The sequence below is a fragment of the Myotis brandtii genome, unplaced genomic scaffold, assembly GCF_000412655.1.
Source record: "Myotis brandtii unplaced genomic scaffold, ASM41265v1 scaffold469, whole genome shotgun sequence".
Lineage (NCBI taxonomy): Eukaryota > Metazoa > Chordata > Mammalia > Chiroptera > Vespertilionidae > Myotis > Myotis brandtii.
Genome location: NW_005367911.1, coordinates 269,432 through 326,802, shown reverse-complemented (window position 1 = coordinate 326,802; position 57,371 = coordinate 269,432). Strand labels below are relative to the sequence as shown.

Here is a 57,371-nt window from a genome sequence, read left to right as displayed (position 1 = left end):
CTGGCCACTGTGTGTGTGTGTGTGTGTGTGTGTGTGTGCGCGTGCGCGTGTGCAGGGCTGGCTCCATGGGTGTGTGACCTGTGCGGTCAAGCAGGGCCCGTATTTAGAAAGACTTCCACTCTTGATTTAATGCTCTGCTGTTACCACTTTGAAATTCTTAATTTATGAGCAAGGGGTCAACAGTTTGCACTGGGCCCTGAAGATCATGTATCCGATCCTGTGGGTAGGCCATGCATGGTTCTTGATCTTGAACTCAAGTGACCCTCCAAGGTCCTTCTGTCCTTTCTCCTGCCTCGAGGGCCATCCTGAAATCCTGACCTTTGAAGACCCTCACCATCAGGGAGGCTATGGTGACGCTATCCAAGACTCTTATAGCCCTACCAGCCAAGATAACTTAAAAGATAAAGAATTTGTTTAAAAATAAGTACGGATATATTTTTAAATTCAAAAGATATTTGCTTTATTGCGGTGGTCTGGACTCAAACCTAAACTATCTCTGGGGGTATGCCTGTATACGTACAAATGCTACAATGAATGTCTTTGTGAATGCTTCGTGTGGCCCGTGAAAGCATATATTTGTAGGATGAATTCATTCATTTAAAGTTGGATAGATTCTGCCAAACTGCCCTCCACAGGCCTCTGATGCTTCCTGGCCCAGTTGTCTAATGATATTCCTGCTCATCACCTAAAGTCAGTTAACCTTTGGGGAACCTTTCCCTCGAGGCTGCTCTAAATCGGGGTCAAAAAGGAATCAAAAGTGCCAACCCCATTATACCACCCTTTATGCCTCCTCCATCAATTCATGCCAAAAAACGAGGACCTTTAGATGCAAATGGCAGTGGCTAACATCTGGCTCATCAGAACCCGTGGCGGTCTTGTCCCCAGAGGTGCTGGGGGAGCCCATCGGGCCCTGCCAGCTCCCGGTGATGGATGACTTACATTGGCTGGGCTGTCCCAGAGGCGCTCTTGAGTTCATAGTCCACCTGCCTCCCAATCTTGCAATCTGTCACTGACACAGAACGATTTAATCACGGTAACGAGGCTGTCACTGAGAGCACGCTCTGCCAACCCTGGCGGGAAAGCCTGCTCCACGTCTCCCCGGGCCAACCTGAGCATGTGTGATCTCTGTTGGCCAACCATCAAGATCTGATAGTTGCATGGAGCCGCGTCCCTGTTTCACCACTTGCTCTGTGAGCTGGCTGACCTTGGACAACTTACTTAACCTCTCTGAGCATTAGTTTCATCTGCAGAGAAAAGGGGATGATAATCCTGGTTAGCTCAAGGATTTGTCATGAAATTCAAAACCATCATTTATGGGGAAAGGGCTGTGGAAATTGTGAAGTGTTCTATAAATATATAAAGTATTTTGAGGTTGAGGATATGGATGGCAGAGGGTCTTGAGGGTTTCTGAATGACTATTTTTACCAGGGTGGTTTCAAAATGTCTATCTTAAAGGACAACCACATGGAAGGTGGGAGCGGGGGCTTGCCCTTTACAAGAGATTGGGAAGCAGTCAGTACCAATCAATAGTCCCCATCAAAGCCAGGGAGCAGGGCTGGCTGACTACAGGGATGGATGAAGCCCCTCTAAGCTTTGGTGACCCCACATCTCTTCCCAGGTCTGGGAACTAGTGTCTCTGCTCCTCTGGGTTCCCGTTTCTCTGTGTACAACACCCTCTCAAGGTTGTTCATCAGGACAGACAGTATTGACTCCTCTAGAAACCTGAAGCCATTTCCAGGGACAGCTGTCCAACCGAATTTAAAATTGGGCTTCTTCCAAGTTCTCACCTTGGCACCTCTCGATCCCAGTGGATGAGAGATCTTGCCATTTAGGACACAAAGCCAATTTCTCAGCACTCCCTGGCAGGAGAGCCTTTCCCAGAAGTGGCTGGAAAGCAGAGGAAGTGCTGAGCCCCGGGGCGAGGGCGGGTGGTTCATTCTTACCCCACTCTGAGTGTCATGGCTGCCGACGTGAGGGCCTGACTCACCCTGTCCCTGCCTGCCAGCTCTGGGATGTGGCTCTGAACTCTTTCTTCAGGAGAGGTGGCAAATCCTTTCCGTGTGTGTGTGTGTGTGTGTGTGTGTGTGTGTGTGTGTGTGTGTGAGAGAGAGAGAGAGAGAGAGAGAGAGAGAGAGAGAGAGAGAATGAATTACTGACCTGGCCCCTTATGAGGACCAGTGCGTTTCATCACGTGTGAAATGCCAGGGAGCTGCAAATCAAGGAGTCGCCTCCAACATCTACTTCCAGTGTAAATTACTCCCAGCAGCTTCATGTTGCACCTTTGCAGAGAGGCTGCCCTGGTAGATGCCTTTCTTTGCCAGTTGTAGGACCCGACAGCCTCACACCCAGAGGTGGGAAATGCACGAGAATGAAAGGGGTTGTCTAGGCTGCTTGGGGGCCAGGGAATTCTCTACGTGGAGAAAACAAACAGAAGCAATCAGAGCAGATCAAAACACGCCTTATCTCACAGGGTTCTGCACCTGGGGGCAGAAATAAATTCTGAGCTCCAACAAAGCAGAAACGATGGGGGGTGGGGGAGAGAAAGAAAGAAACACAGCAGAGAAGTGAGAGGTGGCTGTGCTTGGAAGCTGGAAAAATCTAATGTAACAGTTAGAGCAGCGGTTCTCAACCTGTGGGTCGTGACCCCTTTGGTGGTCGAACGACCCTTTCACAGGGGTCGCCTAAGACCATCCTGCATATCAGATATTTACATTACGATTCATAACAGTAGCAACATTACAGTTATGAAGTAGCAACGAAAATAATTTTCTGGTTGGGTCACAACATGAGGAACTGTATTTAAAGGGCCAGAAGGTTGAGAACCACTGAGTTAGAGTGTGCTGCCCCGGTGCCTCAGCTCCCTCCAGCAAGGGAGAGGCGATGCATCTGGCAGAGGGAGCCTCCAACGTTTGCAGGATGACTGGCTCCTCACTTGCTGGGTGGCACACTAGTTTTTCCTCATCTAAACTCTCACTTTCCTTAAAGTTTTGGGTTAGGAAGCTGGATGAGTCCCTTTCAGAGTTCTGTTCCAGGCACAGGAAAAGTGGGCGAGTGGAAGAAGGAAGTGAAAACCTTCCCAGCATCCATCTGCATCCCCACGCCCAGTGTCCCAGGACTCCTCTGCCCAACTGTAGTTTAGAAGTTGGGGAACTTGTAGATTTTTCCAGAAAGTGTCAGGTGCCTCCTGCTTGGCTTCAGGTCCACTGGCCTCCTTTCTGTTCCTGGAAGCCTCCTTCCTGCCTTTGCATCTGCTGTTATTCTGCCAGGTTCTTGAAGAGTCTTCCCCTTCAGCTCAAAAGTCTCCCTCAAAGAGGCTTCCCTGATGGCCGATTCTTAGATCCGGTGGACAGGGGTCTCTGTGGGGTTTTGCCCGGTGACATATCTCCAGCACCTAGCACAGTGCCTGGCCCACCGCACAGGCTCATACATCTTATTTGAATAAACATTGAATGAAATAATCGCCCTGCTTTATACTTCCCACAGCCCTTATCGCTACCCAACGTCACCCTGTTTACTTATCTTTTTGCTTGTTTGTCTGTCGTTCTGGCTACATTAGAACCTCCACGAGGGCAGAGCCATTTCTCTCTTGTTTTCCAGTGTCTGCCACCAGGGCCTGCAAGAATGTCTTACATTTAAAGATGCTCGATATAAACAAACAAACAAAAACACACCAAACATTTTTAAAAAAGAAACAAAAACGTAAAACCCAGGGCCTGCAAGAATGTCTTACATTTAAAGATGCTCAATATAAACAAACAAACAAACAAAAAAAAAAAACACCAAACATTTAAAAAAAAGAAACAAAAACGTAAAAATGCTCAATAAGCATTTGTTTAATGAATGAACAGGGGATCGTGTTTTTCATACACAGGTGTAGCCAGTGGTGTGGGGGGAAGTGCCCACATGTTGTAATTGGGCACAGAGTCCTCACTGCAGTATCTTTTGGAGGAACACTGTTCAAACCATAGCAACTGTCTTGCCTTTGTGATATAAATGTGTCACTAGGTCGGGCTTCCCTAGTACAGGAATTCCTTGATACACTAGAGTGTTTGGGAGTAGAGGAGGTTCTGAACAATGGAGTTTTTCTGGTTAAAGGAGGGCTACATTGTCCTGGTTCATGATGCTAGAATAGTACAGTAGAAGAAAGGTGATTGGCTGTTTCTTGGTTCAGGATCAAGGGCTTGCTTGGGAGTGGTTATGATCAACGTTAGCCATGATGGCTCCTGGCCAGTGATGATAGACACATACAGCAAATGCGTGAAGGTGATTTGAGCTAAAACCAACACACACCAAAGATATTAAGCTTGGACTTTACGATTAGAGGGAATAAAACATTGGCTTGTTCTGCTTTTGTACTTCCAGGTAAAAGGGAAGTATGGAAACAAAATTTAGTTGCAGATCCTGGCTGGATTATATCTGGTCAAAAGAAACTTTATTGTACATTTGGATGATGCTTTCAAGTTCCACAACTTTGAATCAGTAAAAGGTGACATATAATATGCACAGACAATGTGCCAGGCACTATCCTGAGCTGTGAACTCATTTATTTTCACAATCCTATGTAGGTACATTAATGATCTCCATTCTACAGATGAGAAAACTGAGGTTCAGAGGGTTTATGTGACTTGTCCAAGGTTACACAGCTAGAAAGTGGCAGGATCGGAATCTGAGTCCAGACTTCAGAGCCTACATTATGCTCTTCTGCCCACGGTGGTCCACTTATTCTGGCTTGCCCAGGACTTTCCTGATTTGGCACCAAAAGTCCCATATCCTGGGAACCCCCTTAGCCCAGGCAACCTGGGATGCTTGGTCACCTTGCGTCTACCTCTCAAATACAGGTTTTCAAAGTCAGCGAAGCTGTAAGTCGTAATGACCTCTAGCCTGTGCGGCATCTAGTTCACTATCACTAACAACAGAGGGATGGTGAAAAGGACCTTGTGAGGCTCTTGCTATTAAAGTTAACTGGGTAACATTTGGAGAAAATCTGTGGAGAGGACATTAACAGGAGCCAAGGGAAATATTCCCAAGTCAACAATAAGTATTGACGGAGAGAGAATGGGGTTGGCAAAGAGCTGGCTGTGACTGGGTCAAGGACACATTGGAAATACCTGCAATAATGAACGTGATGATGGTGACGGTGGTGTTATCGCTCACACTGGTTGAGTGCCATGGCCAGGTTCTGTGCTAATTACTTTTCCCCTGTTAGCTCATATAATCCTAACGATAATCATGCGAGGTAGGCACTATTCTCCCACTTTACAGATGACAAAATCGAGGCTCAAGGAAGTTAAGTGAGGAGAACCCTTGCAACAAAGGAAGCAGCTGGCCTCTGGATGGGAAAGGGAATGTGGAGCTCTGCCTGTTCTTGGGTCAAAAATTAAAAAAAAAAAATGTTTCCTACTTATAATTTTTCCAGACTCTCTTGAGGACAGAATCATTTTTTCCAGACCTGCAGTCCACTCAGATTCAAACCGGAAATCAGGATAAGGGACTGAGTGCCAGCCTGCTGTCCCTTTCACTCACCAAAAAGATTACTTTCCTGCAATCAGTAAACTTCTGTGATGTGCAGAACTTGCCACACATCCCTGTTTTTCCTGAGTTGGCAGGAGTCAGGCATCTGCTCTGTGACTTGGCCAGATAATTGGAAGTTAATTAGTGAGTGGTGACCTAACATGGAAACAATGACCCGTTAGATATCGGAGTGCTGCAGGAGAAGCTATGAGGATGTCTGTGCTCAGGCCCTTCTGGAAGGGCCACTGCTTCATTTTATTAGCCTTGGTTCATTATATTCTGGCACATTCAAGGGCTCACAGTGAATTTTTCCCCTCTCCCTCTCTTCCTGACATCCAGTTACCCTGGGTTTAGTGAATGTGGCTGGTGTGTGTGTGTGTGTGTGTGTGTGTGTGTGTGTGTGTGTGTGTTTGAGAGGGGATTGGGGGAGAGAGAGGATGGATACATTCATACGTGCCTTCAACAAACCATACATTAGCATGATCTTGGCCTCCTTTGGTCACCAGATATAGGAAGACTAAGGCACAATCCTTGACTCAGGTGTATCACAGCTCAAAATAGAAGGATATACATAATTGCATACATAATACACATATATGATTACATCGAGGGTGTTAGTAGAACTCTATAGTTCTCCAGCTCACAGTTAATTTACAAATGGCTCCTTTTACAAATGGTCCTTTACAAATGGCTCCCTTCCTGGTGTCCTACAAAAATATTTCCTTTTGAAATAGTGCTGTATAATAAGGAGAAAAGATCTAGAGAGCTGGGTAATGTAGGAGAAACTTTTACTTTTGTTCTGCAGAGAGAGTGGGCCTAATCTGCCCAAATCCCGGTGGCTGTCCTGGATTCTGTCAGATAGAATGCATTAAAAAGGCAGAGTAGGACCCGGATGCTGTAACTCAGTGGTTGAGCGTCCACCCATGCACCCAGAGGCACTAGTTCGACACCCTGTCAAGGCACATGCCCAGGTTGTGGGCTTATGCAGGAGGCAGCTGATGAATGTTTCTCCCTCATCGATGTTTCTCTCTCTCTCTTAAAAAAAATTCAATACAAACATATTAAAAAAGAAAGGAAGAAAGAAAAAAAACAAAAACAGGGCAGGGCCCTGGCAAGATAGCAGCTCATTTGGTTAGAATGCCGTCCTGATATGCCAAGATTGTGGGTTTGATCAAGGTTGTGGGTTTGATCCCTGGTCAGGGCACATACAAGAATCAACCAATGAACGCATAAATAAGTGAAACAACAAATCACTGTTTCTCTCTCTCTCTCTTTCTCTTTCTAAAATAATTTTTAAAAGGGGTAGGCTTTTGTTTTTGTTTTATTTTCTCCTTACCATTTGTTTAAAAAAACTAAGCCCTAATTTCATGAATTTGTAGAGTGTGGTTTAGTAAATGAAGTTGAATGGAAGGGTACCCATCTGCATGCATTAAAAAAAAATGTAATAAAATGCGCATACATAAAATTTACTATCTTAACCGTTTTAAGTGTATAGTTATAACCACAATGTGATTTAACTCTCCCGTGGATTATAAACACCCTGAGGGCATATTTCCAAGGGCTGAATGCCACAGCCTAAATCCCCCTCACCCCCAGCATTTAGCCCTGCACCCTTAGCTGCTCTCTGGATTGCTGGCTTGGATGACCAAATGCTCGGAGCCAACCTGAGACCTGGGATAAATCCGAGTCCTTGTTTCCCGAAGCCCAGGGCACCCCGTGCTGATGCTGGCTGGCCTTGAAGAGTTAGCCCTAAGAAGTAAAGCATCTCCCCAGGCATTTCTTCAGGATTGGGAATCCAGCCAGGAATCTGATTGTCCAAGACAGATTTGAGGAAGAGATGTGGATCCAGCTGATTCTGTTGCCCAGGGAACAGAGCATCTGTCAGGCGCAGGGGGAGTCAGGGACAGTGCCTCTCAGGGACTGTAGGAAGAGCTTCTGCACCTTCAGCTGGGAGAGAGTCCCCAAGTGACAGCAATGCCTCCGCCCCCATTTAAATTCTGATCTATTTTCTGCATGTGATCTCTGAACTGATATTCTTCTGATGGCAAGGGAATAAAGCAATGACAGACATCAATCATCTTCATGAGCTCAGTGGGAGAAGTTACCTTTTTTTTTTTTTACTGCCAGCATGGCCTACTAATAGAAGAGCAGGGTTTTCACCATCACAGGACAGACAATGTCCTCCCGTTTCCTTGAATTAGCTTCATGTCATTGAAAGCAAGCAGCAAAAAAGAGATTTGGGCTGCTACCCCAAATCACTCACTAGTTCCTAAGGTAATCATCCTGTTTTTCTTGAGCGTTTTTGTGCTCAGGCCACAGATTTCTGAAAACAGCTTGCTTGAGTAGCAAGATCTTTCTTTATTGATTTTTTTTTTAAAGGGAGAGGGAGGGAAAGATAAACATTGATGTGAAGAGAAACATTGATGGGTTGCCTCTTGCACGCACCCAGACCAGGGATCGAACCCCCAACCTGGGCATGTGCCCTGACTGAGAATCGACGACACGGTGACTCTTCAGTGCGTAGGCTGACAATCATCCGAGCCACAGCAGCCAGGGCATGTAGCAAGACCTTTCAATGGCAGAATATCTAGTTGTTCCTAGGACCAGAAGCATTCATTTGAAGAACTTTCTACAGGGCTGGGAGACATTGGAAGTGCCTCTCTCTCTTGCAGTGGGGGAATGAAGGTCGCTGGGCATGCAATGCATGAATTCACGAAGGAGGTGGAGTGGCTCAGTTTCAGATGCAGCCTGTGTAGTGAAGCGCAGGGCAAGACAGCTCAAGTTTAAGTGCCTTCTCTGCCCCTTATTAGTTGTGTCACATTGGACGAGTCACTTCATGCCCCGGAGCCACATATGCTCATTCATCAAATGGTCACTGAGCATTGGTGGTATATGGAATAAATGAATGAATGAATGAATGAATGAATGGGTTTATTGAGCACCTGCTGTGCTCCTGGCACTGTGGTAGGTATCTCTTCACAAGTTTCTTCTCTGTAAAATGTAGGTAATACTGTACCTGCTCTCTATGCCTCCAGGGATTCCATGGGACTCAAAACAAGATGATGTGTGGGAAAGTACTTTGGAAGCTGCAATAATATAACCCTGTGGAGGCCTGTTACCTTTGCCTTTAACTCAGATTTTCTACTTCCTCTGTTTTGCTTTCCCATCCTTCCAAGACTATGTGAATTTGCCTGGGTGTGGCTTCACGGGGCTGATTATTCACCATGCCACCCAAATCTAGTGTGGACACATAGCTGGGAGTGTAGCATTTCCTTCCAAACCCATGCCCTGAGGTGCACGTGTCATCTCAAAATGTAAAACATCCGTAAGAACACCAGTTTCCCACACATCATGGTTAATGTGTGTGAATCATGTGAAGTCGAAGGGCAGGGTTCTGTGCCTCTGTGCTGTTCATTGCCACATTGTCAGAGACAAGATCTGAGCAGTCAGGAGAACTCGATCTCCCGCAGCAAAAAGAGCATGGGCTTAGGAGTTAGACCCTCCGATCCAGACCTCTTTGCTCTTTGTAAAAAGATGCTTGACACAGCTTAGGCAAAAGGGGCATCTAGTGGAAGGATCCTAGGGCATCTAGAATGAGGGGTGTTACTCAGGGACTTAAATGCTCCCCAGGACCCTCTCTGCTCTCTGTCCCCCATCCCCATGTGTTTGGCTTTATTCATTCAGTAGTTCCCCTCTGGTAGTTCTTTTGTCTCAAGGATCATAACTTTACCATTAGAGAAATCCTGTTCACTCCCCTTAATTCCAATTTTTAAAATCCTTGGAGAAGAAGTCTGATTGGCTTGGCTTGGGTCAGATGTCTGGTCCTGGACCAATCAATTGTGGCAAGGGGTGGGGTGTTTCACAGCAAAGAGACAAAAGCATTCCCAGAGACTGGGGAATTCATGTGAGTCTGGAAGCTAACCCACTTAGTGCGCCTCTCTGAACCTCAGTTTCCTCATATGCAAAATGGGACTAATTATACCATCCAAGCCCTGGCCAGTGTTCTCAATGGTTAGAGCTTTGGCCACACATGCACCAAAGGGTCTCAGGTTTGATTCCCAGTCAAGGCATGTACCTGGGTTGCAGGTTCGATCACTGGCCCTCATTGGGGTCCATGAAGGAGGCAAGCGATCGATTGATGTGTCTTTCTCATATCGATGTCTCTCTCCCTCCCTTCCACTCTCTAAAAATCAATGGAAAAAATATCCTCAGGTGAGGATTAACAAACAAACAAACAAAAAAAACCCATCATCCAGCCCTGACCGGTTTGGCTCAGTGGATGGAGCTTTAGCCTGCGGACTGAAGGGTCCCGGGTTTGATTCCAGTCAAGGGCATGTACCTTGGTTGCAGGCACATCCCCAGTGGGGGGTGTGCAGGAGGCAGCTGATCGATGTTTCTGACTCTCTATCCTCTCTGTAAAAAAAATCAATAAAATATATTAAAAAAAACAAAACCCATCCAACACCACAATAAGGTATATAGCTGTCACGTTTTGACACTTTCATCTTGCCTTTAGATTGAACTAGTACTGGGACTTAGAAATGAGAGAAACCAGAAAAACATTTACTTTATTAATACACAGAAATTTGGTGATCTACAATATTTATTTCACATACCAAAAGTGTGTAAAGCAATTACTTTTAAACATAAATTATTTCCTAGTCAAGACCTAAATTCTGAAATTCAGTGTCTAATTAAATAATAACTTTAAAAATGGTAAATAACCCTGGCTGGTGTGGCTCGGTTGGTTGGGCATCGTCCCGTGCACCAAAAGGTTGCTGGTTTGATTCCCAGAGGACATGCCTGGGCTGTAGGCTTGATCCCCTGTAGCAGGTGTGCAGGAGGCAGGCGATGGATGTTTCTCTCTCATGATTGATGTTTCTCTTTCTACCTCTCCCTTCCTCTTTCTCTAAAAATCAATAAGAATATTTTTTAAAAAGGTAAATGAAACTGTGAATATTTAAAAATGTAGATTAATCTGGAGAGTATTATTATAGAACTGACAAAAAAGACCAAAAAAAAACCCCAAACACTAGTGGAAGCATAAAAGAAAATAATTGAATGTGAAATCTTTCTGTTTTATATAAAACAGGTTTAAAACTAATAAAGGCTACGCACCTGGCAGGGGAGATACCATTATCACAAAGGTGGTTTTCCCAGGGCGAGGCTCACCCATTGCACCCTGGGTGTGTTGATTCCTGTGATTTTCCCAAATGTGGGAAACTTGACTGCATAATTTGCTTCTGAAAAGCAGCAAAAATCAGAGGCCTCAACATTTGAGGCCTGGCCAAATGGCCCTGTTGCCTGCCTCCCCCACTTCCTTGTAACTTCTAGTCCCTACCTCGCTGCTAGGGTTGTGATGATAATGACTAAAGTATCTAACCATATGCTTAAGTAGGTACTCAGTAAATACTGATTCTCTTTCTTTATTTTTTTAAAATGTGGCCTCCCCCACTTCCTTGTAACTTCTAGTCCCTACCTCCCTGCTAGGGTTGTGATGATAATGACTAAAGTATCTAGCCATATGCCTAAGTAGGTACTCAGTAAATACTGATTCTCTTTCTTTCTTTCTTTTTTTAAAATATAACTTTATTGATTTCAGAGAGGAAGGGAGCGGGAGAGAGAGAGAGAAACATCAATGATGAGAGAGAATCATTGATCGGCCGCCTCCTGCAGGTCCCCTACTGGGTATTGAACCCACAACCCAGGCATGTGCCCTTGGCCAGAATTGAACCCGGGACCCTTCAGTCCGCAGGCCCACGCTCTATCCACTGAGCCAAACCAGCCAGGGCTGATTCTCTTTCTTTTTTTAAAAAAGTCATGGGCACAAGCTGAGGAACCACAATATCTAAGGAAATCCTTTTCTTTGTGCCTTGTCAAAAAGACAAGAATGTTATATTTTATTGTTTTTAGTTTCCTTTTATGTCATGAAAATCCATTTACTGTTTTATTAAATCTGGTTATAACATTACAAAAATCATGGGCACATAAACAAAGTTGGCTATAGACATTCATTCAATTATAAGAGCAGGCCATATGGCTCAAATATTGATCATGGTGCCCACTGATTTGTTTAAAATCGGCCCAGAGGATCCCACAGTGATTCTCCATTTGAAAACTATCTCAGTATTAAATGCCTCCTGACCCAGGAGGAATCAGGCAGGCTAGAGCATGTTGGGTGAAGATTCACATATAGTCCATGAAAATATATAAAATGATTATATTTTATCTTGCATTACACAGTCACATTGATATAATTATAGTGCAGGGTATGCTAAAGGCTCAAAATAGCAGAACACTGATTTAAATGGTAGTTTAGAATCTCTCAAATCACTACCTTTTCCTAAGAAGTCAATGTCCTCATGACATTGTCAGCCCAATAAAAAAAAAATCAGGAAATAGAGTTGATGGTCTGTATGTGCCATCTTCATCATTTCTAACTAGCCATGTGGCTTTGGGCAAGCTGCTTGATTTCTTCAATCTGAAAAATAGTTTTGTACCTACCGCATGCAGGCTTTGGGATGGACTTCTGTGGCATGACTCAGATATGCCTTTAGGGAAAAGGGCATGCTGGGTAGGGACTTTCAATAAAAGTTAAGTACAGAATCTGCAATAGTTCTGGAAGCTTAGGGCATATTTAGGAGGGTGGACTAGCAAGTGGTTTGGTTTAAGTGTATGAGGCAGGTAGGGGAGCTAAGGTTGTTGGGGAGCTATTCATTGGATACAGTGGTCATAAGGGAGGCAGGTGTCACAGATTTGGAGCCTGGGTGACTTGGAGATGTCTTTTAAATAGCATTAGGAAACATAGCAGGAAGAGTTAGTGTGGGGAAAAGAATTATGATTTTGGTTTTAAATATACTAACTTTAAGCCCTAGCTAGTTTGGCTCAGTGGATAGAATGTCAGCCTGTGGACTGATGGGTCCCGGATTCGATTCTGGTCAAGGGCACATGCCCGGGTTGCGGGCTTGATCCCCAGTGGGGAGGTGTGCAAGAGGCAGTTGATCAATGATTCTCATTGATTTTTCTATCTCTCTCTTCCTCTCCCTTCCTCTCTGAAATCAATGAAAATATATTTTAAAAATATTCTAAGCTTATATAATAAATACTAATTGGATATCCAGCTGGAGTTTCCAATAGGTGGGATTAGGGCTTGGAAAAGTCTCAGCAGCTGGAGCTATAGATCTGAGAGTTGCTGGAAGTGATAGTTAAACTTGATTGGCTCTCTATTGATTAGGAGCGGATACAAGTAGGTACAGTTGATAGAATAGTGGCACTGAATAATGGTGGCTTACACCAGACAGAAGTATATTTCTTTCTTTCTCAGATAATAATTCAGAAGTAAGCAGTCTAGGGCTGGTATGGTGGCTCTGGGAGGTCAGAGATTTATGCTCCTTCTATCTTTTTGCTCTACCAACCCCAGGGTCATGACCTTGTTCATATGGTCCAGGATGACTCAACATTACCACATGTGTACCTCCAACTGGTGGGAAGTGAGGAAAATGGGAAAAAGACATGACCTGAAAGTATTATGGGATCAGAACCCTAGTCTTCAACTGGACACATGGGTTACATTAAAATGTAAAAGTTACATTTCTTGTCTCCCTTGTGGATAAGTGGCCAATGGGAAGTGAGCAAAAGACATGTGAGCAACTTCTAGGTCCACCTTATAAACATGTTTTGAATATCAATATGTCCTTGCATGCAGAGTCAGGGAGTGTAGGATTGTGAAAGCCAAGGGGAGGGGTCTTCTGAAAGAGGGTGAGAGCTAAAGATCTTAAATCAGTGGCCCTCAGCCGGGATGGTTTTGTTTCCCAGGGGACATTTGGCAAGTTCTGGAGACATTTTTGACAACTGGGGGGAGGGAATGCTATTGGCATCGAGTAGGTAGAGGCCAGGGATGCTGGTAAACAATCTACAGTGCAAACCCTCCAACAACAAAGAATGATCTTGCCCCAAAATGTCAACATGCTGAAGTTGAGAAACTTTGCATGAGGACAGTGATTTTCAACTGGTGTGCTGCAAGAATTTTTAAAACATGCAATACCTGACTATTTAGTCAGGGGCACCGACCTCTTTTCCCTTAGTTTGTCAAATAAAAAAATGACAACAGCCAACACAACAATAGCCATCTGTCTTGAACCATCATATATGATAAAAGGCTAATATGCACATTGTCCCCTCCATCAGGAGTTCCACTAGGAGTTCGACCAAGGGGTGGGGCTGGCCAGCCAACTGCCTGTGACCACCCCCACCGCCCCCCGGGCCGCCCAGAATAGGCTGGCCAGGGCTGATTACATTATCTCTTAAATCTCTTCCAACTCTAAAACTTTAGGAGAAATATGAGTGCTTCAATACTGCAATGAAACCCAAAATTCCAAGTAGCTGACAGTGTGATCCCCATCAATCCTTGTTGCACGTGAAGTCGCATTAGGTCCAAGTCCATGGGGATAAAACAGAATGGGCATTTCTGCCTGTGCTCAATAGTGAGGAGGATCAATCGATATTGGATCTCGAAGTCTTTCAAAAATTTTCGTACACTTTCTACCCACACCAATATTTGAGAGTAGGCATGGGAGTTAGGGAAGATCTGAGTCCTTCTGGGTCATGTAAAAGCAAATATATGACTAAGAAAAAAAATATCCTTGTTCCACACATACCCATGTGACAGAAGCTTATTCTCACTTCCCCCTTTCTCCTCCCTCAGCCAATCTGCAATGAAAAAGGGTAAAATGGTGATGGCTTGGGACAAGTGACTTTGTTTGAAAGGCAAAACCGCAGGCCGGCGTTTGTGGGAGGAGGCAGACTAGGGCACTATTGCGAAGTAAAGGAGACTTAGGGAGGCCTTTGAGCGTTACTGAACCTGGCAGGGGAACTGGGGCCCCTGAACTCTGTCACTTTCTGCTGGGCTCTGAAAGCAGGAGCTTAGCTCTCTAATTGCCCCATATGCTGCTTTTATTTAGTGGCTCAGCTGGGTGGACTGAACTCTAGGAAGAGATGTATGCATGTTTAGCTACCTCACCAGATTGCTAATTTTCACTCTGGAAGCATCCATTATCATAATGACTGTCATCCTGAGACAGAGCGGCAGCTATTCCAGCACCAGGGCAGCAGCCCGGTCAGCACCAAAGCTCTCTACCTGCGGCTCAGGGCCTGGTAACCAGGAAGGATTTCCAAGAGCTGCTTTGCCCGGCACTCTCAGATCTGGGATAGAGGGCATGCTGGGCACTGGTCCTTCTCCACGTGGGGGAAGAAATGGAGTTCCTGGAAGAGTAGGTTTTCTTTAAAAAAAATTTTTTTAAATTGATTTTTAGAGAGGGAGGAAGGGAGAGAGAGAAACATCGATGTGAGAGTGAATCATTGCTTGGGCTGCCTCCTGCACACTCCCTACCAGGGATGGAACCCGTAACTGGGGATTGAACCGGCAACTTTTAGTTGCACAGGACCATGCTCAACCAACTAAGCCACATTGGCCAGGGCAACAGGGATTTTTGTATCTTTGCTGTATTCTCTCTGTATAACTTCTGTTTATAACTCCTCTAGCATGGACATCCAAATTCTTCTTTAACATAAAATTTACCATGATACAACTCCAGGGAAAATTTTTTGAAGAGATCAACATAGTTAAAAAACAACAACAATAACCTGTTGCAACTATCAGACCTAAAAATGGTAGAGTATTGTGTGTATTGTCTATATTGCTTACTGTATGAATAACAAAAACATGGGTCAAATGTACGTTTTTGGTCTACTTGATCACATGGGGAAATGAAACTATGGATCAAAATGAAGAGCCCAAACAAGACTTAATGAAGCAATGTTAGAAATAACAGCAGATTATTTAAGGGAAACTGTTTAGATGCTAAAAATGAAGTGTACAGCATTAGCTCTTAAAAAAATAAAAACCTCTGAAGAGTGAAGAGTAAATGTAGCTAAAATGTAATTTTTTAAAATATATTTTATTGATTTTTTACAGAGACGAAGGGAGAGGGATAGAGAGTTAGAAACATCAATGAGAGAGAAACATCGATCAGCTGCCTCCTGTACACCTCCTACTGGGGATGTGCCCGCAACCAAGGTACATGCCCTTGACCAGAATCGAACCTGGGACCCTTCAGTTCGCAGGCCGACGCTCTATCCACTGAGCAAAACTGGCTAGGGCGGGAATAAATTTTCTTAAGAAGTTCACATCATAGGGAGTCTGATTCTTCCTGACATTTTAAAGATAGCCCTTAAAATGAGAGAGAAAGGAGGAACTGGTTGTGACAAAAAAAAAAAAAAAAAAAAAAAAGAAAGAAAATGCTAGATGAAGCAGAACAATTTTTTTGTCTAACACTGAAAAACTTTAGAGAACTTAGAACCCAAAACATCCTATTAGTGATGGCAGGTTGATGGCCTAAGAAGAAAGGGAATTTTAGGTCAGGGACATTGTGCGCAAATTTGAAGCTGTGCTTGGGCATTAGAAGATAAGGCAGACAAATAATGGATTGCAACAGGATGAACTGCCCTGTGAGATGATCCTGGTCCCCTGCCCGCTTCCCAGCTGCCCTGAGGGAGCAGATCTGATTTGTTGTTTTTTTGGTTTTCCAATCACCTGAGCTCAAGTTAAGGCAGCAGAGCGGCCAGAGTTATAAACACAGCTCTGCCACCCACCAGGAGTGATGGCATTCAGAGTATTCTAGATATTTCCTGATGGTTTTCCCCTAATGATGCTTTCCAAAACCTATCACAGTGCTTGGGCACAAAATAGATGGTCAATACATGTTTGCTGAATTGAATTTGGAGAAGAATTTGGGGGAAAGTTCAAGGGGTGTTTCACGACTTCACTTTCTCTGGGGTCCTGTCCCTATCAGTGAGGGCCTCAGATGAAAGCGTTCAGGCCATCTCATCAATGTCTTCAGGTTGGCTCCCAGACTCCCCAGTTGGGTCAGGGCCCCAGAGAAGCCATGAAAAAGGAGTCATTTTTCCCCCTGAAGTTTCTCTTCATTAATAACAAGCACAGTTGAGTGGCAGTTACACACTTAGAAGCAAAGGATTCTGATTTTGTCTGCAGAACAGAGGTGTCTCCCCTCAGACCTCAGTTTTACCCCAGCAGGAAAAGCCACGGCTGTCTTGTTTGCAGCAACACCATTTTGATGGGTGACAGGAAGTCCTGTGACTTTTCTCACCACCTTCCCTGAGGATGCCACCTTTCAGCTACACGCACTTAGGTTATGTCTGCCCTCCCCCATCCAATCTAGAGGTGCTAAGAGGTTCAGTGCTTTCTTTCCTACTTCCCAAGGTCTTATCCAACTGCTCACAGCTGGAAGCAGTCTTTGGGGCAGAGCAGAAATAATGTACGAATGGTGGTCAGGGTTGAACACATATATCAGCCTGGGAATAAGTATATAAACAAAGCCCTTGTTATGAGGAGGGTGGTGGGAAATAATTTCTTACCCATCGCAGGTGGTGGTATGGGTAGTGACTAAGCATAGACTATTTGTTTTACTATTTTTGTGTGAAGGTACATTATTTACTGGGAACTATCAATGGCTGTGTTAAAAGGGCCACATGGAGGCTGTCCAAGGAAGGCAATATAATGATAATGGACAATTAATTATATTTAGTATAATTAAAAAAATATATAATACCCAAAGGACAACTAGAATGCATTTGACCTGCATTTTGTTCAGCATCTTTATGGGGAGAGAGAGTAGTATTGATGAAAAAAATCTCCAAACCTGTAGAGAATTTTTATGAGTTTATTTGAGCCCAAACTGACAGTGACAGTGCTGAGAAGCAAGATCTCAAAGGCTCTGGAGAATGACAGTTTCTTTTATGCATTTGAAATTGAGGGAACACATAAGGGAGATTACATGAAGGTGGGAGAAATCAAGGCAGGATTATGTGATTTCTTGAGGGTGGTTACATCTTTGAGGGGTTATTAATTCTGGCATTTCAAAGGCATATTAACCTAGATGCACAAGAACAATGGAGAAGGCTGGCTTAAAAACTCTTCCTTAGAGAAGTTATAGGCCTGGGGCATGACTACACACCATGACCTGCCCAGTTAGGAATTTATAGTTTATTACAGCACTCTCTTTTCATCCACAGTAGGATTCTATGTGCATCTGTGTTGGGGCTCTCACGTTGTCAGTACCTATGTATTTACTTGTTTTCCTTCAGCATAAAAAAAAAAAAAAATTCCGTGGTGTAACAGGTAATATGTGTGTTGCAAAAAAAACCGTTCACTTTGGAAAACATGCATTTAATGGCATATGTAAATAAAATTTAATAAGTTTTGCTGTTAATATTTACTATGGAGATAAATGTTCAGTAACTTTCAAATAATTAGAAAAATTTTTATGGTCTTATATTGTTACTCTTGCTACATGTTATGGTTCTATAGCTTTTTTTCCCAACAGAACTTTTAAAACAAAACAAACTCCAGGTTTTCCCCCCTTTCAGTTAAATATTTGAGGAAAGCAGAATATAAATCTAATTTCAAGGCAAAGAAGCACAAAGAAAGGAAGTCAAATGGAATAAGCCCTTGTTATCCTAACTCCAAACTGGCAATTTGAGCATGTGGAATCAAGTGCAGGATTTTCCATTCTATGCCTGGGAAAAAGGAGGAAGAGAAAGGGGAGGGGTAGGAAGAGGTTAGATAGTACAGTACTGACTTTTTTTTTTTTAATCCTCACCCAAGCATATTTTTCCATGGATTTTTAGAAAGAGTGGAAGGGAGGAGGAGAGACACACAGAGAGATATCAATGTGAGAGCGATACATCGACTGGTTGCCTCCTGCATGCATCCAGACCTGGCCTGGAACTGAGCCTGCAACAGAGGTACGTGCCCTTGACCCTTTAGTCTCCGGGCCAACGCTCTTTCCGCCGAGCCAAACTGGGCAGGGCCAGTCCTGACTTTGTAGGAACCTGGAAACATGGAGCTCTTGGAGGCAGTGAGAACGACCACTCCAGGGTTTTCTCCTGGCCGTTCTTTAGTGCCCAGTGAGATGTTGGGTGAACAGACTCCAAAAGTGCAGCAGTGCGATGTAGCCTGAAGCTAAAAGCAAAAGGATCTGATTTCCTCCCTTTTGATTGAGTACAGGGCCACTCACTTTGGGGTGCCTCAGTTTCCTTGTTCATCACACGGAGCAGTGCAGTGTGGGAAAATCCTCACCTCAGCATAGAGTTACCGAAAAGGAAACGGGGGCCTGAAGCAGAAACTGGGAGACCTGAGCTTATGACATTGGGTTCACAGCATAGCGGATATTTTTGGGTACAAGTTCTGAGAGGACCGAGGTGATTAGCCTCGTTAGCATGAAGGAAATCAGGGGTTGAGCAGTTTTCACGAGAGGAGCCAGGTGGCATTCTGGGGATTCAGACTGGGGATCTGTGGTTCACAAACCTTACAGTGACCACTGTTTGGGCCTTGGGATGGTGGTAACTGCCATTTGTAGTGTGTTTACTGCGTCAGGCTCCTTGCATAACTATCTCATTTAGTCATCACCTGAACCCAGTTGGAGCATCATCATCCCAATGAACAGAAGAGAAAACTGAGGCCGCTGAGATTAATTTGCCCAAGATCACTTGTCCGTTGCCTCACGTGTAAAATGAGTTAGTAACAGAACTAGACTCCATTGCCTGCTGGTTTGTTACAGAGTCGCCTGAGATAGTCATGAGCCACGAAGAGGCACAGCCTTGGGAATATAGGGTTCTGTTGTAAAGCAAGTTTTGCCTTTTCCCCTTGAATTTGGGTCTTTTTCAAGGCTTCTAAAGCGCAGGCGCGTGTGGATCGCGACCTCCTCCGGCGCCCTTTGCGCGGGCCACGGTCGCCCTCTGCCGACGCAGGAAAGGAACGCGCTGAGAGCGACTGTTTCCGGGCCTGAGAGTCCGCCAAGAAGCTCGCTGGCCTGTAGAGGGCGCCATCCGGTGGGCAGAGTAGCCCACTCGGCCGTCCGTTCCTCAAACACTTCCTGTCTGATCTCTATGATCCACCCGGTTACGTCACGGGAAGTTCCTGGAGTTTTTCAATTTATCGTAAACAAAAGGGATGTGCACCGACCCGGAAGTGGAAATTGGAACCGGGCCGGTGTAGCTCCGAAGGCCAGCGGTGAGGAGGCGGCGGGCGGAAGCCGTAGCCATGGCGGTGGCTGTGGCCATGGTGGGAGCCGTAAACGGGACGGAGCTAGGCCCCGCGGAAGAACTCGCCAAACTCGAGTATCTGTCTTTAGTGTCGAAGGTTTGCACCGAGTTGGACAATCACTTGGGGATCAACGACAAGGATCTGGGTGAGCTCGGGGAAGTTTCCGCGGCCTCCGGGTTTGGGGTCCAGGGAAGCGGAAGGAGAAATGGGTTGAGGGGCTGGGTGTGTGTCCGTAGGAATCTCTGTCTCTGTCAGAGACTTGGGCCCAGGAAACCTGCGGCCGTGGCCTCCGCATAAGAGCTCTCCCGGCGGAATTGTTAGATACCATTTTCCAGGCTGTCAGTGAAACCCAGAGCGGCCATCGCTGCTTGCTGTTTTCCCCCCAGCCTCAGAGAAATTAAGCAGCATTAACAACAGCAGCTGCGTCGTCGTCGTCGTTGTTGTTGTTATTGAGGATGATGATAATGATGGTAGACATTATTCTTCTTGCACCGGCTGCTTGTTGAGTCACTTTAAGGCAAAGTAATCAATACGCCGTTGTGGGATCTCTGGGGCGGCCTGACCTGGCCCAGGATATCCCACAATAACGACCTGTGAGGGCTGTTGTGAGGATCATGGGAAGGAAGCACTTAGCATAGCGATTGGCGTGTAGTAGATGGTCAAAAAGTCTTAACCACTGGCACTGTTGTTATTAAGTCCATTGTAGCCTGATGGCGTTTGGTTTTCACTTATTGTCATCAAACAGGTAAAGGCACATTCCAGCATGGAAATGGTATGTTAGGACTAATTTATGTTCGTTATTCAGATCTTCCATGTTATTGTTATTTGTTAGGATTAAAATCCGAATGAAATCATTCAGATATTCTCATAGGACTCACAGTTGGAGGCATATTATCTCAGCTTATCCTAAAATGCACTTCTCTTCTGAAAATCTCTTAATTATTAAATAGCTCTAACATTAGAAGTTTCAAAAACTAGGCAGGTTTACGGAGAAAAATTTGGGGGGCAAGTGAGTCTTTCATTAACTTGGAGATTGTACCATCCAGCAGTTGCCCGGCCCTCACATATAGAGTCTGCCTTTCCAAAAGTTGTAGAAAGCATCCTGTGCATGCATCCGATGCGAGTGTGTGTATGTGTGGGTGTATGTATGGGCTCATGCTTTCAGACATTGTAACCTCTAGCTAGTAGTTTCATGGAAGAGATTACGATGATATGGGACAAGGAGGTCTTCCTTACATTCACTCAGAGGCCTGGTGAGCTATTTTGTAGTGACAGCTTTTCATTTGTGAAAATTAACTAGAGCCCTGGTTGGGTGGCTCAGTTGGTTGGGGTATCGTCTGTACACCAAAAAGGTTTTGGGCACATACCTAGGTTGCAGGTTTGATCCCCAGTTGGGCTGCATACGGGAGGCAACCAGTCGATGTTTCTCACTCTCCCTTCTTCTCTCTCTAAAATTAATAAACATATTCTAGGGTGAGGATTTTGAAAAATGAACTAGAATAAGAATACCTTTCTTTTTACTAGATGGGATGCTGCCTGATTCATGAATCGTTCAATAAAGCCAATGATATCTTTTAAAAATTTAGCTGGAACCGACATGGATAATCTTGGTAGTCTAAGTTCTCTTCCTTTACCCTTACTGGATGGTGGTCTTTGGTTTTTATGACTTTGGATAACCTAGTTAGTTTTGTTTATAACATTTTTTAATTGATTTTTTTGCTCAAGTCTCCATTCTTGTTTTAATTTCTTTTCTCTCTTGCAGCTGAATTTGTGATCAGTCTTGCTGAGAAAAATACCACCTTTGATACTTTTAAGACTTCTCTGGTCAAAAATGGTGCAGAATTCACGGTATGTGTGTCTGGAGACCCCTGCTTTATTTTACTGTCACTATTGAATTTTAATTTTGATAGGATTTAATTAGGGTTTTGATAGAGAAAGGAGATACTTTGTACATACCAATCTGATACATCATTAAGTGTATAATTTTTTTTATTTTTCAATTACAGTTTATGTTCAATATTATTCTGTATCAGTTTCAGGTGTACAGCATAGTGGTTAGACAGTCAAGTGTAATGTTTTCATGCCACTAAGCAGTGGTGATGTAACTGGATTTCCTGTGACACTTTTCTAGAAAAATGGGGCAGGCAGGGATAACTACTCTTCTCTAAACCTTAGAGGACTTCCCTCTTAGTGTTTTAAGCACTGATCTAGGAGCTGACAATTTTTGTTCTGTTTGTTTTCAAAGGATTCTCTTATTAGTAACTTGCTGCGTCTCATACAAACCATGCGGCCTCCAGCAAAGCCTTCTACTAGCAAAGGTGAGCAGAGCTGCTAGCTGAGCTTAGCCTCCAGAATGGTGTAGACTGTCAAGCATTCTGTTTCTGGTTTGATGCAAATCTAGTGTGGAAGTTCATTTGTTAACCATTAAGAATATTGTATTTGTTTTGCTTGTTGCAGCTGCTGAACAAGTAAATGTTGTAGTAAAATTTTTCAAATGACTTAAAGTTAAAATTGTGAGGATTATAAGACATAACCAACCAAATGAATACTGATACACTTCCCGATGCCCACATAGTTTGTTGAGGTTTTATAATCAACTAGGGGCCCAGTGCATGAATTCGTGCACCTTGAAAGGAACTGTGGGCCGTGAAGCTGCAGTGGGCACAGGGGCGGGTCTCGGCTCATCCTCCGTGCTCCCACCATGGCCCCTGGTCCCCTGTCTGCCGGCAGCCCCGCTCTCACCGCTGCTGCTCCCACAGCTGCTGCTGACGGTGTGGAGCGATTGGGCCTGGCACCAAGGAGCGGGTGCGAGTGGGGCTGGTGCTGTAAGTGCGTGTGAGCGGTGGCTGCTGCCCAGATCGCCCCTCAGGAGCAGAGGGAGGTGGAGAAGCCCTCAGGGACAATTGGGGCTGGCAACTGCTGCTCACACCCGCTGACGGCGCTGAGCGGTCAGGACCAGCACCAGACGCCGGCAGCAGGTGTGAGTGCCAGGTAGAACCGTGGCATGCAAGAGCAAGGAATTTTCAGTAACCACCAGAGGCTCGCCCCGATGACAGCGACTGGCGCCCTGCCTTGGTCTGGTGCCCCCACTCACCTGCTCCACCATTCCACTGCTACCGATGCCCGCCATGTTCCGCACGCACCTCCTGGTGGTCAGTGCGCACGTCATAGTGACCTGTTGTTTGGTGGTTCTGCCGTTCGGTCTATTTGCATATTAGAGTTTTATATATAGAGTTTTATTTTTAGAAAATTAAATTATGTTTCTAGTGATATATAAGAGTAATATGTAGAAAAGTTCCATGTTCTGCTTTTAGTTTGATGCAAATCTAATGAAGTTCTTTTGTTAACCATTAAGAATATTAAATATATCTTTTCTTTTAAATTCTTTCATGAAACAAGATCCAGTTGTTAAACCCAAAACTGAGAAAGAAAAGCTGAAAGAACTCTTTCCAGTCCTTTGCCAACCAGACAACCCTTCTGTTCGGGTACTGATACCATTTTGAGAATGTCTACTCTAACTGCATGTTACCCCAACCCAGTCTCTTTTCTTTGTCTCATTAGTTAATTTTTTTCTTTCTCTCTTTTTCCATTACTTATTATTTTAAGTTTTTCTTTATTGTAATATATTTTTCGAAGTGAAAATATTTGATCATTCCTGAGCATGTACTACATATAGAATAATGTTAAAGGGTTCAAGAATGATATTTGAAGGAAATGAGATTAGGAATTGTGGAAAGCTGTGAATAGGGATATGAAATAGGTATGAAATAACTTAAGGTTCTGGAACAGATGTCTGATGTGTAAAATTAGATTTTTTGCTCCATTACTTGTTAGAATGTCTAATTTTTGAAATGTTTTGGTTTTAAAATTTTATTTTAGCAAGTATTTATTGAGTATCTACTATGTGCCAAGCACTGTTCTAAGTACCAGGGAAACAGCAGTGAACAAGGTAGATTAGAGTTTCTGCCCTCTTGGAGATGGTTACATTCTAGTATTGGGGTGGGGGCAGGAAATAAATATGTAAGCTCCTCTAGCAGAGAGGAGACAGGCAATAAACAAATAAGTAAGTACATATGTGTATGTAGCTGACAGGGGTAAGAACTATAGAAAAAATCAAGCAGGTGAAAGGGGAGAAGGAAAAGCAGAGGGAGAGTTGCTTTTTAAAAATTTTAGCATCTATTTTCTATTTATAATCTTTATTTGCATTGCTTTCACAGAAGGGGTGATATCTAATTTCCTTCCATAGCCTTGCATTAAGGAGAAAGGGGATTTGCCAAATGTAGAAGTGACTTCCAAGAGCCTTTGCGCATACCTCTGCCTCTATCTCAAATTGTGTTGGGAATCTCCACCTTCCCTCTGCCCCCGCCCCCGCTTCCTTCACATAAGCAGTTAGCAATGTGGAGACTGTCAGACTTGTAGTACCTGAAGTACAGATTTTTTTTTTTTTTTTAAATATATTTTATTGATTTTTTACAGAGAGGAAGGGAGAGAGATAGAGAGCTAGAAACATCGATGAGAGAGAAACATCGATCAGCTGCCCCCTGCACATCTCCCACTGGGGATGTGCCCGCAACCCAGGCACGTGCCCCCGACCGGAATCGAACCCGGGACCCCTGAGTCCGCAGGCCGATGCTCCATCCACTGAGCCAAACCGGTTTCGGCCAGATTTTTTAAAATAAGTGTTTATTTGAGCCAAACTGAGGACATTGTCAGAAAACAAGATCTCAAATGCTCCTGAAGTACAGATTTTGAGTGATATTCTCTCCCCACCTCTTCTTCTTCTAACTTTTCTCCTCTGCCTCTGTAGACCATGCTGGATGAGGATGATGTGAAAGTCGCTGTGGATGTCCTGAAAGAACTGGAGGCTTTAATGCCCAGCGCAGCAGGCCAGGAGAAGCAAAGAGATGCTGAGCACCGGTTTGTCCTTGATGTCTTATCTTTTGGAAGTTTAGCATACTATGATAGTTGAATTTTGCGGACCAGCCAAGGAAAATTTTGGGCTAGTTTACAGAATCTAGACTGGCCATTACCATGTTGTTAGATCTATTTTTATTGCTCCCTGGCAGGAGTATGTATGCAGCAAATGCTAAGATGTTCAGAAGATAGAAGTATGGGCTCAGAGGCTGAATATGTTTATGGCCTCGTTCTTTATTGATCTGCAGGGATGTCATAGTTATTGAAACTGTAGTTCAGTTTAACTCTTAGAAGGCACTTAACCAGGTGCATGGCACTGTGCTGGGTGCTTGGGGATACAGAGATGGAATTGGGCTGGTTTCTTTTTTACACAGGTGTCTGTTGATTTGTTAGGGACAAGACAAAGAAGAAGAAGCGGAGCCGGAGCCGGGACCGAGACCGAGAGCGTGACCGTGATCGTGATAGAGAACGAGACCGTGATAGAGACCACAAACGGAGACACCGGTCCCGCTCTCGATCACGTTCCAGGACCCGTGAGAGGAATAAAGGGAAGTCTAGATATCGGTCCAGGAGCAGAAGTCAGAGTCCCCCCAAAGACCGGAAGGACCGAGACAAGTATGGGGAGAGGAATCTGGACAGATGGCGGGATAAGCACGTGGACCGCCCTCCCCCGGAAGAGCCTGCTATCGGGGACATTTACAATGGCAAAGTTACCAGCATCATGCAGTTTGGATGCTTTGTGCAGCTAGAGGGACTAAGGTAATGGCGAGTGCCCTTCTTTCACACCAGTAATGGGCAGAATTTCTTTATCACTGGGGATTTTCACATTATAGAAAGTTATTATGATTAATGACACTTAAATCAGCCATATCAGTTGATTAGAAATTGACTTCGTGTTTGAAGTGTTGCAGAGCCATTTCTTCTTTCCTTGGTCTTCAGGAGATCTGCCCTTTGGCTGATTGAGACAGATAAGAGTCTGCTCAAATTTTTTTAAAAATATATTTTATTGATTTTTTTACAAAGAGGAAGGGAGAGGGAGAAAGTGTTAGAGACATAGATGAGAGAGAAACATCAGTCAGCTGCCTCCTGCACACTCCGTGCTGGGGATATGCCCGCAACCAAGGTACATGCCCTTGACCGGAATCGAACCTGGGACCCTTGAGTCCGCAGGCCGACGCTCTATCCACTGAGCCAAACCGGTTAGGGCGAGGCTGCTCAATTCTTATTCCCACTGCCTCATGTTTTTGGGAGGGAGGGTGGTAATACTATATGCTATTATTTGACCCCCTTCTTGTTACTTTCCTCTTGAGCTTAAGACCATTTCCATTTGTTCAGTTCCAACAAGGGTATAAGTCTGTTGGGAAAAGGTATTTTAGACATGCTTTGGATGTGTCTGACTCTCCCTCAGGAAGCGGTGGGAAGGCCTGGTGCATATTTCTGAGCTCCGGCGGGAAGGCCGTGTCGCTAATGTGGCTGATGTGGTGAGCAAAGGCCAGAGAGTCAAGGTCAAAGTGTTGTCCTTCACTGGGACCAAGACCAGTTTGAGCATGAAGGTAGGTGAGATATCCAGCCTGTTACCACATCTGATGGCCCAGGACACATAAGAGGACAGCAAGTGAGCTAGCTTCATTTTCTGTGTGCCTTAGGATGTGGATCAAGAGACTGGGGAAGATCTGAACCCAAATCGACGACGAAATCTTGTAGGGGAGACCAACGAGGAGACTTCTATGAGGAATCCGGACAGACCCACTCACCTCTCCCTCGTCAGTGCCCCTGAAGTAGAGGATGACTCGCTGGAGCGCAAGCGCCTTACCCGCATCTCTGACCCAGAGAAGTGGGAGATCAAACAGGTTGGGGCCATTTGCTTTCATAGCCACATAGCCTTTCAGTATGTAGCATGGTGGTTAAGAGTGTGGGCCCTGGAGCTTGATGGCCTGGGTGACTTCTGGCTCCTTACTAGCTGTGTGATTCTAAGCCAAGTTATTCTCCCTCTTTGTGCCTCGGTATGCTTCTCTGTAAAAACAGCCGGTGGTGGACTTGTGGGCACTAAATGAGTTAATAGAAGTAAAACTCTTAGGTTAGTGCCTGCACATATGGTAATGCTATGTAAATTTTTGCTCTTGTTTTTATCATTCATCAGTAAATATCAGAACCACGGGTGTCCCAGGTACTATGTAGAAGCTAGGGCTACAAAGACATGGTTCCTGCCTTTGAGGAACTCCCAAGTCCAGTGGAGGAGACAAATTGAAACCAAAAATTGTAAAGGTTTACATATTACATAATAAGGAATGTGTAGAATGCTATGGAACCAAGGAAAGGAGCAGAATTAGCAGATAACTCTTCTGGGGAAGAGACACTTGAGCCAGGCTTTCGGGCACCATGTTGTCTTGTCCCCCAGGGATGGGATTTATGATGTTTGAGGCTCTGCAATCCTGGGTTAGAAGAGAAAAAAAACCTTGGTTTTCTACATGAAACCTCTGTATTAATTCTTCTACAAAAGAAGAGTTTTGATCTTAGCAAGTTACAAATGCTGCTTTCTGTCCTTTGGCTAGATGATTGCTGCTAATGTTCTTTCCAAAGAAGAGTTTCCAGACTTTGATGAAGAGACTGGCATTCTTCCTAAAGTAGATGATGAAGAAGGTAACTAGCCACTGGGACTGAGCAGGATAATGGATTGGGAGGAAAGTTGGAAAATTGAGCTATTGGATCAAGGTGGTTTATTTGTAGTTTAATCCAGTGGTTCTGAGTCATTTGTTCCTTGGGTCTCACCACTCATCTCTCTAAGAACAAGTGTCTCTCCAGGATGGAAGCAAAAAAATTCATGTTTCTGGCAAACATTTGTATATTATTATGCTTGTTGCTTATAATAAGTTTTCAAGATAGAAAATGTTTAATTATATTTTGAGGATTAAATTTGATCTCATATTCTTCGTAATTGTTCTGAAAACCCTGGGTCCACTTAGATGAACTCTGAGTTGTCCTAGAAACAATTTTTAACTCAGTCCATTAACAATTTTTAAAAATTGTGAAATAAATCCTGTAATGGAACATATATAATTTATATAACAACAGTAAATGAGCACCTACTAAGTGAACATCTACACATCTACCTACCAGTAAAGTAGAGCTTTACCAGCACCTTTGACGCCCTACATGCCCCTCTGATTAGATCTTTCTCCTTCCTCTGTGCATCCACCCTCTTAAATTTTGTGTTATTCATTTTCTCACTTCTTATTAACATTTTACTCTCTATATATTTGTCCCTAAACACTAGTTTGTTTTTGAACTTAATTTTTTTGATTCATTATCATTCTTTTGGTATTTATCTATGTTGATTTTTATAGTTGTATTTCATTCATTTTCATTGCTACAGAGTGTTGCTCTATCTAAATTTACCATAATTTATCTATTTTACTTTTGATGGCATATGGGCTGTTTCTGGTCTTTATTTACCTTTATGAATAATACTGTTAAAAAATTCCTATACTTGTCTCTTGCTGCACATATGCAAGACCTTCTCTTTTTTTCCTAAATATTGAGGAGAAGAATTACTGGGTGGTAGGAATGTGCATGTTCAACTTTACCAGCAGTCCAAATTGTTTTCTGAAGTTTTTGTACCAATTTCCATTTCTAACAGAAATGTGAGTGAGTTTCTCTTGTTCCACATTAAAAAAAAAATAAAAAAAAAATATATATATATATACACGCACACACATATATATGTGTTGATTTCAGAGAGGAAGGGAGAGGGGGAGAGAGATGGAAATATCAGTGATGAGAGAGAATCACTGATTGGCTGCCTTTTGCATGCCCCCCACTGGGGATCGAGCCTGCAACTGGGCATGTGCCCTTGACTGGAATCAAACCTGGGACTCTTGAGTTCATAGGCTGATGCTCTATCCACTGAGCCAGACCAACAGGGCCCTGTGGCTCCACATTCTTGGCAACATTTAGTATTGTCCCTTTGTCCAACTTAATTCTTTTTGTGTGTGTGCAACTCTATTGTGGGTTAAGAGTAAATTCTATAATTAAGTTGGATGGCAAGTACCTTAGTACCATCTAGAACAGGGATGGGCAAACTTTTTGACTCGAGGGCCACAATGGGTTCTTAAACTGGACCGGAGGGCCGCAACAAAAGCATGGATGGAGTGTTTGTGTGAACTAATATAAATTCAAAGTAAACATCATTACATAAAAGGGTACGGTCTTTTTTTTTTTTTTAGTTTTATTCATTTCAAACGGGCCGTAGTTTGCCCACGGCGAATATCAGAGCAGCATTTCCCACAGGCTTAATGTCTTTGAAAGTGGCTCTGGTTAGTTCTTGGTGGGAGCACAAAGGCCCTGAAAATGGCTGGAGTCCTGGGGTAACAGACACCTGGGTGTGGTTTTACTTGCATTTCTGTCCTTTTGACCTTGGGAGCCAAATTTGGTGATGATTTCTAGTGCTTATGGAAATTAATTCTTTTGATGAAAATGGTTGGTCACTTCTCTCTTTTGTTTTTGACTAATTCTTCTTTTTGGGGGGACTTTTAGATGAGGACCTTGAGATCGAACTGGTTGAGGAAGAGCCTCCCTTCCTGAGAGGGCACACCAAGCAAAGCATGGACATGAGCCCTATTAAAATCGTTAAGGTGAGAAATCTGGGACTCTAATCTGGACTTGCCAAGTGAACTTCTTAATGTAACAATTCAGTTTTCAGAGCAGTTTATTAATCTGTGTAAGCAGAACTCAGACCACAGGAGGTAGTATTGACTGTTGATTGGGGTCTAGAATATTTTTGTTTTAAAAGGATATTGACCCTGCTTTTGCCTTTGTAATTCTTTTACTTACTTTCTTTCTTTTTTTTTTTTTTGAAGAAGCAGAGATAAATATGTGTGCTTGATCTACCATCACAATTATGCCAGGCCTTAGGGCTTGAATCATAACCTTGCCTATTCAAAGGCAATTTGGAAGGGTTCACTTGCTGTTGGCCCCTAACGTAAAGCTACTAGCACTGGGTGTTGTGGCCTATCTGTCAGGAGAAGAATTCGTGGAACAGTTAAGATAAAATTTTAGATTTGGAAAAGGGTTTTCTTAAAGGTCTCTCAGCCCAGCCACCCATTCAGTGCTTGTATTCACCCATGTATCCTTCTTCAGTGTTCCTCCATGTGGTCTTCTCACATCTGCTTGACATTGTTGGTGATAGGGAATTCACAGCCCTAAGGAAACTCATTCCACCTGCAGGTGGATCTGATCATTTGTTCTTTAGGTGGAACTGAAATCTGTCTTCCAGAAGTGTCCCCAGTGGTCTTCATTTTAGTTCTTGGGTCCATACAGAAGAATTTTTATTCCTTTTTAAAAAAAAATATTTTTATTGATTTCAGAGAGGAAGGGAGAGAGAGAGAGAGAGAGATAGAAACATCAATGATGAGAGAGTATCATTGATTGGCTGCCTCCTGCACGCCCCCTACTGTGGATCAAGCCTGCAAGCGGAGCATGTGCCCTTGACCGGAATCTAACCCGGGACCTTCCAGTCTGCAGTCCAATGCTCTATCCACTGAGCCAAGCCAGCTAGGGCTTTATTCCTTTCTTACATGTTCTATCTCTCTTGGGGTTCTCAATTTTAAGTCAACATCCACAATTCCTTCAGTGATTTATTATTGTCCTTGTTCATTTTCTCTGAATTAGCTACACTTTCTTTCACGTAGTCTGGTATGTTGATATGAACTGTTTTTTAGGTGAGTCTTATTCTTTAGGTTCAAGTGGTTTAACATCTACATTTTCTTTCCTGGACATCTAATGCACGCTGAGATCCCACTCTAATGTTGCTTTGTCCTCTTGCATTAGAATCCGGATGGCTCGCTCTCTCAGGCAGCCATGATGCAGAGTGCCTTGGCCAAAGAAAGACGGGAACTCAAGCAAGCCCAGCGAGAAGCCGAGATGGATTCTATTCCCATGGGACTCAACAAACATTGGGTTGATCCTTTGCCTGATGGTAGGACCCTAGGAGTGTGTGTGTGTGGGGGGGGGTGAACTTAAAAAAAAAATCTGACCCTTTAAAGTATGCTGGGAGGGGCACTGCCAGCACATACCAAAGATTTAGCCTTGGGTTTGGTGATTTGCTTTTTCCTTTAGTTAAAGCATGTTTTTTTAAAACAAATGTTTAAAATAAAAAATGTTTTAGTAACCCTGGTAAAATTATTAAACTGGCTGAGTTTTTCTACTGAATAACTTAAAAATAATGCAGCTTTGAAACTTCCCTTTTCATATAATTTTTTGTATAATAAATATTAACTAACTGCTGGATATAGTCATGACAAGTATTTTGTTAATTTGTGTTAGGCAACTGGGGATACAGCTGCTTTGATGAGACAATTTAGTGGGGAAGGTTATGTTTATCAAATAATTACCAAATAACTAAGTCATGACCAGTGCCATATGAAGAAGTACAGATAGTGTAGTTGGCTGCAGTGGGTCACTTCCCTGGGAAAGTCTGTTAAAGGGGGCTGGGGAGTGTGTTCTGGGTTGAGGAATAGCCTGTGCTGAGGCTGTGAGGTGGGAAAGAAGGCGTGTGGCTGGAATACAGAGTAATGGGTGAGTAGTGGGGGATGTAGGGTGGAAGGCTAGGACTTGGTAGATGGTATTAAGAATTAGGGCTAAATTCTGAAGTTCACTGGGAAATGTTGCATAGTTCCTTTTTTTTTAATAATATATTTTTAAAATTGCCATCAGAAAGGAAGGGAGGGGGAGAGAGAGAGAGAGAAACATCAATGATGAGAGAGAATCATTGATCAGCTGCCTCCGGCACGCCCCTTACTGGGGATGGAGCCCACAACCCGGGCATGTGCCCTTGACCGGAATTGAACCCGGGACCCTTCAGTCCATAGGCTGACTCTCTATCCACTGAGCCAAACCGGCTAGGTCTGTTGCATAGTTCTAAGCAGGAGTGTGGCATGATCAGAGTTGCATTTCTAAAGGATTTTGAGGGTGCACTGAAGAATGGCAGGAATAGACACTGATAAATTAGGAGGCTTTTATAATACTAGTTCAGAGGGGAGAGGATGGTGGCTTGAACACAGAGCTAACAGAGAGGAGGGATGTACTGGAGAAATCTGATTTGTTGAATGTGGAGGAGGGGGCAGGGGGGTAGCTTGAGGACAATATTAAGTTACTTGTTTTCCTTTACAGCGGAAGGCAGGCAGATTGCTGCCAACATGCGGGGTATTGGGATGATGCCCAATGACATCCCCGAGTGGAAGAAGCATGCCTTTGGGGGCAACAAAGCTTCTTATGGAAAAAAGACCCAGATGTCAATCCTTGAGCAGAGAGAGAGCCTGCCTATCTACAAACTGAAGGAGCAGCTGGTCCAGGTGAGAAGCCCCTTTATGATACAGTGGTCTGGGAATAAGATGACATGTTTTAATTGGAATTAGCTGGACAGGTGTGTGAAATGACTTTTCCAAAGGGGATAGGAAAAAATCCAGAACATTTCCAAGTGGGTTTTTTTATTGATTTTAGAGAGGAAGGGAGAGGGAGAGACAGAAACATCAATGATGAGAGAGAATCTCATTGATTGGCTGCCTCCTGCCTGCCCCCTACTGGGGATTGAGCCTGCAACCCAGGCATGTAATCTTACATCCTGGTTGTAATCTTACCATATGTATACTAACTATTGTGTATGCTTTTTTCTCCTTTAGTGTTAGGACATCCGCATTCATTATTTTACTCCAGAGTGATGTGCGGCAAATTTTAATGACTGTGTTCGTATTCTGTTGGCTTTCAGGCTGTCCATGACAATCAGATCCTGATTGTTATCGGAGAGACAGGATCTGGGAAGACAACGCAGATCACCCAGTACCTGGCGGAGGCGGGCTACACTTCCAGGGGCAAGATTGGATGTACTCAGCCCAGAAGAGTGGCAGCCATGTCAGTGGCCAAGAGAGTGTCAGAGGAGTTTGGTTGTTGCTTAGGCCAAGAGGTAAGTGGGTAGTGAAGCTGTTCTGTAAAATCCCTGAAGAAAGGGTAAGGCCAGGTCTCAGATCTCTATCTATAAAGTGGGAATAAATGCAACCTTTTTTCAGGTTTCTCCTAAGGGAGAGAGGTTTTCATCGTCATCATTGATATGTTCAGGATCAAGTCCAAGGTTGATTTTACTATGAGGAAGTCACCGTACATCTTGGTTAAATTCTTGTCTATCAAGATAACGGTAAAGGTTTGACTGGGCTGAAATCTTGCCTGGTAATTACACAAAGGAGAGATTTGTGTCTAAGATTTTGAACTTCTGCTTTAGGTGGGCTATACCATTCGATTTGAGGACTGTACCAGCCCTGAAACAGTCATCAAGTACATGACAGATGGGATGTTGCTCCGAGAGTGCCTGATTGACCCCGACCTCACGCAGTATGCGATCATCATGTTGGATGAGGCGCATGAGAGAACAATTCACACTGATGTGCTCTTTGGATTGTTGAAGAAGGTAACTGGGTACACTTTGGTGACCCTCCTAGCTGTTGAGAACTGAATTCTGGGAATTGGATTTGAGTACCTGTGCCTTTTTGGGTAGTCCTTTTTTAAATAAAAAGACATTTTTTAAAATTGATTTCAGAGAGAGTAAGGGAGAGGGGGAGAGAGATACAAACTTAAATGATGAAAGAATCATTGATCAGCTGCCTCCTACTGGGGATCGAGCTCATAACCCCGGCATGTGCCCTGACTGGGAATTGAACCATGACCTCCTGGTTCATAGGTTGATACTCAACCACTGATCACACCGGCCGGGCAGGGTAGTCCTTTTTAGTAAGCCACATCACATTTCCCTTTAGACAGTTCAGAAACGGCAGGACATGAAGCTGATTGTCACCTCAGCTACCTTGGATGCAGTGAAGTTTTCTCAGTACTTCTATGAAGCTCCCATCTTCACCATCCCTGGTCGAACATATCCAGTGGAAATATTGTACACAAAGGAACCTGAGACAGATTATCTGGATGCCAGCTTGATCACCGTCATGCAGATCCATTTAACAGAACCACCAGGTAGGGGGAAAGAGGATTTTTTCCTCTTAGGCCAAAAGTCAGTGTGGTTATCTTTTTCATTCAGCTTTCTAAAAATGCCTTTTAAATATTGTGTTAGGCTTACATGTTTGAAATGGCGGTGGTAAAAATAGAAATAAGATTGATGTGCAGGTTTAAATGCACCTATTTAAACATAGACACGAATTATAAATAAGTAAGCAGAATAAACAAATGGATAAAAACCTTTTTATTAGAGGTTGGAATTTGAGTGTGTTTTCTGTCATTTGGAGCTCTGTTAATGTCACTATGGGCTTTGGATAGAAGACACACACACAAAATAAATTAATGCCCTGTTCTCTTCTTAGGTGACATCCTGGTCTTTCTGACTGGTCAGGAGGAGATCGACACTGCCTGTGAGATCCTGTATGAAAGAATGAAATCCCTGGGACCTGATGTTCCAGAGTTGATTATCCTCCCAGTGTACTCTGCTCTTCCCAGTGAGATGCAGACCCGAATCTTTGACCCAGCTCCACCCGGCAGCAGAAAGGTAACCCTGGGCAGAAATGAAGCTCCCTTGTGCTTGCCCTAATGGGGATTGCTTAGGTATATGTAAGTCTTGTTTATTATGTTTTAGAGACTGGTCCAGTCAGTTTGCTAAGGAATGTGGGTTTTGTATGTGATCCCTGCTTCTTTTCTTTTTTTCATTGGACAAATATTTTTTGAGCATCTTTCAGGCTTTGGGGTAGAACCAGGGTGGCAGTTTGAAGACTGGCCTCTTTCTACTGTGGGGCATCCACCAGCAGACATGCCTTTAACATATAGTGTGAAAGTGCTACTGGTGCTCTGGATACCCAGAAGGGGAGCACCCAACCATGTATTCTTACAGGAAGTAAGGATCCAAGCTAGTCTTGAGGAACACGTGGTTGTTCATCTAAGCAAGAAGAGCAGGAGGACAGGTGTTCTGAGTAGACAGCATAGCCTGTGACAGCCTAGAGGCGAGAGAGTGTGGCCATTTCAGGGAGTTGAGTAGTTCCAGTAGTTGGAACTGACGGTGCATGTGTGCATGTGCATGAGGCGATGGAAAAGGAGAGAGATGGATTTTTAAAAATAACAGCTTTATTGAGATATAATTTTCATACCATACAAGTTACTTCTTTAAAGTATACAATTCAGTGGTTTTTAGTATATTCACAGAATTGTGCAATCATTAATTACCATTATTGATGGCAATTAGTCATTAACCATTAATCACTACAATTTTAGAACAATTTTATCACCTCCCAACCCACCCCACCCCCTCCAAAACACACTTATATCCTTTAGCAGTCACCCTCTATTCATCCCTCTACCCAGCCTCTGGAAACCACTAATCAATTTTTTGTCTCTATGAATTTATTCTGAATGTTTCATATAAGTGGGATCATATAATATGTGGTCTTTGGTAACTAGCTTCTTTGATGTAGCATGTTTTCAAAGTTCATCCATGTTCTAGTATGTGTGAGTACTTCATTTCTTTTTATTGCCAAAAATCCTATATAATAAAAGCCTAATATGCTAAGTGTCCGGTCATCCATTCAGACAATCAAAGTGTAATATGCTAATGATATGCTAAGGCTGCTCAACCACTTGCATGATGTGCACTGACCACCAGGGGGCAGATGCTCCGACTGGTAGGTTAGCTTGTTGCTGGGATCCGGCCAATTGTGACTGAGCGCTGAGCCAGACGGACACACCTTGGAGCCCTCCTGCGGTCTCTCCCCAGCTGGCAACCTCCTGCGTCCCTCCCTGGCCCCAATTGTGCAACAGTGGGGTCCCTCGGGCTGGCCTGCGCCCTCTCGCAATCCGGGATCCCTCAGGGGATGTTGGAGAGCCGGTTTTGGTTTGATCCTGCAGGGTAGGCCAAGGGACCCCACTGGTGCACGAATTCGTGCATTGGGCCTCTAGTTGTAGAATATTATTCTATATCCAAAATATGAATGTACCACATTTTGTTTATCCATTCATCAGTTGATGGATTTGGGTTGTTGCCACATTTTAGCTATTATGAGTAATGCTGCTATGAACATTTGTTTACAAGTTTTTGTATGGACATATGTTTCATTTCCTTAGGAATGGAAAACAGATGGATTTGAAAAACATTAAGGAGTTAGACTGGACAAGACATAGTGGGTGCCTGAAGTGTAGGGGAGAAGGGCAGGGGAGAAGTCAGGAATGACTCCCAGGTTTCTGGCTTGGGCAGCTGGATGGAAGATGGTGCTGAGGAGGGAAACATGGAAGAGGAGCAGGTTTGGGGGGAAAGATTGCGATTTCTTCTCTGTTCTGTTTCTGATGATTAGACTTTTTTTTTTGAGAGGGCTTCTGCAGCTCTGTGGCAGGTAGAAGCCTCTCAGGGCCGGTAAGGTGCTGGCATGATCTGAGATGTTCTGGTGCCTCCTAGCAATGATTTTTCCAAGCAATTGTGTTTTATTAGCTGAACCTCTGGGTGGAAGAGCAGTGGCAGTGCCAAGCTGAGACCAATAATCTTCTAGATCACGTATACTGCTGCATACACGCAAACTGTGAAATTCCTCTGCTGCCTCATGGTTCATTTTATGATTAGGAAGAAAAAACTCCCTCTTGTTCCACGTACACAAACAGCCCATTTTGTAGTCCAGATGTCCCCGTGGGGGAAGAAAAATCTCATTTTGCCCTGGCACATGTGATGCCAGGAAGCCTGTGCTTTCCCAGGGTGCTAGAAAATTAAAATTGTAGTAATCAACATTGGATCTAGAAAATGAGATATGTAGCCATTTGCATCAAATGAAATTGGCTTTGAGTGGCCTTTGCTTTTTCCTATTCCACTTTTCCTCTCAGGTACCCACCCCCCTTCCAATCCCAAGCTAACCCTTAAAAAGAAGGCACCTCCCCTTTTGAAGCCAAACTGAGATTGTGCTCTCTAATCCTGTAGGGAGGGAGATTACCGCACCCTCCTGTGGGAAGATGTTGGAGCTCAGAAGTCCTGTTTCCTACCTCTTTAAAGTGTACAGCTCAGGATGAACCTGCTTAGCTCAGTCCAGTTGTGTCCCCTTCATCTGCAGGTTGTGATTGCCACCAACATTGCAGAGACATCGCTGACTATTGATGGCATCTACTATGTGGTGGACCCTGGCTTTGTGAAGCAGAAAGTTTACAATTCCAAGACAGGGATCGACCAGCTCGTGGTGACTCCTATTTCTCAGGTATGGCAGCTTCTACCAACAGCTTTCCTGAAAATCCTGGTCAATCCATTTCTGACATTTTTTATGGTTTTGTATTTTGAACTTTATTCAAAGATGAACTTTTAAGGTCCTGGTTGCTTTCGTGAGATAAGAAAGATTTTGTGTTGTTTGTTTTTAATCTTTAGATAGTGTTTCAACATTAAAAAGCCCCATAAAATTTGAACTTAAAATAAATTTGAATCCTAGCACCATAGATTACCTAATATGGGTAGTAAGAGCCTATTTTTATTTTATTTTTTAAATATTTTGTTATTGATTTCAGAGAGGAAGGGAGAGGGAGAGAGAGAGAGAAACATCAATGATGAGAGAAAACCATTGATTGCCTGCCTCCTGCACGACCCCTACTGGGGATTGAGCCCGCAACCCTGGCATATGCCCTTGACCGGAATCGAACCTGGGATCCTTCAGTCCGAAGGCCAATGCTCTATCCACTGATCCAAACCAGCCATGGCAGAGCCTATTTTTAAAGTACTGTACTTAGCCAGCGATATCTGAGATAGTAACAATTCATGAGATGATCATGTGGTTTTTGGTAATTATGGAATAATTTCCTGCCTAAATTATATTTAAAATGAATAACCTGATTATCCTTTTAGAGGGCAGTTTGGCCACAATTTAGCCAAAATTTTTAAAAAACCATTTCTTTAACCTAACAGTTCCAATATATCTGAAAGTTAGGAATGGTTGAATACATATCTGAAGGTAATGCAAAAGGATTTTCACTGAATGGCTGTTTATATTAAAAGAAACTGGAAATATTCCCTCCAAAGGGAAGTAGTTTAATAAAATATGTTATATCCATGCCATAGAATGTTATATGGCATTAACATGGTGATGGTATCTATATTTAATGACATAAACATATAACTCTGATATATTATTTGAAAGAAGTGAGCTATAAAATAGTAGGAATAGTATAATCCAATTTTTGTTTAAAAATAGATGGTGTGCACTTGTGCACAGTGTATGTGAACCTGCCTGAGACTTGAAAGTATGTAGTTGAAATGTTAGTTGAGGTTATTTTTCAGTGGTGCTGCTGGTTACTGTGCTAATGGGTGAAGTACATTTTTTTTCTTTACACTTTTTAAAAAAATATATATTTTTTTGTTGATTTCATAGAGGAAGGGAGAGGTAGAGAGAGATAGAAACATCAGTGATGAGGGAGAATCATTGATTGGCTGCCTCTTGCACACCCCCTATTGGGAATCGAGCCCGCAACCCAGGCATGTACCCTTGACCGGAATCAAAACCGGGACCCTTCTGTCTGCAGACCGACGCTCTTATCTACTGAGCCAAACCAGCTAGGGCCATCAGGCTATTCTCATTTTGAAACGCAAGTAATAGTAGCTAATGCAAGTAATAGTACCCTTGCAGGGTACTTACTAAGTGCCTTACCAGGCACTGTCATAGGTACTTTCACTTACATGAACTGATTACATTCTTGTGTCAATACTTTGAGGTAGATGTTGTTATCCTCATTTCTTTCTTTTTTTTAAATATTCTTGAAAATGTCATTTATTTATTTTTTAATTTATTAAATCTTTACTGTTCAGATTATTACAGTTGTTCCTCTTTTTCCCCCCTATAGCTCTATTATCCTCATTTCTCAGATGAGACTGAGACACAGAGGGGTTAAGGCAGTGGTTCTCAACCTTCTGGCCCTTTAAAACAGTTCCTCATGTTGTGACCCCCAACCCTAAAATTATTTTTGTTGCTACTTCATAACTGTAATTTTGCTACTGTTATGAATTGTAATGTAAATATCTGATATGCAGGATGGTCTTAAGCGACCCCTGTGAAAGGGTCGTTCGACCGCCAAGGGGGTCGCGACCCACAGGTTGAGAACCTCTGGGTTAAGGTCACATTGCTGGTGGAGCCTGGGCAGTCTGTGCATGTGCTCTGTACCACTTCTCAGGGTAGTGCAGGCAACTCACAGAGATGGAGAAATTAGTTACACTTGCCCTCTCTGATTTGGAGAGACATCTTAGAATGCTCTGCTACCTTGTGTGGTTGCTTGACTGCCTTGGTGTGGTTAGTGACCTTTCATACTACATCCTTTGTTTGGAGCTGGCACAGGAATTTGTAAATCCTGTTACCATTTGTAAGACAGGTTGTTTTGTCAAAAAATGGGCCCCTTCAGATTGCTATTCAATGTTTCCTAGCAACCTGTGGCTAAACTACATATTTATATATACACATATTTTTCAATATGTTTTTATTGACTTTAGAGAGCAAGGAAGGGAGATGGATAGAGAGATAGAAACATTGATGAGAGAGAAAAATTGATCATCTACCTTCTGCATGCCCCCCATCAGGGATCAAGCCCACAACCTGGGCCTGTGCCCTGACCGATAATTAAACCAGAGACCTCTTGGTTCATGGGTTGATGCTCAATCAATTGAGCCACACTGGCCAGGCCATATCTATATTTTTTAAATTCAAAAATTAGCACTCCTCTCCCCTAAGTACAGAAGTAATAATTACATTATTTCTGAGAAATATAAAAAATTTTAAATTACCCATAATTCTATCACTACTGTCAAAATTTTGATGTTTTCCTTGTACACACCTTTTTTCATGTTTGTTTCTTTCATGATTGTAATTCTAATAGTCCAGTAAGTATGTTTTGTATATTTTTAAGTATTTAATTCTGGTTATTAATGTAATATGTGTTCAATATTGGATATTGATAAAGTAAAGAAAATAGGACCCATCTGCAAGCCTACTGTCAGTTAGCCACAGTTAACACTTCAGGGTATTTCTCCCCAGCTTTTTCCTTCTGGTAGTTTATACTAGATCATAAAGATTTTTTTTTACAAAATCAGTATTACATTGTTTTGTAACTTGCTCTTTCGCCTATGTGCGTGAACATTTACTTCTGGCATTGAGGATTTTTAAAATGGCTGTAGTCATCGTTGGTATATTAACTGTTTTAGTTCACTTACATTTTTGGCATTAACTGTCATCTTGTTTTATGCTTTGTCTTTTATGTTGTGCCACACTATTTTGAAGGTATATTTCTGTGATTTTATAATATTTCTTCCATTCACTTTGTCTATGTTTGCCTCACTTGAACAAACTTTCCTGAAATATTGAGTGTCGGAGAGGGGATGATAATAACATTGGTAGTCTTGGAAATGGTCCTAAAGGAAGTGAAATAAACCCCATTTCGGATTTTTGCCAGTAGTTAAGTACCCCTCTTTTAACAGATTTCCTGGGTAAGGCTGTTAGATGATGTTTAACAGATATGTTACTTTTATATGCTCACTCCTCCAGGCTCAGGCAAAGCAACGAGCTGGCAGAGCTGGAAGAACAGGCCCAGGGAAGTGTTACAGGCTGTACACAGAACGAGCCTGCCGAGATGAAATGCTGACCACCAATGTGCCAGAAATCCAGAGAACCAACTTAGCAAGCACAGTGCTCTCGCTCAAGGTAGAAATCACTGTCTTGCTAGAATGGGTTGGTGGAACAGTCCAATGCTGTGGCCTTAGTAAATTAATCTCAGTCTTATGAACCTTGTTAAATACTTTAGTACCCTCATAGAACCATTCCCTTGGAGTGAAATGCAAATGGCTGTGATAACAGCCTTTCCACTGTGGGTCTAGGGCTAAGTTGGCACATTTGCGGTGAACACACATTTTTTTTCCCCTTACCATGCTAACCAGCAGAATGTTTGCTTGTAAAAGATTTTAGTTAGGAGCATTTTCTAAAAGGATATTAGAAAAATCTAATCAGTGTCAAACTATGGACAAACATACTTCCTTCATCCCTTTAGCTTTTCGATTCAATTCTGTTCTTTTAGAACGGAAGCAAAACTCCCAGTCCAAAAACTTTGCAGAGGAAGCTATCAGTGGAGGTTTCAGACTGGCTCTCTGGGGGCTTGGTTTTCATTCTGCATCATTGCTCTTCCTCCCTCAGGCCCCAGTGAGGACCTTCATTCTCCTTTGGCAGGGGGAGCCACAAGAGTAATTTTCCAGATGATGGCACACCCCCAACCCCCAACACAGATGCTACCCTGGAGGCCTGGCACTTTGCTGGTGCAGACTGCTCTGTTGTAATTTATTATTCATTCCCTGTGAGAGAGGCTAAAACAGAGCTTCAGAGAAAAACTTGCTCCAGTCTCTGGAGTGAGAACAGAGAGGCATGTGTGGCTCAAACTTCTGCTCCAGGCTGTGTGTTCTTAACAAATTTACCTGCGAGGCCCTCTAGTCTGTATTCTCCTCTCGAAAGGGGGTGCTATTAATAGTATCTGTTGTGGAGATAAATGAGATAATGCCAGGTCAAGGCGGTTGGCACATTGCTTACTGATTGCTAACATAATTTCTTATAGTCATTGTTCATACAATAAACATTTATTGAACACCTGCTGTGTTTATGGTCACAATCAGTTTATAGGAAAAACACAGAAAGCTTAGGTCTTACCACATCACCCTATGTACACATTTGGTTAATGCATCATTCGTTTGTTTCTTTTATTCATCAAATTAGGATAACAAATGTATTGATGGCCTGCTCTGTGCCAGGCATGGAGCCTTGTTGTGTCAATGTAACTCACCATTATGAACTCTTTGAGAGTAGGGGTAGTATCTTAGTCATCTTCATATCTCTGCCACTGAATATGATACATGACACTTCCTAGATTCACAGTGGAAATTATGTATGCAAGAGACAGGACAATGTGGCGTATTGTCTTATTTTTTTTAAATTATGGTGAAATACACAACACATTACCATTGTTACCTTTTAAAAATGTACAGTTCAGTGGCATTAATTACATGGACAGTGTTGTGCAGCTATCACCACTATCCATTTCCAGAACTTTTTTATCATCCCAAACAGAAACTCTGTACCTATTAAACAACTACCCCCCCCCCCCCCCCAGCTCCTGGTAATCATTATTCTACTTTCTATTCTTTATGAATTTATCTCATGTAAGTGGAATCAAACAATGTTTGTCCTTTTGTATTTGGCTTATTTTATTAGCATAATGTTTTCAGAATTCATCATGTTGTAGCATGTTTTAAAATTTCATTCCTTTTTAAGGGTGAATAATATTCCATTGTGTGTATATATCATGTTTTGTTGATCCATTCATCTATTGATGGATATTTGGGGGGGTTTACCTTTTGGCTATTGTGAATAATGCCACTGAACATTAGTGTACAAGTATCTGTTTGAGACCCTGCTTGCAATTCTTTTAGGTATATATCTGGAAGTGGAAGTACTGGATGATATGGAGATTCTATGTTTTACTTATGGAGGAATCACCAAATTGTTTTCCATTCCCACCAGCAATGTATGGGGATTCCGATTTCTCCATATCCTTGCCAATACTTACTTTCTGTTTTTGTGTGTGTGTGTGTGTGTGTGTGTGTGTGTGTGTGTGTGTTTTTAATAGCCATCCTCCTAGTGGTATGAAGTGGTATTTCATTTTGGTTTTCATTTGCATTTCCCTAATCACTAGTTATGTTGAGTATCTTTTCTTTTTTAAACATATTTTTATTGATTTCAGAGAGGAAGGGAGAGGGAGAAAGAGATAGAAGCATCAATGATGAGAGAGAATCATTGATCGGCTGCCTCCTGCATGCCCCACACTGGGGATTCAGTCCACAACCTAGGCATGTGCCCCAACTAGGAATCAAACCGTGATCTGGTTCATAGGTTGATGCTCAACCACTGAGCCATGCTGGCTGGGTGGTTGAATATGTTTTCATGTGCTTCTTGGCCATTTTATATATCTTCTTTGAAGAAATGTCTATTCAGGTCCTTTGCCCGTTTTTTAATTGTTGTCTTTTTGTTGTTGAGTTGTATGTATTGTCATTTTGAGGAGTGTTTTTAAAGTTTCTGAGAAAGTATATGCTTTCTACTAGTCTTGAGTTTTGTGTGGCCCAGCCCTGGAGAATGCTGCTAATCTTGCTGATGGCTTCCTAATTGCTGTTGAAGAAACAGGAAAGAAAGCCAATAAGTAGTCTTTTTTCACTGGAGAGGCTGACCCTCCCATCACACACTTTCTTCCCTTCTCTTCTAGGCCATGGGCATCAATGACCTTCTGTCCTTTGACTTCATGAATGCCCCACCAATGGAAACCTTGATCACAGCCATGGAGCAACTGTACACACTGGGGGCCCTGGATGATGAGGGCCTGCTTACTCGCCTGGGCCGCAGGGTAGGGGACACACTTAATTTCTGGTGCTTTTGGAAAGATCCCCTGGCCAGTCTTTACTCTTTGTTTTGTGCAAAATCAAGCTCTGAGGCTCTGGATAAGTTTTGAGCACAATTCTAGATGCCTGTTTTTTAACTGCATTTCCCACTATTTTATGTTTTATTGATTTTTAGAGGGAGGAAGGGGGCGAAAGAGGGAGTCATTGATGCGAGAGAGAAAAATCGATCGGCTGCCCTCCCCACTCCCCGCACATGCCCCGACCGGGATTGAAACCGCAACCTGGTTATGTGCCCTAACCAGGAAACGAGCCTGCCACCCTTTGGTGCATGGGACAATGCTCCAGCTAACTGAGCCACACTAGCCAGGGCTTAAAATTGTTTCTTTACAAAAAAAAAAATTTTATCCATAGTCAATTTTACCTTGGGATATATTATTGAGTCTAGCCTTAATTTTAACAAATGTCTGCAAAATTTCCACCTACCATAACAGTAGTTATGTTCTTGATCACATGTATTTCATTGGAATTTCTTTGGGAAATAAAAACAGCAATGTCTTCTGATAGAGACAGGCATCCCACCCACATCATCATGCTTGGGTAAACCTCCTATGGTCTGTTCACCAGTTGGCAAGTCCAGATGGAGCTTCCACAGGGAAGCAATTGTAGTTTCTTCTTCTCCCTCTAGATGGCAGAATTCCCACTGGAACCAATGCTGTGCAAAATGCTGATCATGTCTGTGCATCTGGGCTGCAGTGAGGAAATGCTGACCATTGTGTCCATGCTGTCTGTGCAGAACGTTTTTTACAGGCCCAAGGTAGGGAGTTCGGACCCACGTTCATATGAGTGAAATCAGCCATTGCCACTCCAGTGCTTAATGTGGCCGCTTACCAGGGCCATGTAGGGCTTCTTGGGACTGCGGGGTGTTCATTTAGTAGCTGCTGGGCGGAAAGTAATCTTCTTTCCCGCTGTTTGGCAGGACAAACAAGCCCTCGCCGATCAGAAGAAGGCCAAATTCCACCAAACCGAAGGAGACCACCTCACCCTGTTGGCCGTGTACAATTCTTGGAAGAACAACAAGTTTTCCAACCCATGGTGCTATGAGAACTTTATCCAAGCTCGTTCTCTGCACCGGGCCCAGGACATTTGCAAGCAGATGTTAGGTATAATGGACAGACACAAGCTGGATGTGGTTTCCTGCGGTAAGTCCACAGTCCGAGTGCAGAAGGCCATCTGCAGTGGATTCTTCCAAAATGCTGCCAAGAAAGACCCCCAGGAGGGTTACCGGACACTGATTGACCATCAAGTGGTCTACATCCACCCTTCCAGTGCTCTCTTCAACAGACAGCCGGAATGGGTGGTGTACCATGAGCTGGTGCTGACCACAAAGGAGTACATGCGTGAAGTCACCACCATCGACCCCCAGTGGCTTGTGGGGTTCGCTCCTGCCAGGCCATGGGCATCAATGACCTTCTGTCCTTTGACTTCATGGATGCTCCACCAATGGAAACCTTGATCACAGCCATGGAGCAACTGTACACACTGGGGGCCCTGGATGATGAGGGCCTGCTTACTCGCCTGGGCCGCAGGGTAGGGGACACACTTAATTTCTGGTGCTTTTGGAAAGATCCCCTGGCCAGTCTTTACTCTTTGTTTTGTGCAAAATCAAGCTCTGAGGCTCTGGATAAGTTTTGAGCACAATTCTAGATGCCTGTTTTTTAACTGCATTTCCCACTATTTTATGTTTTATTGATTTTTAGAGGGAGGAAGGGGGCGAAAGAGGGAGTCATTGATGCGAGAGAGAAAAATCGATCGGCTGCCCTCCCCACTCCCCGCACATGCCCCGACCGGGATTGAAACCGCAACCTGGTTATGTGCCCTAACCAGGAAACGAGCCTGCCACCCTTTGGTGCATGGGACAATGCTCCAGCTAACTGAGCCACACTAGCCAGGGCTTAAAATTGTTTCTTTACAAAAAAAAAAATTTTATCCATAGTCAATTTTACCTTGGGATATATTATTGAGTCTAGCCTTAATTTTAACAAATGTCTGCAAAATTTCCACCTACCATAACAGTAGTTATGTTCTTGATCACATGTATTTCATTGGAATTTCTTTGGGAAATAAAAACAGCAATGTCTTCTGATAGAGACAGGCATCCCACCCACATCATCATGCTTGGGTAAACCTCCTATGGTCTGTTCACCAGTTGGCAAGTCCAGATGGAGCTTCCACAGGGAAGCAATTGTAGTTTCTTCTTCTCCCTCTAGATGGCAGAATTCCCACTGGAACCAATGCTGTGCAAAATGCTGATCATGTCTGTGCATCTGGGCTGCAGTGAGGAAATGCTGACCATTGTGTCCATGCTGTCTGTGCAGAACGTTTTTTACAGGCCCAAGGTAGGGAGTTCGGACCCACGTTCATATGAGTGAAATCAGCCATTGCCACTCCAGTGCTTAATGTGGCCGCTTACCAGGGCCATGTAGGGCTTCTTGGGACTGCGGGGTGTTCATTTAGTAGCTGCTGGGCGGAAAGTAATCTTCTTTCCCGCTGTTTGGCAGGACAAACAAGCCCTCGCCGATCAGAAGAAGGCCAAATTCCACCAAACCGAAGGAGACCACCTCACCCTGTTGGCCGTGTACAATTCTTGGAAGAACAACAAGTTTTCCAACCCATGGTGCTATGAGAACTTTATCCAAGCTCGTTCTCTGCGCCGGGCCCAGGACATTCGCAAGCAGATGTTAGGCATAATGGACAGGTAACATCTGGTGTCTTTTCCCCATCTTTGAGTTGAACTTCCTTGAATGTCGTGTCTGTTCATCTCTGTATGTACTGTGGAGCTACAGATTCTTCGCATAACTCTTTCTCCAGCTTTTCCATTTTTGTTATACTCCGCTCCACGAAAGGGGGCAGCTGAGAATCACTTCAGAATGTTCGTGAGAGCCCTGGCCAGTGTGGCTCGGTTGGTTGGAGCGTCATCCCGTGCACCGAAGGGTTGTGGGTTTGATTTTCAATAAAGGCACATACCCAGGTGTGGGCTCGATCTCCAGTTGGGGCATGTGTAGGAGGCAGCCGATCCATATTTCTCTTTCACATTGATGTTTCTCTCTCTCTCTCTCTCATCAATAAAAAGTTTCTGAGAGGAAGATAATTTATTGTTGAAAAAAAATCTCTTTATTTACAAGCATCTGAAACTTTATTAGTCAAGTTAAATTAAATCTCTGGCACTTATTGTGTCCATCTTGCCCACTTGGCAGAGCTGCCCCTTTAGTACTCTTAGGGCTAGAAGAAGGGTCCTGGTGCCTACTCTGGAGACCCTAGATGGGGGTGTTGGGCACCGTCATCTTGGAAGGTAGAATCTCTGAAAACAGAGTTGTCTTCATCTTTGTCCTCTCTTGATTTATCTTCCTGATAGACACAAGCTGGATGTGGTTTCCTGCGGTAAGTCCACAGTCCGAGTGCAGAAGGCCATCTGCAGTGGATTCTTCCGAAATGCTGCCAAGAAAGACCCACAGGAGGGTTACCGGACACTGATCGACCAGCAAGTGGTCTACATCCACCCTTCCAGTGCTCTCTTCAACAGACAGCCGGAATGGTAGGTGGGCAGGCCCGGGTCTGGGAGCTGTTCTGGGCAGAGAGAACTTGCAAATCTGTTGGCACTTCGTGTTTGTGCCTTTGCCCCCTGCCCCAGCACTTCCTATTCTAACACTGCCTATATTTCTAGGGCAGCAGAAGTGTGAATTAGGCACAGTCAGACTCCTTTGAGAGAAATAAAATAATGGGAATGAGAGGTAGGAAGGATCTTTGAGATCATTTAGTGAGGTGGTTAAAAAAAATTTTTCAAGTAGCATTTAAAAAAAATTGTAATCTTAACCTATCCTAATATAAAACAGATTTAAGACCATTGTGCCGCCATGATAGGAGGGTTGGAGATAGGGAGCCTTGCCTGCTTGGCTTTCCCCCATCTCCTTGTGGCAGCTCCTGAGGCTCCTCTTCAGGGCCCTAGAGTTCTGTGGAGACAGCCTGAAAACCACCATCCCATTTCACAGAGCAGGAAACAGGTCCAGAGAAATGGTGTGATCGACTCTGTCAATGAATAGATGGAGCCAGAGCCAGGTCTAGAACACATGATTCTGACAGCTTTCTTGTGCTTAGAGGTGTGCAGCCTCCTCGGTATTGGAGTGTGGTTGTAATAAAGAGAGACTACAGTCTCCCGAGGGGTCAGGCAGGAGAGGTGAGAGGCTAAAATGCAAGCTCAGCTGCGGCCCATCGGGGACCAGGGTGACTGGAGATTCGATCCTGTCTTTATCCCCTCTCAGGGTGGTGTACCATGAGCTGGTGCTGACCACAAAGGAGTACATGCGTGAGGTCACCACCATCGACCCCCGGTGGCTTGTGGAGTTCGCTCCTGCCTTCTTCAAGGTCTCCGACCCGACGAAGTTAAGCAAGCAGAAGAAGCAGCAGCGCCTGGAACCCTTGTACAACCGCTACGAGGAGCCCAACGCCTGGAGAATATCCCGGGCTTTCCGGCGGCGCTGACAGGCAAGACTTGTTTGTCTCTCCTGCGGCAATGGCCCAGGGCTTGGACTCACTCTTTTTGTTGAAAAGCTGACCATGAGGATACGATCTTAACTGGACATTTTCCAAACTTGATTTGCATTTCTTCCCTTGTGGTAAAATAGAAACAAGGATTTACGCCTGGTTTGACCAGAATGTCCAGCCTGCACTACCCCAAGTCACTGGGGCCACCTGGGGCTCACAGCCAACACGGGGGACACTGGATCATCTCCAAGAAAGGGGTAACTCGTGCAGCCCTGGGATGGGAAATGGGTTGTGAGCATCGGACACCTGGACATGCAGACAGATGGACACGATGGGGACCCTGATGTCCTCGCTGGTACTGCATGGAGGAGGGAGCCATGAAGCTCATTGAAAGTGTTGGCCCCACTTCCTGCTCCTGTCCAGCCCTTGTACTTTCCCTTGACCTGATAATATTTATTTTCTTAAGGAAACAAAAATGGTTTTCTGTGAAGATTTCTTTGAGCTGAAAGGTTAGGCTATTGGCCTGAACTCAGGGTGGGGGGACTTAGTATCTGGGGCTTTGGTGTACATGGTGGAGAGTCCCCTGAAACCAGAGCCCAGGGCCTCTTTAGGCTGAGAGGTGATGCACAGCGCAGGTCTCCAGTCTTAGCACCTACGCTGTCCCAGCCCTGCCGCGGGTCGCCCCACGATGAACCTCTTCCATTGCACAGGCTCTCAGGTCTGGCGCCTGAGTGGTTACAGATGCCACACATTGAATACAGAGGCTGTCCCTGGCTCTCCCACCTACCACACTCACCACGTGCAGCGTATCCTATTTCCTTTTGAAACGTGCGAGTAATCACAAAGCTTTTATTTTGTTTTCCCTGAGGTCCTTGATGGGCTTTAACAAAGGGTTTTTATGGTCAGAGCTTCCCCTCCCTTGTCCCAAACAGAAAACCAACAGGACACCTCTCAGAGCCGGCTTGTGCTGCCCAGCATCTGTGCTCTGGGTCTCTCACTGAGTGGTGTGCTCTTAGCGTTCTGTTGTGGAATAACCACTTCCCGGTGCCCAGTTATTTTTAAATTTTTATTATTTTTTTTTTTTTAGAGAGAGACAGAAACATTGATTTGTTGTTGCACTTATTTATGCATTTGTTGGTTGCTTGTATGTGCCCTGACCGGAGACTGAATCCACAACCTTGGCAGATCAGAGCAGCACTCTGCCCAACTGAGCTACCCGGCCAGGGCTTCTCCCCGTTTTTGAGGAGGCTCTTGACGAGGAAGAACATCAGGCAGAGGCTGCCAGGTCGGGCTGCGGGACGTCTGGAAAGCTGCTCTGGATGTGGAGCTTGTTTAGAAGCCCCTGGGCAGTCAGGCACCTTGTATGTTGCCTGCACTACCTCCCCCATTCTAGTAAGTTCTGAAATTATGTAAATACTAGAACTGCCATAGAAGTGTAGCCAGACATTGAAAGACTATGCAACATTGCAGGAAATGAAGGAATGTAGGCTGTCATTGGGCCGCAGACAAGTCGCTCTAAAGACACAATTCAGAGAACCCAGTGAGAGGAATACAGGCCAGGGAGTCTGCCGACTGAGGTCCCTGCCCCTCTTGAGCTGAGCGTGAGCCTCCGGTTCTGCTTGAGTGCGCTCCTCAGGAAGCCCAGGCCTGTAATTAAGGGCAGGGGGATGTTTGTGTGCTAACACTTAAGGCCTTAAAGGGAGAAGAGTGCAGGGGCTGACAGAGGAAACGGGAAAGGCCGTATTGGCCGGGCACCCAGCTCCCCAGTCTTAATTCCAGCCCAGGTCTCCAGGAACCAACTCTGGGCTTCATAGCCCACCTGTCCCAGATGAGTGACCAGCACTGATGGCATTGGCACCTCTGAGATCATAATCCCTGAAGATGGACTTTGTGGATAAGCTCAGGTTGCGAAGGGGATGTTTAACAGGCCAAGGTGAGAGGCAGGGCTGGTCATCTTTCTGGGTTTTTGGTACGAAAAATGAAGGATCCTAGCTCGGTGGGTGTTCTTGAACATCCCCCCTAGGTGCTGGGGTAACTTCTCTGCTATCACATGGTGGGGTCTGACCTGACTGTCCATCAGGAAACGCATTGCCCAGTCTGCTCAGAAGGGGGCTTGCAGCAATTCAGGACTCTGGCCTGCTGCTTCCACACAACGGGGCCCTTGTTTCTCTTCCTTGAGCCAATATTACCCGAGGTTGAGTGACAACCCAGGAGAGGATGTGGATCTCATGCAGGGAGCTGGAATCTTCTCGGCCATTAAAGTCTACTGTTCACTGCACCCCTGCGGGAGCCCAGCTCAGGAGTTTCCTGCCCCTGCACATGTGCTGAGTCTGTGCTTGTTTGTGGATGTGGGGGGACCGTCCCCAGGGGGCTTGTGTGAGCTCTACTGCTGGGTCAGGCTTCTCGGTCCTGGGTTCACCTTCATCCAGTCTGGAGCACGTTTTGGCTCTTTCCTTTGGCCTGAGGAGTTTCCTCAGGGGGCTGGTGTAGCTGTCTCCTCCGAGCAGCGCCCCTCCAAGTTTAAAGCTTTGAACAGAGTTGTGAGGAGTGGCTTGTTAGTGAACATTTTAGAGGTCAGAGGTCACAGGTCTCAGCCTGCGAGACGTTTTTCCATGATGCTGATTCTCATCTAAATCCCTGTGTCATGTGCAGTGCTCAGGACCTGTTTCCATTCAAATTTTACACCTTCTCGCTGTGATATCCTGGCTTTAACGTGGAATTAAATTATATATAATTATATATATATTTACACTTGTATTTAAAATTTTTATTTTCCTTGCTCTAAATTTTGAAAACATCAGTACATTGTTATTTTGTTTCTAGGGGAGTAAAATGTTGCTTTTTATTTGTAGGTAGTGGTCGAGGGGCATCCCTTCCTGTGAGGACTATTGGGTCTTAGCATTAGTGCTGAGCAGGAACTTAGGGTGGAGGTGTGGCAGGCTTGGAGGGTAGGGCAGTCCAGCCTCAGCATGGCTGTGGTTCGGATTTAACTGGCGAGCACCTGGCTCCTGGGAAGCTGTTTGCACAGGGCCTGGGCCTACAACGGCCTCTTACCTCCACAGAACCCCTTTGTCATACTCACACTCCTTTCTCTAGGTGTCACCGGTTTTTCAGCCTTGCCCCGCCCCCCCACGAACACTCGGCTCCAGGGTTCTGCTCTCCCCCAGATTTGGGCAAGGAGAATCTGCTGATCCCCACTTACCTTTCCCCCAAAAATCTAGTGTCCTTTTCCTACACTGGCCAGAACCCAGGGCTTGTTCCAGCCTCCCTTCACCCTTGTGTCTGGGTGCCTTTTTCCATTCTCCAAATCCTCTCCAAACTCTTGTCCCCAACTTCAGCAGAAACAGCAACCTGGAGCCATGGCAGGAGGGGGGACACGCTGTTGTGGCTCACGGGAGCAACTGTGATCACAAACCACAGGCCAGATCCTGCCTGAACACACTCCAGGAGGCCTCAGAGCTCAGTAGCCCTACCCCCACAGGGAGATTACAAAGTACCCTATGTACATGATTTCAGGGTGTTCCCACAATAATCCTGGGAGGGGAAAAGAGCAAGTATCACTGCGCCCATGAACCCATTTTTCAGAGGAAAAGGAGGTGAACTGTCCTTTCCCAAGAACCCATTTGGTAACTTTTGTCAGGGAAACACCCCAAACTGGTCATCTGCCCCAAGGTCAAGCTCTTTTAAACTCTGGGTCCTTCTCCCATGGCAGCAAAGAGGACGACACAGGAGAACAGGAGAAGCAGGGGCCTTTATTAGGGTCTGGCAGATGTGGTGGAGGTGACACCCCAGGCCTGGGCCTAGGAACGGGCAGAGCAAAGGGCCCTCAGAGCAGGAACCGAGCCCTCCCTGCCTCCATCCCCGCCCCCATCCCAGGTTCCTTCCTCCAGCGCCCCCTCCCCTGCCCCTGCCTCTGGGAAACGGAGCACCAAGAACTGACAAGCAGGACCCTCCAGGGCCACAGCTTGGAGTGGAGTGCAAGATCCAGGCTTCTGCCTCCCCACAGTGGGCGATCGGGGAGCTCAGTGCATCCTCCCCACCAGGATAAAGGAGGGGTGCTTCTTTGTCCCCCAGAACAGAACAAACTCTTGTTCTCTGTGATGGGGGTGGGGGAGGGACTTGGGCCTCTAAGATGGACTTAGGAAGAGGCCAGAGGTGAGACCCCCAGGAGTTTCTGACTCCACCTTGCACTTGCAGTGTCTCCACTTGTCCTTCCCATGGACTCTGGTGCACGGCTCAGAGTCTGGGCCAGGGCGGCTGATAGGCCAGTGAGGACCTGCTCCAAGACATCTGTGGGTTTCAGAGTGAGGGTTTCCCCAACACCAAATTCATCTATATGTACACAGGACAGCACCCCGGTGGCCAGGGAGCAGCTGCTGGGGGCTAGTAGGAGTAGCCACCCTTGGGGCCAAAGGGCTGGGTAGGACCAGCCAGCTCTGGGAGGTAGGCAGGGCTCTCGTCCAAGTGGGACAAAGGGACTGTGTCTTCCTCACTGACCGGCCTGTCAAACTCGGCCTTGAGAGCTGGACGCTGATTGTCCGGGAAGGCCAGAGAGAAGAGGGCCTCAGGCTCGCACACAAACTTGTATACATAACGCTCTCCAGCCACCTGTGGGAAGAGAGGGGCTGGGTCAGTCTAACTCCAGGTCAATGTTAAGGGGGGTGGGGGAGGGACTTGGGCCTCTAAGATGGACTTAGGAAGAGGCCAGAGGTGAGACCCCCAGGAGTTTCTGACTCCACCTTGCACTTGCAGTGTCTCCACTTGTCCTTCCCATGGACTCTGGTGCACGGCTCAGAGTCTGGGCCAGGGCGGCTGATAGGCCAGTGAGGACCTGCTCCAAGACATCTGTGGGTTTCAGAGTGAGGGTTTCCCCAACACCAAATTCATCTATATGTACACAGGACAGCACCCCGGTGGCCAGGGAGCAGCTGCTGGGGGCTAGTAGGAGTAGCCACCCTTGGGGCCAAAGGGCTGGGTAGGACCAGCCAGCTCTGGGAGGTAGGCAGGGCTCTCGTCCAAGTGGGACAAAGGGACTGTGTCTTCCTCACTGACCGGCCTGTCAAACTCGGCCTTGAGAGCTGGACGCTGATTGTCCGGGAAGGCCAGAGAGAAGAGGGCCTCAGGCTCGCACACAAACTTGTATACATAACGCTCTCCAGCCACCTGTGGGAAGAGAGGGGCTGGGTCAGTCTAACTCCAGGTCAATGTTAAGGGTGGGGAATGGGTCTAGGCAGATGTGTGGAGTACATTTCTCTCCATACTCGTTCTTCTAAGCAGCCAACTCCCTTCTGGGGTTCACCTCTAATCTCAATCTCTCCATGCTCTGGACTTCTTAATGTTTAGCACTTTTTTGGGATTGTCCACAATTTCTTGTCCCTTCTGACTGGTTCACTGTCTATCTGCTCCTACAAACTCCTGAGAATGCTCTTCTGCCCCCCTACCCCCACCCTCTTGTCCCTGGACCCCTAGCCCTTGACCTTCTGCATGATGCCTTTCTCATAATAGTATCGGAGTGAGCGGCTCAGTTTGTCGTAGTTCATGGCGGGCCGGTTCTTCTGGATGCCCCAGAGCCTGGCGACCTGGGGGAACAGGAGAATTTTGGGATGGCGATGCTAGCTCAGCAGAGGAAAAGCGAGAGGCAGGTCAGAGAGAGCACTTGAGATTTTTAGTGCAAAATGCTGAGCTGGTCAGGCAAATAAGCACCAGCTCAAAGACCCTGGTTTGGTGAGAATTCAGGTTAGTTAAAGCAACGATGATGGTGAAGACGCATGCCGCCCGTTCCCAGGTTCTCTCATCTCCAGGCCCAAAATCCGTTGGAAGGAGAGAGGGGAACATCTGAGAGGCCCACCTCCTCAGGCTCAATTAGCTTGAACTCCATCCCCCGGCCCGTCCAGGCAATGAAGTGAGCATTCGTTGGGTCATCGAGCAAAGCCACCAGAAACTGCCACAGCTGCAAGGCACCCCGGCGCTGGTAGGGCGGTCCCTCTCGGAACGCTCCCATCCCTTCCTGCTTGATGTCTCCTGGGGAACACAGGAAACAGGAGTGTAGGGTTTGTGCCTTCGGGTCCCCCAAGCAACCTTCTCTCCCAGGGGTCTTTCCAGGCCCTTTCTCATGAAATGTCATGTGATTCCCAGGTGACACAGTCAGAGGGCACGGAAATAACCTGCCCCTCTCATGAACAGTCACGTCTCTGACCTTCAAATTTCTCAGGGACGACACAGACATCATCTGGGAATGGTCGCACAGGTTTCTCATAGCCATAGCCTTGAGGAGGAAGTTGGGGGTCACTCAGATCTGGGGGTTCACTGATGAGACCCCAGAGTGTCCAGAGGGATTCCTGGTCAGGAAGGACTTGGCAGGGAGAGGGGGCTGCCTTACCCATGGTCCCATCACCTGGAGAGGGTCCGGGGAAACCCTCTGTGTGTAGGTACATGGACGCACACCCAGGGACATCTGGGGGTAGAGAAAGAAGGGGGATGTTATAGGTGGCTGGGGTGGAGGTGGGGGCAGCACACTTAAGAACTTCCTGCCGGCCTGCTTTCCGGTTCTGTTCCCAGCTGCCTGCCTACCACAGTCCCAGGGGAAGTTCACCCAGAGGGGGTGTGAGGCTGGAACCCTTCAGCTTGAGGGCTGAGCCAGGGGGCAGGGATGGCAGCAGCTGGGGCTGGGTAAAGCTGTTCCACAAGGCCCAGGATTCCAGGGAGCAGCTGTTTCCTGTGAGTTTAGGGGGAGGAGGCAGGGATAGAGATGAACCTCCGGGGAAAGGGTACAGTGTCCATGTCTAAGACTCCCTTGGAATGGGCTAACCTCCGGTCAGCAGGTCAGATTCCCTGCCCAGTGTGTTCTATGAGGGAGGGAGGAATCAGTGGAGGAAAGGAGAGTGGGTGGGAGGGAGCGACTGCATGGATCTGTAACTAGGGAAGAGGCAGTGGGCACTGGGCCGGGTTTTTTTTTTTTTTTTTTTCCAGCTCTGACAGCAGAGCACATTCCACTCCATCTGATTCCATTCCATAGGATTGAAACATCCCCACTCCACCTGGAGGAGTTGGTGGTGTGAAGCCACCCATTCAAGTTCCAGTCCCTTCGGCCCTCCACTCCCACCTATGAATGAGATGGTGAAACCTGACACCTCCGGGAGGAGGCGGGAGAGTGGGCTCATTCATGCATCCATTTTGTGAATGGAATTCCTGACTCCTTTCAGAGGAAGCTGAAGGGGGAGGGGCAGGAGTTCAAGGGCAAGTAACATGATCTCCTCCGGTCTACATCCTTTGAAGGTCAGCGGCAAGAGCGTCTCCCTCCTCTCTCCTGCACCTCGCTGCCAGGCGTGGCTCAGGCTTATGCCCCGGGGTTGAGGAGAGGTGCGCCCTTCTGGTTCTCACTCAGGCAGCCTGGGGGTTTGTGGCTCATGCCCCTGCCCCTAAAAGACTGTGCATCAGAAAAAGGGAAATTCGAAAGCTCTGGCCAGCTCTGAGCCTATTCTAATGGCTGAATATTTTTCTCATGCAACTTTGCATAGAAACTTAATCGGGGATGGTAAAAGTGTAACAAGCCAAGGTTTTCTGGGCCCTTCCTCACTGCGAAGGGCCATCCCTGTGCACTTGGGGCTTTGAACTACAGCTATTTATGAATAGGATATGGCTGAGTGCATCTCACTCAGGTCAACATGGGGTGGAACTAGAATTTACAGCAGCCCCTACTTCCGTACCCAGCGCTGGCCAAGAGGTTGGGCTTGAACACGTTGTATTAACCCTGAGTCCCAACTGGGGACTATGAACCTGGCTAGCTTCAAGTTCATGTTTCTCTTCATTCAAATCCCTTTGTATTTTTAAAAAATAGATTTTTTATTGATTTCAGAGAGAGGAAAGGAGAGGGAGAGAAACATCAATGATGAGAGAGAATCATTGATTGGCTGCCTCCTGCACACCCCCGACTGGGGATTGAACCCGAATTGGGGATCGAACCCTGATCTCCTGGTTCATGGGTCAACGCTCAACTGATGAGCCACCCTGGGCTCCCTTCGTATTGTTAAGCATCTCTGGGACTGAGAACAACCTATTAATCTTTGTATCCTCTAAATCCACAAGTTCATACTCCTCAAACAGTACTGTGGTCTCTACAGGTAATTAAAACCCCAGACACCTGCTAAATAGACATAGAAAGAAATGTCTTAACTTTCCTATTAAGTTGCATACTACCTGAGGGTAGGGACCTACATCCCACTTATTTTTTATCTGAATATAAGTTTGCTGATTGAAAAAATGACCATTCTTCTGACTCTATGAAGGAAGTGAATGGGTTGGGTTTGTGAACCAGTAACAAGATAGGAGGGTAAAGAACTTGTGGAAAGACATTCTGGGGGTTATCATGCCACCCCACCCAGCAATCTCACCCCAGCCCCTCCCACCTGAAATGTCTCTTACCCGAGTCATAGGCGAAGTCCGTCTGCTCTTGTTTGATCACCACCCCCGCCCCTGGGTACCTGTGCCCATTGACCCCACCCTGGCCCATGGCCAGCTGTTCGTACAGGGGGTCAAGGTATTCCTGCTTGAAGCTCTGCTGGGGGTAGGGTGGGCAGGGCTCCGACAGCTGGTGTTGGTAGGGGGTTGGGAGGGGTTCCCGGCCCCCTCCCTGAGAGGATGTGAAGGAGTGGCAAATATCCAAGGGCTGCTGGAAGACGGAGCTGGATATGGGTGGATGGAGAAGGAAGAGAGGATTAGATGAAGTCCTCCTCGTGCCTGCCACTCCCAAAGCTTGCAGAGTGGGCTCCAGTGTGGGTGTGGGAGTCCATATCCCTTCCTCCCTACCTCCCCCCACACCAGGTCTCTTAAGGGCAGATGGAGGACCCTCAGGGACTGAGGGAAAACTGCTGAGATCTCGGCTCCCATTCTGGGGGTCTCCTTACCCATGCTCCCCGAGGTACCCGTGGCCAGGGTGGGGCTGGGAGGTGCCAGAGGATCTCACGAAACTCCGTTGTTCTGCCCGGGGAAAGGGCTGCAGGGGCGACTGTCCGGGGGCACCAGGGGCGGGGGACTTGATGGCAATTTGTCTAGGGGGGTCATAGGCACTGGAGTTGAGGGGAGACAGGGGTGAGGGGCCAGAGAAGCCAGGCGAGCATCTTTGAACCCTTCATCCACCCCCAGAGAAGTCAGGGCATGGGGATTATAGGAGCAGGAAGAGGACAGGGTGCTGGGAAAGGAATGGCATGAGCCAGACTCGGTCCCAAATGCACTCTTTTCCACCTTTCATACATGCTGAAACGGGGTGTGGTCTGTAGAACACTTCTCCCCAGCCCAGAGCCACTGGGCTTGGAAACAAACTCGGCCAGCCTTCACACAGCTCCCTTGGCCCCCACTCCTGCGTTTTTCATCCTCACTACTCAGAGGATATCCTCACTGTACTGCTCCCTTATAGGAGCTCGGAAATCCTTTCTTTTGTCTCACTTGCATCTCAACTGCTGCCTCTGCTCATGAGTGTCCCCCGCCCCCCCCTCCTCCAGGGCTGGCCCTCTCACCTGGAATAAAGGCACTGCTCGCCATGGTGGTAGGGGAGTGGCGGCTTCCTGCTGCAGGACAGGGCCGGGTCTGTGCGGGGACTCTGGGGCTCCTTCTTGATCCTGGTGGTGGGGCTGTGGAAAGCTACTGTGGGGGGAGGGGGCAGAGCAGGGCAGAGAGTGTCTCAGAAGAGGCAGTAAGAGCATCCTACACCTGCTCTCTGAGGACCGGCTGGGTGACCGGCACAGCCTCGTCCCTCCTCTGGGTCTCCGTTTTCAGAGTCATAGTCACACACTTTTAAGCAGTTTGGCTACTTACGTTATGTCTAGTTTTATACATCAGGCAAGTGTCTAATATTAACCAAAGAAATGGTCTCCAGTTCCA

General features: G+C 45.4%; 2 protein-coding genes across 15 annotated transcripts in view; one reads left to right on the top strand and one right to left on the bottom strand.

Annotated features, from left to right (window-relative positions):
* Nucleotides 1–19,554: 19,554 nt before the first annotated feature.
* DHX8 (DEAH (Asp-Glu-Ala-His) box polypeptide 8) lies at nucleotides 19,555–47,971 on the top strand. 2 transcript variants are annotated; one of them, XR_001363933.1, is made up of 23 exons: nucleotides 19,555–19,778; nucleotides 21,396–21,481; nucleotides 21,879–21,951; nucleotides 23,033–23,118; nucleotides 24,441–24,550; nucleotides 24,941–25,306; nucleotides 25,956–26,100; nucleotides 26,194–26,397; nucleotides 27,100–27,187; nucleotides 29,081–29,178; nucleotides 30,374–30,521; nucleotides 31,715–31,896; nucleotides 32,310–32,504; nucleotides 32,817–33,002; nucleotides 33,349–33,559; nucleotides 33,904–34,085; nucleotides 36,616–36,756; nucleotides 40,072–40,227; nucleotides 42,824–42,961; nucleotides 43,642–43,770; nucleotides 43,933–44,126; nucleotides 44,403–44,543; nucleotides 45,224–45,312. XR_001363933.1 is itself a non-coding variant. In XM_005875667.2 (23 exons), exons 1-23 carry the CDS (start codon nucleotides 19,631–19,633, stop codon nucleotides 47,490–47,492), a joined length of 3,669 nt encoding a protein of 1,222 aa, XP_005875729.1. In that variant the 5' UTR covers nucleotides 19,556–19,630; the 3' UTR covers nucleotides 47,493–47,971. The 2 variants fall into 2 exon arrangements, 1 of the variants encoding a protein (XP_005875729.1); XM_005875667.2 differs by lacking the exons at nucleotides 42,824–42,961; nucleotides 43,642–43,770; nucleotides 43,933–44,126 and adding exons at nucleotides 45,515–45,711; nucleotides 46,369–46,548; nucleotides 47,273–47,971 and having other exon boundaries at nucleotides 19,556–19,778; nucleotides 44,406–44,543; nucleotides 45,224–45,352.
* Nucleotides 47,972–52,156: 4,185 nt separating this feature from the next.
* Nucleotides 52,157–57,371, bottom strand: part of ETV4 (ets variant 4) — a 14,664-nt gene continuing 9,449 nt past the window's right edge. For 6 of the 13 annotated variants that reach the window (XM_005875659.2, XM_014547192.1, XM_005875657.2 and 3 more), the window contains 8 exons: nucleotides 57,008–57,134; nucleotides 56,399–56,560; nucleotides 55,917–56,176; nucleotides 53,875–53,949; nucleotides 53,692–53,760; nucleotides 53,344–53,516; nucleotides 52,973–53,074; nucleotides 52,416–52,658 (listed from right to left, as the gene is read on the bottom strand). In XM_005875659.2, coding sequence (XP_005875721.1) covers nucleotides 52,434–52,658; nucleotides 52,973–53,074; nucleotides 53,344–53,516; nucleotides 53,692–53,760; nucleotides 53,875–53,949; nucleotides 55,917–56,176; nucleotides 56,399–56,560; nucleotides 57,008–57,134 — 1,193 coding nt within the window. In that variant the 3' untranslated portion in view covers nucleotides 52,416–52,433. Of the gene's footprint in view, nucleotides 52,659–52,972; nucleotides 53,075–53,343; nucleotides 53,517–53,691; nucleotides 53,761–53,874; nucleotides 55,374–55,916; nucleotides 56,177–56,398; nucleotides 56,561–57,007; nucleotides 57,135–57,371 lie in introns of those variants that run through there. The other 7 variants (XM_014547195.1, XM_014547196.1, XM_014547193.1 and 4 more) reach the window with 6 other exon arrangements.

Excerpts from the sequence above, each read along its gene's own strand:
- DHX8 (XM_005875667.2), top strand. The coding sequence starts at position 19,631 with ATGGCGGTGGCTGTGGCCATGGTGGGAGCCGTAAACGGGACGGAGCTA. Across the intron at positions 45,353-45,514 it reads ACGTTTTTTACAGGCCCAAG|GACAAACAAGCCCTCGCCGA; the intron begins GTAGGGAGTTCG and ends GCTGTTTGGCAG. Across the intron at positions 46,549-47,272 it reads TTCAACAGACAGCCGGAATG|GGTGGTGTACCATGAGCTGG; the intron begins GTAGGTGGGCAG and ends ATCCCCTCTCAG.